This window comes from Myotis myotis, unplaced genomic scaffold (assembly GCF_014108235.1).
Source record: "Myotis myotis isolate mMyoMyo1 unplaced genomic scaffold, mMyoMyo1.p scaffold_m19_p_3, whole genome shotgun sequence".
Lineage (NCBI taxonomy): Eukaryota > Metazoa > Chordata > Mammalia > Chiroptera > Vespertilionidae > Myotis > Myotis myotis.
Genome location: NW_023416335.1, coordinates 7,625,271 through 7,697,359, shown reverse-complemented (window position 1 = coordinate 7,697,359; position 72,089 = coordinate 7,625,271). Strand labels below are relative to the sequence as shown.

At 42.2% G+C, this 72,089-nt stretch overlaps 3 protein-coding genes, 1 long non-coding RNA gene and 1 pseudogene across 5 annotated transcripts in view; 4 read left to right on the top strand and 1 right to left on the bottom strand.

Moving 5' to 3' along the window:
- LOC118650794 (cytochrome P450 4V2-like) overlaps positions 1 to 7,312 on the bottom strand; it is a 29,227-nt gene extending 21,915 nt beyond the window's left edge. The window contains exons 1-3 of the mRNA XM_036299141.1: positions 7,045 to 7,312; positions 1,938 to 2,050; positions 468 to 553 (exon numbers count right to left, since the gene is read on the bottom strand). Coding sequence (XP_036155034.1) covers positions 468 to 553; positions 1,938 to 2,050; positions 7,045 to 7,258 — 413 coding nt within the window. The 5' untranslated portion in view covers positions 7,259 to 7,312. The remainder of the gene's footprint in view (positions 1 to 467; positions 554 to 1,937; positions 2,051 to 7,044) is intronic.
- A 57-nt stretch (positions 7,313 to 7,369) lies between these two features.
- Positions 7,370 to 8,842, top strand: LOC118650795. Its single transcript, XR_004966045.1, has 3 exons — positions 7,370 to 7,785; positions 7,895 to 8,009; positions 8,364 to 8,842. It is a non-coding gene; the product is annotated as an uncharacterized LOC118650795 (long non-coding RNA).
- A 23,494-nt stretch (positions 8,843 to 32,336) lies between these two features.
- On the top strand, positions 32,337 to 58,128 carry FAM149A (family with sequence similarity 149 member A). The gene is given in 14 exon segments (XM_036297768.1): positions 32,337 to 32,750; positions 34,867 to 34,977; positions 35,280 to 35,424; positions 41,513 to 41,666; positions 42,511 to 42,710; positions 43,478 to 43,668; positions 46,182 to 46,336; positions 50,412 to 50,497; positions 51,150 to 51,176; positions 51,730 to 51,939; positions 52,168 to 52,288; positions 53,487 to 53,615; positions 54,544 to 54,622; positions 57,992 to 58,128. Coding segments are annotated over 13 exon segments (1,602 nt in total). The 5' UTR covers positions 32,337 to 32,750; positions 34,867 to 34,946; the 3' UTR covers positions 58,066 to 58,128.
- LOC118652385 lies at positions 57,375 to 57,484 on the top strand (annotated as a pseudogene).
- Positions 58,129 to 67,465: 9,337 nt separating the features above from the next.
- LOC118650029 (cytochrome P450 4V2-like) overlaps positions 67,466 to 72,089 on the top strand; it is a 31,317-nt gene continuing 26,693 nt past the window's right edge. For both annotated transcript variants that reach the window (XM_036297767.1, XM_036297766.1), the window contains exon 1: positions 67,466 to 67,816. In XM_036297767.1, coding sequence (XP_036153660.1) covers positions 67,603 to 67,816 — 214 coding nt within the window. In that variant the 5' untranslated portion in view covers positions 67,466 to 67,602. The remainder of the gene's footprint in view (positions 67,817 to 72,089) is intronic.

Below are 72,089 nucleotides of genomic sequence, written 5' to 3'. Positions count from 1 at the left end.
ACCCTCTGAAGATCAAGGAGCTCCATGAGTCTACTTTGATCTCTTACAACTTCAAAGTCTACAAAGTTCCCACCGAAGTCCTGCTTTCTCTTTCTCAGTTGATGGGGTCCTGTTGCTGGATGGCAGCTCAAGGACTGAGGTTACTGTGCTCCAGTTACTTCTCTGAGGATGACTGCCTGTTTCATTGAATTTTCAAGATTTCCCTGCTCAAAACTCCCCTGTGCCATACTCCATTTCTACATTGGGACTTTCTAACTCTCCTTGGAACACTGGTGATCATCATTATTGAATACCATGGCTGGAGATTACTCTACACCTGGGTTCCTGTCTCTCACAGGCCCATTATCATCCAATCTTTCAGCTTCTCCCTACTACCCGACTGCACATTCTTGCTACAGGAAAACTACCCCGTGTCAATGCCTGACATGTTACACACAAGACAGCTTTATCGATTTACACTGACTTACCTGGTAAGAAGTCCTAGTCCAAGCCATGGTTGTAGGAACCTGTACAGATGAGACTTGTCAATTTGCTTTGAGCTAGTTAAAATTACCTTAGAAAGTGGGAAAAGAAAAATGAGAGATAGAGATATGAACGCAACCTTAATTATAAGAATACTGGGCTAGAATACAATACTTTCTAAAGTGACATTTCATAACAATTACTTCTTTGTGGTTCATTTTCATTGCTATGACTCAAAGAAATTCAAATAGAGTTTGGAGCATACAACTGTCACTCACTCTTAGAGACTAGCTGGAGTTGACTGAAAGGAAAATGTCCAAGATAATTCCTGACTCCTGCCATGAATTAGGAGCCAAGTGGAGTTGTTTATTCTAAGGGTAGGAGTGAGGGAAGAGAAGGTGGGTGAAGCAAAGTATGAGCACATTAAGGGAGATGGAAATCACAAGTTCATTATCAGGTATATTGAATTGGAGGTATTCAAGTTGCCACAGTCTGAAAGCAGGTATGAAGCTCAGGATTGAGGCTTATACTAGGTACTCATTTGAATGTCTCCAGGATATAAGTAGCATTGGGAACTATGGGTATAATTAGGTGCCTGGAGCCAAAGTAAAGCAGAAGGGATGAGCATATGCACAAAATGCCTCTCAGGATCTTGCTGCAGTTCCCTACTTTGGACAGATCTCTATCCATATGTACTAAGCCCACTTACACTAGGCCAGCAATGGCTGACATCCCACATGTGGCCCTCTCGCTCTCTCCTCTGGAACAGTAGATTGGGCAGTGTGGTGCCAGATACACTCTAAGAATTTTACCACAATGAGTAAGAAAGATGTATCCAAGCCCAGCAACCCTAGGAAATTCTGCTGTTGATTTTGAAGGTATTTTTATCTTATCTTTACACCCTAACCCAAAGCCTTTGTCATCAAACCATCAGATAATACCCACAATGTCATGATAGTAAGTAAAAAAAAGATAAATAATTTTTAGGAGTAATTTCAATAGCGTGAATTAACAACATCTTCCCCATCAATATCAGATTAGTGTTCTCTTTTAAAAAATTAACTTGAAATCATAAAAGTATAATGGATACTCTGAGCATCTTAAGGGAAACACTTAAATTTTATTAGTCTTATATTTGTGTAATCTTTAAACAGTGCCTGGTAGATGATATGAGCTCACCATGTAGAATAATCTATTTATGGTTCTGTTCAATTGAAGACTTCCCCCCAAAAAAGGACAAATATATTACTTGATACCAAATGTGTATAGACATGTAGAAGCTGCTACTCTTCCCAGAACTCACACTATATCAGGAAAGCATTTAATGGCATCTTCAAAGCCTTAGATATTTAATGGAATCCTCATTGTATTGAATTTAATTAAATATAAGGACATATATTTGCTGTTTATTCTGATGAGATTCTCACACCATCAAATATACAGTGATACATTGATCATAGTCACTATCAACTCACCTCTATAGTTTCGGCTTTGTACATGAGTATTACTGGTACTGTGCCAAGCCAGAATATTATCATTGGTACATGTCTGTTCTCTTCAGTGTAATTCATCAGCTGCTGGAAAAACTCTTTAAAATATTTAATTTTAAATAAGTTCCTTACTGTGTCTTTTTGGGTTTTTTACTGTTTTTACTTTGGGCTATTCACACAATGTCTCTCATATCTTTCACATCTTGAAGCTAAACCACACAGTTGTCCTTACTAAATTATTAATGAATGAATTATGAGGCTAATTAATTATGAATGATATATATTAACAACCTGGTTAACTGAGAAATGCCAAGCACTGTGGCTGTTTGTGGTGACCTTATGACATGCCTTCCCCAAGAACACTGAGGTTGTTCAGTTTCTCCTGACCTGCACAGGCTACTCTTCTGTAGAAAGGGATGCCTGTCCCAACTCCACAGCCCTGGTAGATAGATACTCCCTTTCACCCTCTCTAAAGCAGTATTGCAGTTCCTCAGCAAATTGAGATTAGAGCTAAGATATGATCCAGCAATTCCTCTTCTGGGTATTTATCTGAAGAACATGAAAACACTAATTCAAAAAGAGGTATGCACCCCAATGATAACTGCAGCATAACTTACAATAGCGAGGATATGGAAGCAACCTTAGGTGTCCATCAGTGGATGAATGGATAAAGAAGATGTGATCATATTGGCCCAGCTGGCATGACTCTGTAGTTGACCATTGACCCAGTCAGGACATATGCCCGCATTGCAGGCTCGACCCCCAGTGTGGGGCATGCAGAAGGCAGCCAATTGACGATTCTCTCTCATCACTGATGTTTCTCTCTCTCTCTCTCTCTCTCTCTCTCTCTCTCTCTCTCTCTCTCTCTCTCTCTCTCCTTCTCCCTTCCTCTCTGAAATCAATAAAGAATATATATTTCTTAAAAGATAAAAATATTGGCATCTGTGATAACATGAATGGACCTTACAGGTATTATGCTAAGTGAAATAAGTCAGACAGACAAGGACAAAAACAGTCTGATTTAACTCATATGCAAAATATAAAAGAAAAAAGTAACAAATTAACACATATAATGAAATAAAAAAAATTCAAGGATACAGAGAACAGAATAGTGGTTACAGAGGAGAAGGAGAAGGGAGAGAGGGCAAAGTAGGTAAATGGGGTTAAACAAATGGTAATAGATGGAAACTAGACTTTTGGTTGTGAGCACCCAAAAGAGTGTATAGACGTCAAATTATACTATTGTACACCTGAAATTTAGATGTTATTAACCAATGTTACCTCAATAAAAAAATTATTTTAAAAAACTCTTCTGTTTTACAAATCCTTCAACTTCTCAAATGACCTTAGGACATGCCTTCCCTAAGAACACTGAGGTTGTTCTCAGGGGCTCCATAGAACCTCTTCTCTTTGTAGGAACCTCTTATTCATAGTGCTTTTTGTCTAATAACACTCACTTATTCTTCAATTGTCATCTTAAATGTGATTTTGCTGCAAAGTCTTCTCTGATATTCTAAACAAGATTTCTGGTAATATAACTTCCCAGGTTGGCTCCCATTCCTAGTACAGGCACCAGATCTCAGGATTTCTAAATACTGTCCTACAATAAAATAAACCAATTCCCCTTGGAGAAGTCATTGATTTTAGGGCCGAGGCAGAGAAAAATACAAGAAGAGTGGAATTTATTATGGTGGCAGAAAATAAGGAAGTGCTCAAAAAATGATGGGCCATGTTGAAACACCAAACAGCCAACCTGAAAAGCTCCTAATGCTCCAAACTGAAACAATTTGTGCAACAGAATAAGTAATGATAGAATTAGTTTGTATCACTTCTCCAGTCACTATCTTATAGGTTTCAGTGTACAGGACTTTCACCTCCGTGGTTAAACTTATTCCTAGGTATATTATTCCTTTTGATTCAATTGTAAATGGGACTGTCTCCTTAATTCCTCTTTCTGGTAGTCCTTTGTTAGCATAAAGAAATGCAAGTGATTTTTGTATATTGATTTTATATCCTGCAACTTTACTAAATTTATTCATTAATTCTAACATTTTTGGGGGTGGAGTATCTAGGGTTTTCTATATGAAAAATCATGTCGTCTGCATTCTTTTTCTTGGCCAAATGTTCTGACTGGGACCTATAATACTATGTTGAATAAAATGGTGAGAGTGAGCATCCTTGTCTTCCTGATTTTAGAGGGAAAGCTTTTAACATCACACATGGTGTTCTTGCCAAAAATTCATAACCTCAATGAAACTCTGAAAAAAACAGCAGGCAAATCCAAACTTAGAGTGATTCTACAAAATACCTGTCTCAGAAAATGTGTCAAGGTCTTGATGTGTGTGGAAAGACTGACAAACGATCACAGATTAGAAAAGATTGATATTGAAGAACATAACACAAGGAAGCACAACTACTATATGCCAGGTGAGATTTGCAATTGAGTCATGGAACAGAAAAAGAACTCTAGGAAGTGTTGTAAAATTCAAATAAGGACTGTAGTATTGTAAAGAACATTGGACAAATAATAATTTTTTAGTTTTGATAATGATACTAATTCTGTGAAATAACATCATCAGAGGAGGCTTGCTGGTATATGGCATATGCGAACTCTATATTATTTTTACAACTTTCCTGTAGTTTTATTATTATTTGAATGAATAAATGTTTATAAAGAAGGGGATTTTTATCATTCTGAAGTGAATAAAAAATAAGCTGGAAGAAAATTTGAAAATATTTTGTTAGTAGAAGAGAAACACATACACACAATATCAATATATATAAATGCCTAATATACCAACTGGAAGTTCCATCGTTTGCTATCACATGTGCTGACCACCAGGGGGTGGTGCAGAATGAAGGAAGGCCCAGGCTGGTGGCCAGCAGCTTCTAGGGACCCTATCCATACACGTATTTTGTCACTGGGCCTCTAGTATATAATTAATAGGCTATGTCTACATTTCCTTCGATATAGGAAAAAAATGGGTTTGAGAATGTGACAAAAATGTGGAAGAAATGTCATAGTGAATATAAGAAAGAATCATTAAGCTAAAAAGAATTACTGAGAAGCACTGAGGAAAATGTAGGGATTACATAGGGAAATTTGGTAATCAATCAAAGCAGCCTCTTGTATAAGACACAAGGGTATTGAGGGTGGGGAATATACCTTTAAATGTTGTGCTATGCCCAGTTTTGCTGAGCTCAATGATGGGCACAAAGGAGGGCCTCAAATAAGTGCATGATTGACAATGAAAAAATGGACTCAAACCAAGTTCTGGACAATGGTCTAGAAAATGTACGCATTAAATTTAATCCTGAAAGTAACTGTAACATAGTGATGTTTACCTGTAAAGGGTAACACACTCTAACTTAGAGAGTTTTAAACAACTTGTCAAAGTCAAGCACTTTGGTTACAAGCAGAAAAGGAGCAAAGGTTGGTCTCATGCCCAGATCCAGTAGTTGTTGATGCATTAAAAAGTCCCCTTGAGAAAGATAATGCGTTACCATGCTCTTCTCTCCAGAAGTAACTATAAGGAGAATTACTTAAAATAATCCAATAACTCACAGTTTGTTTTGAAATGGATCTTATTCACTAGAGATTTCAATTCTTAGAGAAATTCCCCCAAAAGACTATGATGAGATTTCTTAAGTATATGGTTTCCTGTTGAGGAGGAGGGGGTCTATATTTCTTCACAATTATTTTTTAATATTATAAAGCCTTTGGGTAGAAGGGAAGATTAGCTCTGCCTTTAGTGTTTGCCATGGTGATGTTTACAAATGTAGTTTTCACATATCAAAATTTGCTGCATCACTTGCAGCATTAGTCGCATTGATCTCTGGTTGGTTAAAAGTTTACTGGGATTTCTTCTACCAGAAACATTTTCTGTATTTTGGTAACACTCTCCCATGAGGCCTCATGTCTTCCTGTGAAGTTTAAATGACAGCATTATTTTTATTTGGAGAAAGGAAAGTGGAAAAGAAATAATCCTTTAAGCTTTGGAATTGATGTTCAGTCTATAAAACGTCTTCAGTTAAACTGAGGGGTGATTGGATTCTAGTTCTGGGCTCATTTTAAAATATGTCATTTGGGGCAAATCTTTTCAGTTCTGGGCATCTCAACTTATCCAGCCACGAAGATGAAGTGCTAAGATCTAACTCACCCTCCCTCATGGGGCATCCAAACACCAGGGACTTTTAGGAGCTTTCTAACTTAAAGTGACCCCTCTACCCTTATCATAACATAACATAAAGGCTATCAGCTTCAAAAGATGATTTCAATAAAAAACCAATTCACTCCTTAACAAATAAGACTTCTGAAACTTGCTGTATGACTTATGGGGCAGGCCTTGGTGAATAACATCATAATTCATGTTGTTATGCAACCTCCTAAAAGGGCCAAGGAGGAATGAAAGTTGTGGTGAAGTGTTGTGATTTCTGGAGGGAGAGGCTCTGGTATCAAGTGCATTTCTCGTCTCTAATTTTGGAGAGAGAGAGAGAGGGAGAGAGAGAGAGAGAGAGAGAGAGAGAGAGAGTTAGTTATAAGTTGTGTCTACCTTTAGGACTTAAACAGTAAAGACAAAAGAAAAAAGGCAGTGTTTTTTGTTGTTTTTCTTATTAAATATATTTTTATTGATTTCAGAGAGGAAGGGAGAGGGAGAGAGAGAGAGAGAAACATCAATGATGAGAGAGAATCATTGATCAGCTACCTCCTGCATGCCCACCCCCAACCCCACTGGATAGAGCCTGCAACCCAGGCATATGCTCTTGACCTGAATCAAACCTGCGACCCTTCAGTCCACAGGCCAAGCTCTATCCACTGAGACAAGCCGGCTAGGGCTGCAGGTGGTGTTTTCAGATAGCAGCAGCCAGCAGTTGGGAAAATAAGAAGAGAAAAGGCAGAAAGACGGGAGTTTAGAACACTGCACTTATGTGTAATGAAAACTGGAGAGAACTGGGAACCCAATATCCAGGGGGTGATAGAGTCGCCCCTCACCCAGCAGCCTGCAGCTCCAGTCCTGGTGCCCCAGGCCGGTAAGGGGCCCAACAGCCCGTGGCGGGGATGCAGCTGGCCCGGGCGCGCGCAGTCCCTTACCTTTCCCTCCTTGTTTCAGGACCAGGGAGTGTCCCACCAAGGGGTAGGCACCCGAAACGCTGGGGATGCGCCTCATTTGCAGCCACTTATGCGCGTAGCTCGCCATCATCTGCAACAAGCTCAGGATGAGGGTGACGCCCGCCAGGGAGACGGCGCTGAGCGCGCCCCAGAGCAGCAGCTTCTGCCCGACGTGCACCAGCCAGACGGCCACCATCGCGCCAGCGGACGGCTCCGCGCGGGGAGAGAGACCCAGAACTTTGGGGGCGGGAGTTGGGCCCAGGCCCGTACCAGCCCCTGCAGTTCAAGTCAGGGCCCTGGGAGGAGTCCCGACATTCCCGGGGGCGGGCGCAGCGGGCCGGGAGGGCGGGGGAAGAGGTGGCGCCCGGCCCAATCGGCTCTCCCTCCTCCCGCAACCCGTAGGCAGCAGCCCAGGCGCCCAGAAGCGGGGCTTCCCGTGCAGGGACCGCCCTGCCCCCTGGGGACTGGGCTGGAGCCTCCCCCGCTCGGAGGAAAGCACCGCCGGGTTGTTGTGCAGACAGACGCCTAGTAAGGCGCTCGGGCCTCTGTTTGGTTCCAGCAGAAACGAAAGCCCGGAAGGCGGATTCTGAAGGCAGAGAGCGCTGAGAAGACACGGAGGCCCTTGAGTGGCGTGGGGAGGAGAATGGGTGCAATTTAGGGCAACTCAGGATGGAGAGGCGCACTGGGGCTGCGGTGGGCTGACTTCTGTTACGGGAGTGAGCGGTACGTTTTAGAATGGAAATAAAGGGCGCCGGGTTGGAGGTTCGGTTTGGGGTTAGTTTTTCCCTGGCTGGGCGCCTGGCCTCATGATGCTCCCTTGCACAACCTGTAGTGTCCTCTCTCCTGGGACTGGCTGCGCGCGGGAGTTGGGGTGCATCCTGGCTGCTCATCATGGACATTCAGGGCAGCTCCCTACTCTGACCTGGGACTCCAACCTGAGGGAGCAGGTAAAGTTCGTCATCAGGTCACGGGAGAGCTGAATCATGTTCTTGTGATCCCAATGGCTTCCAAATTATCCTCGGGACCAAGAGAACATGGGGGCGGGTGGAGAGGATGAAGGGCAAGGTCTCTGGACGTGGGAGAGATAAGAGGTGCTGGCAGAGCGGGGGTTGGATACAGGAACAGTAATTATGAAGTAACTCTCAAAAGACAAACCACTGAGCCTGTGGAAGAAAGGAAGGGAAAGGGAATGATGGTGAGAAGGATGCCCCAATTCCGCCCATGGCTGTGTTCACTGACTAGGAATTTTCCTTCTTCAGGGAGCGGGACCCCAATCCTGACCCTGGTTCTCTTTTCTACAGGGGATCCTTCCCACAGAGGCGCCGGGCTAGGAGTGTCCCTCTCTAGGAGCAGGTCCATAGTGATCGGGAAGGCGCCAAGGAAGATGACCTACATTGAGAAATGCCCTGGGTCCTACTTTGCTCAATTCCCTCCGTTTTACTGGCAGCTCTGGTACAGGTGGCAGGGCCTCTTCTGGGAGAAACATGCTTAAGGCTTTTCTCCGACTGATTTTTTTAAAAGTCATCCATCTGTCCTGACATGGACAAAGGGTCAGGAAATAGTAAGTGAACGATAAACTTTTAAAGTTGCAGAACAGAGTACATAATGTAACGCCATCTTTGGGGAGAAAAATGGTTTAGTTCTCTGCAGCTGGACTAATGTGTGGGAGGAAAAACACTGGTCAACCTTATGGTATGTCCACAGAGAAGAAGAACTTACATTCTTTATTTTATTCACTTTGATATGATTTCATCTGTTTAACACTTTAAAATATTATTTTCTCTAATATTTTAAGTAGATCTCATCTCTCTAAAAGTCTATCACAGCTATGGAACTATGGGACTTCTCTCTATCTGACTCTGCTCATCTCTGTGGACAAAACAAGGAATATATAGCCACGACCCTCAAGAAGTGGAGAAGGGGGAGGGCAGAGTGCTTCAGGCAGCAGCCAGCATGAGCAGGAAGTGCTCCAAAGCAGAGAAGGGTATGACGGGTTCAAGAAAGTGTGTAGGGGACCCCTGCTTGGAGCACAGGGTGGCTCAGGGTGACCAGGACAAGACAATGTTAATGTTCACAAGGAGCATGGCGCCATCTTGAATGATCTTGACTCCCAGTCTAAGAAATTATATCTTTATTTTGAAGGCAATTCATAGATGACAAAGAGAGCACCAAAGATTTTATGAATCAGGTTAGTGGGGCTCCACCCTGAGAGGCTGGTCAGCTGTAAGAGCCCAGAACCAATCCGATAATTAGCAGTTTAAACGCTGAAAGTGTATATTCTAGAAATGATTCTACTTGCATTGAGAGTAACCTAATGTACTGAGGATTTAACTATTCTATGAATTAAAAGCAAGATCCTTATGAAAGAAACAATCTTTAGGACACAGCTTTGCAATCCTGAATGGTACTCTATGAAAATATTCCAATGTTCTGACCTCATACCCCTCTACGGCTACCTGATTAGCTGCTAAGAAAGAGGAACAATGAAAATATGAGAAACATGGAAGGTTCTGGTGTCCTTGCATCATGACAAAGTTAGACCAGCTTCCCTGCTCTGACCCTGAGACTTCTGCCTCTAGTTTCCCTCACTGCTCTCGATGTTTCCTTCGTTTTGGCTCTTCACTGTGTGCTGGTGTGTTGCACGCCGACAACTGTGTGCTCTTTCCTCTTCCAACATCCAAGGCCCTGGCTAGCCTTATCAGCCTGGCCTCTCATCCCTCTTAAGCACATGAGTGTTCTTTCCCCCAGTTAGTGCTGAGTGGAGTGGCTGCTATCTGCTGTGCTTGTGTCCTGGGGCCCTCACCTGACACCTAGTGTAATAGGAAGCAGATTATTCCTCACTGTGGGAAAAGAACATCCCTTCTCTTCCATCTCAGTGCTTAGATCCTTGAAGTAGAAAAGTGTCCAAGACATGCTTATTTGTGGGGGTTGGACTGAGAAAAGGGATCCTGACAGCATGTAGATATCATAGGTAGAAGATTGGTTAGGTCTCTACAAGGAAATACAAAACCTGGCATTACCAATGGAAATTAACTGTGGCTCAGAATCCTGTTTGGTAACTAGCCACACGACTAAAGTATATACTCATGAATGTCAGTTAATTTATTCATCTCCTTTCCCTGCCCCAAATCAGAAAATGTATCTCCTGAACATTAATGGATAAACCTGTCAATATCTTATTTTGTAATCTCGCTCAGAACTGACCCCACACTTTTGTGGATCATCATACTCACACACTCTATCTTTCACAAAAAAGTCCTCAGATTTAGCAAAACAAAATGTATTCCCCTTAATTAGAAGCTCTTACCTCTCATATCTGCCTTGGGGTTTGTATGGAATAGATCTGATTATAGTTTGGGTTCTGAAACATTGTAGTTGTTAAATCTCTTGGTCCACTTAGATGGGTGTTAGCCACATACACTGTATGTGGATGTTACTAGTTCAGCTGTCAGGGCCCCATCTTATTCACAAGTTCTTGGGTGAGGCACCCGCTGTGTCATTTTTAGTGGCATAGTTTGAACCTGGCCTTGAAGGGGGGTGGGGAGGAGTGGGCACTGCTGTTTCAAGTCCCCTCACTGGAATACAGGTGTTTGGGGTGTGTTTGTTTGTTTATTTGTTTACCAGCCTTCCCTGCTGCCAGAGAGCTGGCCGCCCCCTGCCCTGGCACAGTTGGTTTTGTCAGACTAAAGAAGTTCCAGCTCTTTTGGAAGCAGGGTTATCACCCTCTGTTCAAATTCCTCACCCTCAGCCCAGAGCCTGGCCAGTCAGGTGAAGCTCAAAGGGTGATGGAGAAATTGGTCAGTGTTCCTTTAAGGCAGGTATCCAGGAGGGGAGCCTGGGTACTGCTAGAGGCAAGGACCAAAAAGTGGTTTAGTATGTAGATGTGAGAAGTCCGCCAGAAGGCTGATGGACTCTGATATTGAGCAAAGGCTGAGAATCAGCATATTATTACCTGCTGTTGGCTGAATGGCTGAAGGCAATCCCATAAAGCTAATAATCCTTTCTTGTTTACCAAACCTTACCATTGATGTCTGTTTGCTTTGCTAAAGGGCAAATGTATATTCTAGTAAATAAAAAGCAATGGGTCCAGACATTCAGAGAGCCATTCCCTAGAGAAAGGTCTCCTCCTGGTTCCCATGTCTTCTAAATTTATATTTCTTGCCTAGTGTATCCATTTATGTCGCAGCCCCTTCTCCAGATCCTGAATCCTTGGTTGCAGCAGGTACCTATTGTGGACATAGCCCTCAGCTGTAGGAGCTACAGTCAGGGCTCAATTAGCAGGGAGCCAGGCAGGGTTTTGTTTAGCTTAGCAACCGCCCATACGTCCTGGAGGCCCATGGGGGAAACCCTGGCACCGGCATTGGAGGCCCCATCCGCACCCCCAGCCTGCGGTGGCACTGGCAGCTGTGCACCTGGGCGTTCAGGGTCTCAGGGCACCAGGACAGAGAGGGACAGAGAGGGACAGAGGGCGCCGCTGCCCCTACAGCCTCAGCCCCGGGAGCCGTCCAGGCGTCGGAAAGGTGGTCTCCAGGGCTTTCGGGCTGAGCGCCTGGAGATGGTCCTCTGCGTGGGGAGTATACTAGAGGCCCCCTGGGGGGACCCGGGCAGATGGGAACCCCAGGATTCCTGCCCTGCCCAGGGCCGCCTCCTCTGGATCCTTGCAAGCAGGGGTGGATGGAGGCCGGATGCGTGTGAGTAGCAGCAGGGCCGGCCGTCTCTCCATGAGACCCCTACCCCTGCGTCTGCAGCAGCCACCTTGCTGGGCGTGCTTAGAGCACTGTGCTATTTGCAAGGACTCCCAACAACTCCCCTGGGCAGCCTCCTTGCCCGTTTCCTGGGTCCTAATTGTGTGCCTTTCTGTCCTTTTTAAGGCCCTGAGTCAGGCTTTTGCTCCACTCTCTCCGAGATCACCCACTGCTGTTCACCAGCCTGGCGGGAGTGGCGCTGAAGCGGGGCTTGAAGGGAAAGGGGAGAATTTGGTTCACTTCTGACTCAGCCTTGACGGGTTGTCTGACAGCCTGCTTTTCTCCAGGACTCTGAAGGGAGTTCAGGCACCTGACTGTAATGCAGAATATGGCAGACATGCAGGGCAGCTACAATTTTAAGAAATGCCTCCCTACTTTTCAAGGATCAGCCCCAATTCTTATCCCAAGTGGGAGGGGTTTTCTCAGTGTGACATCCGGTTAATTTACATAAGTATACCATCATCTGACACCCAGGCCACTTGCAATGCCCAGGACACCTCTGATGTCTACCTTAGAGCTCCTGAGGCTTAGCAAAGTACCCTCAGGTTCCCCAGAAATGCTGACAACCGTTTCACTGGGAACTGGAGGACATTTCCCTCAACACACACACACACACACACACACAAACACATACACACAAACACACACATTATTTCATCATGAGCAGTAATGAAAACATTCTTCTTATAAAGTGCATTTTAGAGTTCAGGTGAATTTTATTTTTTAATGAGCAGCTAAGTGGGTGCAAAAATATTCAGTATCTGAATCCTACAAGAGAAGAAATGGTGAAAGGCAGACCACCAGGGCCCATTCCTGAATGGAGATTTCTGCCTTATAATCTGGTGAAGGAAGAAGAGTCAGACCTGCTAGCAAAGAACCCTCCCTCACCCCAACCCCCACCATCCCTGACTCCTCCCACACACATCCACACTAACCTCCACCAAAAATAAATTAACTGGTGAACTTTTGCATTAAGACTGATTCTAACCCATTCACAATTTAAATAATTACATTTTCATAAAACTGCATGACATTCACCTCAGTTCTAAAATAAGCAGTTAAATACATTTTTTCTTTTCATTTAAAACATTGCAGAATGAAATACATGAATCGACTGAATTTTTTTTCTTAAGGAAAATCAATTGCATTTGGATAAGTGGCTAGGATACATATGGGTGAGGAATTAGATTTTTGTTATTGGCTACTGGTCCTTAACATTTATGCAATTAAAGATTTATGAGCAAACAGATCTACTCACTGATCTTGTGCCAGAAGCTAAGACCAACAAGTACCATATGAATGGGATATTCAGCAGGGATGAAAATCAGCATAATATTGCCCTACTGTTGGCCAATTCCCTAACCTGATAATCCTTTTACTGTGTACCAAACTTTACCTTTGATATGCCTGTTTGCATTTCTAAAGGGCAAATGTGTATTCAAGTGAATAAAAGCAATGGCAATCCAGAAGTCAAAGAGCCTCTCCACCAGAGAAAGGTTTCCACCTGGCTCCCCATGCCTTCTAAATTCATATTTCTTCTCTAGTGTATTCATTTGTGTGCAGTCCTTTCTTCAGATCCTGAACCCTCGCCTCAAATGGATGCAGCATTCACAATCTTAAAGTCTAGTCTTAGTGCTTTTTACAAAGAGGTCCTGAAACACATCAGTGTGACCAGTGAGAGAACTGGGGTCAGTGTCAATAGTTGGGCATTTCAATCCCTGTTTGTATTATCTACACACTTTTAATAGATACTTTTAAATACCACTGTATTTGGCATTACGGATAGAAATCACTACTTTGCATTAGTAAATGTATTAATTTTACTAAAAATGCAGACAATGAATGGCAGGTAATTGCTGTGAGAAGTAATATACCCAGATATGTACATTCAAGAATTTTTCTGGTAATGAACTTGTACTCTCTGTAGGACATTAGCCACCCAACTGAATACACCAGGTTGTTGTTTTTTTATTTACATGCACAGATAGCCATATTCCCTTTCTTTTATACCTCATTCCTTTTTTAATTAGAAAGTATACAAACGGGGAATACTTTTGCATCCTGAAGTATATTTTTCCCTCTTGGATTTCTGGGGTGGCTATTTATAACATTGAATAAACAAATATCATTCAACAATGGATTTAAATTATACTACTGACACCTTGACTGCCAGTTTGCAGATAGTTGCAACTAATTATTAGCTTGCTTAATGTTGAAATGGTATATTTAGTTTTCTAAAGCCCAGAGACCTGGAGAGGGGAGGTGGTCAAAGTATAGGTAGGTGCGTGACACCTCCAATTATGTTCTTCTGTCTCAAGATTGCTTTGACTATTGTGGACTTTTTGTAGTTCCACATAAATTGTGGGGTATGGATGAACCTGGAGAGTTTTACGCTAAGTGAAATAAGTCAGATAGACACAGGCAAATACCATATGGTCTTACATATATGTGACATTTAAAAAAAACAAACAACAACAACAATAAAAACCCACAAAAACAGACTCGTAGAAACAGAGAACAAAACAATGGTTACCAGCCCTAACCAGCTTGGCTCAGTGGATAGAGCATCGGCCTGCAGACTGAAGGGTCCCGGGTTCGATTCTGGTCAGGAGCATGTACCTTGGTTGCAGGCACATCTCCACTGCGGGGTGTGCAGGAGGTGGCTGACTGATGTTTCTCTCTTGTTGATGTTTCTAACCTCTATCCCTCTCCCTTCCTCTCTGTAAAACCAAAAACAAAACATGACCCATATATATGCTGTCTACAGGAGACCTACCTCAGAACAAGGGACTCACACAGACTGAAAGTGAAGGGATGGAAAATTATCTATTAGGCAAATGGAAATGAATAAAAAGCTGGGGTAGCCATACTTATATCTGACAAAATAGACCTCAAAGTCAAGACCATAACAAGAGACAAGAAAGGCCACTTCATAATACTAAAGGGAATGATACAAGAAGAAGATATAACTCTGGTCAACATTTATGCACCCAATGCAGGGGCACCCAAATACATAAAAAACTTGTGGAGCATATCAGGGGTGAGATTGTCAGCAACACTATCACAGTTGGAGACTTTAATACCCCATTAACATCACTACATAAATCCTCTAGACAAAAAATTAGCAAAGAAACTTCAATTCTAAATGACTCACTAGATCAAATGGACTTAATTGACATATTTAGAACATTCCACCCCAAAACTACAGAATATATATTCTTCTCAAGCGCACATGGGACATTCTCAAAGATAGACCACATATTGGGACATAGGCAAAGCCTCTCCAAATCAAGAGAACTGAAATCATATAAAGCGTCTTCTCAGATCACAATGGCATAAAATTAAAAATTAACTACAGTAAAAACAATCACAAAAATGTAAACACTTGGAGGCTGAATAGCATACTATTAAACAATGAGTGGGTTACCAAAGAGATCAAAGAAGAAATAAAATACATGCTGGAAACAAACGACAATGAAAACACAACATTCCAAAATCTTTGGGACATAATGAAAGCAGTACTGAGAGGGGAGTTCGTAGCATTAGAGGCCTACCTCAAAATACAAGAAAAACTGATAATAAACCATCTAACTCTGCAACTTGAAGAATTAGAAATAGAGCAACAAGAAAAGTCCAGAGTAAGCAGAAGGAAGGAAATAACAAAGATCAGAGCAGAAATAAATAACATAGAGATAAAAAAAAAAATACAAAAGATCAATGAAATCAAGAGCTGGTTCTTTGAAAGGATAAACAAGATTGATGAACTTCTAGCCAGGTTCACCAAGAAGCAGAGAGAGGACCCAAACAAACAAAATCAGAAATGAAAGAGGTGAAATAACAACAGACCCCACAGAAATACGAAGAATCATTAAAAAAAAAAAAAAAGACTATGAGCAACTCTACCATAACAAACTGGTCAACCTAGAAGAAATGGACATATTCCTAAAAAATATGAGCTTCTAAAATTCAGCCAGGAGGAATCAAAATTTCTGAATAGGCCGATAACTATGGAGGAAATTGAAGCAGTAATCAAAAATCTTCCAACAAACAAAAGCCCTGGACAAGATGGCTTCACAGGGGAGTTTTATAAAACATTCAAAAAAGAAATAAAACATATCTTCCTCAGACTATTCCAAAAAAATTCAAGAGGAAGGAGCACTTCTGAGCCCTTTGTATGAAGCCAGCATTATCCCAAAATCAGATAAAGACAATACAAAGAAAGAGAATGACAGGCCAATACCCCTCATGAACATAGATGCCAAAATCTTCAACAAAATTCTAGCAAATCAAATCCAGCAATACATTAGAAAGATCATACACCATGACCAAGTGGAATTTATTCCGGGGATGCAAGGATGGTATAACATCTGCAAATCAATAAATGTGATACACCATATAAACAAACTGAGAGATAAAAACCATATAATCATATCCATTGATGCAGAAAAAGCATTTGACAAAATCCAACACCCTTTCTTGATAAAAACCCGCAGCAAGGTGGGAATAGAAAGATCATACCTCACATAATAAAAGCCATATATGACAAACTCACAGCCGACATCATACTCAATGGGCAAAAACTAAAACCATTTCCAATAAGAACAGGAACAAGACAGAGATGCCCACTCTCACCACTCCTGTTCAACATAGTACTGAAGTACTAGTCGTTGCGATAGGACAAGAAGAAGATGTAAAAGGCATCCAAATTGGAAAAAAAGAAGTAAAACTGTCCTTATTCACAAATGACATGATATTATACATAAAAAACCCCAAAGACTCCATAAAAAAATCTATACTTAATAAATGAATTCGGCAATGTAGCAGAATACAAAATTAATACCCAGAAGTCTGTGGCTTTTCTATACACCAATAATGAACTCACAGAAAGAGAAATTTAAAAAGCAATCTCATTTATCGTTGCAACAACAAAAAAATAAGTTACCTAGGAATAATATTAACCAAGGATATAAAGGACCTGTACTCAGAAAATTTCAGAATGCTGAAAAAAGAGATAGAGGAAGACACGAACAAATGGAAGAATATACCATGTTCATGGATTGGTAGAATCAACATCAATAACATCATTAAAATGTCCATACTACCCAAAGCAATCTATAAATTCAATGCAATTCCCATTAAAATACCAACAGCAAACTTCAAAGACCTAGAACAAATTCTCCAAAAATTCATCTGGAATAAAAAAAAAAAAAGACCCCAAATAGCTGCAGCAATCTTGAGAAAGAACAATGTTGGATGGATCACAATACCAGATATCAAGCTATACTACAAAGCCACTGTTCTTAAAACTGCTTGGTACTGGCACAAGAACAGACAGATAGACCAGTGGAAGAGAAGAGAGAACCCAGAAATTGACACAAGCCATTATGCACAATTAATATTTGACAAAGGAGGCAAGATCATACAATAGAGTCAAGACAGTTTCTTCAATAAATGGTGCTGGGAAACCTGGACAGATACTTGCAAAAAAATGAAACCAGACCACCAACTTATACCATACACAAAAATAAACTCAAAATGGATAAAAGACTTAAATGTAAGATGGAAAACCATAAGAATCTTAGAAGAAGCCATGGGCAGCAAAGTCGCAGACATTTGTCGTAGCAATATATTTAAGGGTATAGCTTCTAGGGCAATGGAACTCAGGAGAAAAATGAACAAATGTGACTACATCAAAATAAAAAGCTTCTGCACAGCAAAAGAAACCATCAACAAAACAACAAGAAAGCCCACTGCATAGGAGAACATATTTGCCAATGTTATCTCCTATAAGGGTTTAATCTCCAATATTTACAAGGAACTCATACAAGTTAACAAAAGGAAGATAAACAACCCAATCAAAAAATGGGCAAATGACCTAAATAGGCACTTTTCAAAAGAGGACATTCGGAAAGCCAAGAGACCTATGAAAACATGCTCAAAGTCACTACTCATCCGAGAGATGCAAATCAAAACAACAATGAGGTACCATCTCACACCTGTCAGAATGGCTATCATCAACAAAAGACAAGTGCTGGAGAGGATGCGGAGAAAAAGGAACCCTCCTGCATTGCTGGTGGGAATGCAGACTGGTGCAGCCACTGTGGAGAACATTATGGAGTTTCCTCAAAATATTAAAAATGGAACTGCCATTTGACCCAGTGATCCCACTTCTAGGAATATATCCCAAGAAAATAGAAACACCAATCAGAAAGGATATATGCACCCCTATGTTCATAGCAGCACAATTTACAGTAGCTAACATTTGGAAATAGCCTAAATGCCCATCAGCAGATGAGTGGATTAGAAAACTGTGGTATATCTACACAATGGAATATTATGCTGTTATAAAAAAAGAAGGGATTCTTACCATTTGAAACAGCATGGATGGAACTGGAGAGCATTATACTAAGTGAAATAAGCCAGTCAGTGAAAGAAAAATATCACATAATCTCACTCATTTATGGATTATAAAGACCATTATAAACTGATGAACAAAAATAGATATAGAGGCAGAGAAGCATCGGACAGACTGTCAAATGACAGCAGGAAGGGGGGAGGGTTGGGGGGCAGAGGGAGGTAAGAGATCAACCGAAGGACTTGTATGCATGCATATAAGCATAACCAATGGACACAAGACACTGGGAAGGGGGTGAGGGAATGTGCTGGGGGGTAGGGAAGGCTAGGGGAAGGTCAATTGGGGGAAAAAAGAGGAGACATATGTACTACTATTTGTAATACTTTAAACAATAAAAAGAGGAAAAAAATAGTTGGGAAAAAATGCAAAAAAAAAAATCTCTATCGTGGCTGGTGCATAAGCCTAACAATAAATAACAACTGCTATTAGTTATAATTCTCATTATTTAAAATATATTTTTATTTATCACCCACAATCAGCATCCTTTTTACAAAGTATAGTTTATTGCTAGAACCTACAGGAAAGGTAAAATAATTGTTTTCCAAACATTAATTGTCAACCTGTATTTATAAAATATTTATTCCGTCTAAAACCTAGAGGGAGCTGGACTTTTTGAGTAATCTGGAGAAACAGTTGGAAATGAATCTTATCCGCAAACAACAAGGAAAATAAGATGAGTGAACCAGGAGAGCTTCAGACAAATTGCCATGAGCTCCTAGTTCAGAGAGGAGTCCATAGGTTAGGGAAGAAGGGGGGTAAGGATGAGTTGTAAAGAATGTGTCGATGGGGGTAAATAGGTACTTGGGGTTTGGAAGGACATTCTAGGAGACCAAAGCTCTGTGAGCAAATGCATGTAGTTACAATATGATGTGTCATATAAGGAATTCAGTTAGGAGCATAGTGCAGGAAAAGGAAGGAAGAAGAAAACGGGGAAAGCCTGGGGTTCCAGACACTGTTTATCAGTGACAGTAGCTGACCTTGCTCAACATTAAGTTCTATTTTTAGAATTTGTTGTCTGAACTAGCTAGCTAAAATTATAAGACATTTTGAGTTGAGCGTCTTGTGTGTGTGTCTCTACTCCCATTTCAAATACACTCTTAATCCATATACTTGTTCCTGTTGGAAACCTATTTTTGTTTCAGGCTGACCATGAAGCAGGATGCAATCCTATTTTCACCAGAAAGCATTAGTGAATTACTCTTGCATTAAAAGAATTAGAGGGGAAATGTATATTTTATTAAAGATTTTCTTGGGAGATGGATCACAATTTATATCACACAATCTACAATATTTCACTACAAAACTTTCATTAGTTTTATTTTCAGCAATAACAGACTAGATAGTTTGAGACCAACCACCACCTGAGTGCTAACTACAAAAGCTAGACAATGAACAGAACCCCCCTTCCCCACCCACACCCCCCCACACACACACACACAAGAAGTTAGGATGAGGTGGAAAGAGACCAGTCTAAGAGAGACCTAACCCCAGATAGAAATCATCTTAATTTTTTATTGGATTAGGGTGATTTGGATGGCTAGAGCTCCCAATCCAGTCTGCTGTAGAGGCAAATTTAATCTCCTCTGAATGTAAACTGTAAGCAACAAATTTATACTGTTTATCAATGACACAGTTTAAATGTAAGAGTACAGAAAGGTTGAATATAAATGTATGGATGAAGTGCAAATCCTAATGAAAAGGAAGCTAGCGTAGCTTTTATAATATCAGACCTAGCAGACTTTAACCCATAAAATAAAATTGACACATTATACTGATCTATCAGTTATTACAAGGTCTTTGTTTTATGCTCTACTAATTAAAAGAATAAATAAAATCAAATATTGAAAAACATTTTTTGGGGGAAAATTTGACTGTTTTGATATTGCAGTTTGGGAAACTGAACTCTTCAAGAATAGAGGGGCTGTTTTTACTTTGAAAGCCTGATAAATTCTTATAAAAATATTTATAAAATAGTTTTTGGATTGTTTGTGGGCTTTTATTTAATTACTATAGGCCTGGTGCACAGGGTGCAGGGTCCCTCAGCCTGGCCTGCACCCTCTCGCAATCTAGGACCACTGACTCCTAACCGCTCACCTGCTTGCCTGCCTGATCACCCCTAACCATTCGCCTGCCTGCCTGATCGCCCCTAACTGCCTCTGTCTTCCTGATCACCCCTAACCACTTTGTCTGCCTGACTTATTGCCCCTAACTGCCTCTGCCTTGGCCCCCACTGCTGTGGCTTCATCTGAAATGATGTCCGGAATGATGTACAGAAGGTCGTTCATCTGTCTGGTCTAATTAGCATGTTACAGTTTTATTATTATAGACTAGAGGCCTGGTGCATGAAAATTCATGCACTGGAGGGGGGTTCCTCAGCCTGGCTTGCCTCCTCTCAGAGTCCAGGAGGCCTCAGGGATGGGAGGCTACCCAGCAATCAGGAGAAGACGACACCCCATCACACCTCTGCTGCTGCCACTGCCTGCACTACAAGCCTCGCCGACCCTGGTTACCTGAGCCTCGGGCCAGCCCTGGGTGGCTGGGGGCTGAGGGGACTGGAGGAGTCCAGAGACAGGAACAGGGAGTGGCCGGGCCCACCTGAGCTGAGGAAACTTGGTGCCACCATCTTGTGGCTGTGGGTGCCACCATCTTTGAGGACATGGCAGTCAATTAGCATATTCCCTCCTTATTAGCTGTGGGTGCCAGCATATTTGAGGTAGAGGCATTCAATTAGCATATTCCCTTCTTATGGGCTGTGGGAACCACCATCTTTGAGGGCATGGCAGTCAATTAGCATATTCTCTCCTTATTGGCTGTGGGTGCGGCCATCTTTGCGATAGCATGAGGGTCAATTAGCATATTGCCTCTTTGTTAGGTAGGACTAGAGGCCTGGTGCACAAAAATTTGTGCACTCGGGGGGAGGGGGTCCCTTAGCCCGGCCTGTGCCCTCTCGCAGTCTGGGACCCCTCGGGGGATGACCACCTGCTAGCTTAGGCCCTCTCCCTGGGATATTGGGCCTAAGCTGGCAGTCAGACACCCATCTGGCAGCCCAGGAGCCCTAGGGGGATGTCCACTTGCCAGCGGGGAGCAGGCCTAAGCTGCAGTCGGACATCCTTAGTGCTGCTAAGGAGGCAGGATAGGTTCCCACCACCACCGCTGTACTGGCAGCCATCAGCCTGGCTTGTGGCTGAGCAGAGCTCCCCCTATGGGAGCGCACTGACCACCAGGGAGCAGCTCCTGCATTGCGTATCTGCCCCCTGGTGGTCAGTGTGTGTCATAGTGACAAGTCATTCCCAGTCATTCTACTGTTAGGTTCAATTTCCATATTAACCTTTTATTATATAGGAGTGCCTGGCCAGCCTGGGTGAGGGGCTGATGGCTGTTTGCAGTCTGGCCACAGCCCCGTCAGGGTGGGTGTCCCCACTGGGGTGCCTGGACAGCCTGGGTGGGGGGCTGAGGGCCATTTGCAGGCAGGCCACAGTCCCTTCAGGGTAGGGGTTCCCCCTGGGGTGCCTGGACAGCCTGGGTGAGGGGCTGATGGCTGTTTGCAGTCTGGCCACAGCCCCTTCATGGTGGGTGTCCCCACTGGGGTGCCTGGCCAGCCTGGGGGGGGGGGCTGAGGGCCATTTTCAGGTTGGCCACAGATCCTTCAGGGTGTGGGGGTCCTGCTGGGGTCCCTGGCCAGTCTGGGTGAGGAGCTGAGGGCCGTTTTCAGGATGGCTAAGCCCCCCAGCAGGGACCCTCACCCCATGAGGGTGTGGCCAGCTTGGGTGAGGGACTGATTGCTATTTGCATGCTTGGCACAACTTTCAGCCACCCAAGCTCCCAGTGGAGGCTGGCTGGAAGCAAGTATCTGGGATTTATTTGTCTTCTATAATTGAAACTTTGTTGCCATGAGCAGAGGCCACAGCTGGCTCATGGCAGGCAGGATTTTGGCTTCCTCCATCACCTGGGCAACCAAGCCTCCTGCTTGCTCCAGCTCTGTGGCTGCTGGTCGCCATCTTGGTTGGGTTAATTTGCATATAGTCATTCTGATTGGCTGGGGGGCATGGCTTATGGCTTAGCGAAGGTGTGTTCAATTAGCATCTTTGTCTTTTATTAGTGTAGATATATATTCTTTCACTTTCTACTGATAAATGTATCCTAAAGTGCTTCAAAGTGAGGAAAAAATATTGAATGTTAACAAATGTTATTGAACCCATTTATCCAAGGTATAAGATTGTAACATAAAGTTTCTGTTTTTCTGGTTCAAAACAGTATACAGTGGGGCCTTGACTTACGAGTGTCCAGACTAACGAGTTTTTTCGAGATACGAGCAGTCTCTCGGCCAATTTTTTGCTTTGAGTTGCGAGCTAAAATTCGGGTTAAGTACGTGCCAGCTTCAGATACCCCACCGCTAGTTGGCACAGCGAACGTCACAGTGATTTGACATACGAGTAATTTGAGTTACGAGCTCCGTCAGGGAACGAATTAAACTCGTAAGTTAAGGCCCCACTGTACTACTGGCAACTTCCTATGATCTCACCTAATAATTATTGTCTCGGATATATTTCAGCACTCATTTTGAAGTTGTTACATTTCTAAATAATCAATATAGGTGCTTTGTTTTGAAAATTATACTAATTCTTCATCCTTCTACAATTTTATATAAGCTGTAGGCCTCATGGATTACTTAGGACTCTGAGTATTTTACTCTTCACATTAAAAATCTAATAATTTTTCCTCCTGCTGTCTCTTTTTAGCTACAGCATTCCTCTAAATTGTAAAACAATTTTTTATTCTTTGGTAAATATAGTGAGCTTTGGCTTCTTGGTATTTTCGGCAGGGGCTTTGCAGGGGGTGCCCTACATAGAAGTATGGTGTAAGGTCTGTCACCAATGGCCTAAACTAGACTGTGGCTCTGCCAAACCATCAACTTCTCTGTGCCTCAGTTTACAAATCTGCAGAATGGAAATAACAGTCTTTCCCCCTTCAAAGAATTATTGTGAAGCTTAAATGCACTAACAGATATGTCATTGTTTAAAACGGCCTGGGATGTGGCAAATATTAAAGAAATGTTATAGAACATATTTGATAAATCAACTATAGATGGTTATAGAACATCTTATGAAAAAGGACCTTGAGAACAGAAATCTGCAAATAAGATCTGAGATGAATCTTAAAAAGGGTAAGCTTTTGAAGTCAGACTGAACAAATCTGTATAAAAGTGTTTGCCCTTGGTAACTTAATATTGCTCTCCTGGACAAAACTGTAGCCACCTTTCCAGCGGTTGTGAGTTGAGAAGTAAGGTTTGTAGTTCCGGGACCCTGTTTGCCTGCGGGAGTGAGAGCATTCATCCACGGTGCGTGTCAGCATCTGGACGCTTTCTGCTGGCTGTGCATACTCGATACTGCTCGCTGCAAAAGTGATTTCCTATCTAAACAGGATTCTGCATCTGCACTGAAATGAATCTTCACTACATCCTACATTTTGCAAATAGCAACAAAAGCACATTAAAATCCATCTGGCATGGTTTTCAGTGACAAAAGATGGGAAAGATTGACATCTAGTGGCGATCCAGTAGTATCGCACAAAATGTTAATCCAGTCAAATATACTAATATACAGGTTGGCCCCAAAAATGTACACACACTTTAGCAGCTGGTTCTATTACATTTTGAAAATGAAATGTATCTTAACAAACACTGCTTTTATAATTATTCAAAGTGTGTGTGTACATTTTTTGGGGACACCCTCTAGTTCTGTTTTCCTTTACATAGGCTGTCTTCAAAAAAATTCGTATAAAGCAAGTTTATGTTATTATTTATAAGATATATTAGTAACTATTGAAATTTCTTTTTTTATTGCTTAAAGAATTACAAAGGGTATTACATATGTCTCCTTTCTTCCCCCGCCCTTGACAATACCCTGGCCTCCCCTACCCCCCAGTGTCTAATGTCCATTGGTTATGCTTATATACATGCATATAAGTCCTTTGGTTGATCTCTTACCCCCCCTACTGCCCCCCTACCTTCCCTGGCCTTCCCGCTGCAGTTTGACAGTCTGTTTGAGGCAGCTCTGCCTCTGTATCTATTTTTGTTCATAAATTTATAATGGTCTTTATTATCCATGAATGAGTGAGATCATGTGGTATTTTTCCTTCATTGACTGGCTTATTTCACTTAGCATAATGCTCTCCAGTTCCATCCATGCCATTGCAAATGGTAAGAGTTGCTTCTTTTTTACAGCAGCATAGTATTCCATCCTGTAGATGTACCACAGTTTTCTAATCCATTCATCTACTGATGGGCACTTAGGCTGTTTCCAGATCTTAGCTATGGTGAATTGTGCTGCTATGAACATAGGGGTGCATATATCCTTTCTGATTGGTGTTTCTGGTTTCTTGGGATATATTCCTAGAAGTGGGATCACAGGGTCAAATGGGAGTTTCATTTTTAGTTTTTTGAGGAAACTCCATACTGTCTTCCATAGTGGCTGCACCAGTCTGCATTCCCACCAGCAGTGTACGACTGTTCCTTTTTCCCCACATCCTCCCCAGCACTTGTTGTTTGTTGATTTGTTGATGATGGCCATTCTGACAGGTGTGAGATGGTACCTCATGGTTGTTTTGATTTGCATCTCTCAGATGATTAGTGACTTTGAGCATGTTTTCATATGTCTCTTGGCTTTCTGAATGTCCTCTTTTGAAAGGTGTCTATTTAGATCCTTTGCCCATTTTTTGATTGGATTGTTTATCTTCCTTTTGTTAAGTTGTATGAGTTCCCTATGAATTTTGGAGATTAGGCCCTTATCAGATATGACATTGGCAAATATGTTTTCCCACGCAGTGGGCTTTCTTGTTGTTTTGATGATGGTTTCTTTTGCTGTGCAGAAGCTTTTTATTTTGATGTAGTCCCATTTGTTCATTTTCTCTTTAGTTTCAAGTGCCCTAGGAGCTGTATCAGTGAAGAAATTGCTTCGGCATCTGTCTGAGATTTTGTTGCCTTTGGAATCTTCTAGAATTTTTATGGTTTCTTGTCGTACATTTAAGTCCTTTATCCATTTTTAGTTTATTTTTGTGTATGATGTAAGTTGGTGGTCTAGTTTCATTTTCTTGCATGTATCTGTCCAATTTTCCCAACACCATTTCTTGAAGAGACTATCTTGACTCCATTGTGTGTTCTTGCCTCCTTTGTCAAATATTAATTGAACATATAGGTTCGGGCCAATTTCTGGGCTCTCAATTCTATTCCATTGATCTATATGTCTAGTCTTGTGCCAGTACCAGGCAGTTTTGAGAACAGTGGCTTTGTAATACAGCTTGATCTATGGTATTTAGATCCCACCTACTTTGTTCTTTCTCAGGATCGCTGCAGCTATTTGGGGTCTTTTTTTATTCCAGATGAATTTTTGGAGAGTTCATTCTAGATCTGTGAAATATGCTGTTGGTATTTTAATGGGAAGTGCGTTGAATTTATAGATTGCTTTGGGTAGTATGGACATTTTAATGATGTTGATTATACCAATCCAGGAACATGGCATGTTCTTCCATCTGTTTATGTCTTCCTCTATCTATTTTTTCAACATCCTGTAGTTTTCTGATTAGAGGTCTTTTACCTCTTTATTTAAGTTTATTCCTAGATAGCTTAATTTTTTTGGTGCGATGGTAAATGGGATTGATTTTTTAGACTCTCTTTCTGAAAGTTCACTATTGGTGTATAGAAATGCCTTAGATTTCTTGGGGTTAATTTTGTATCCTGCCACATTGCCAAATTCATGTATTAAGTCTAGTAGTTTTAAGATGGCGTCTTTAGGGTTTTGTATGTATAATAGCATGTCGTCTGCAAATAAGGACAGTTTTACTTCCTCTTTTCCAATTTGGATGCCTTTTTCTTCTTCTTCTTGTCTAATTGCAATGGCTGATATTTCCAGTACTATGTTGAACAGAAGTGGTGAGAGTGGGCATCCCTGTCTTATTCCTGTTCTTAGGGGAAATGGTGTTAGTTTTTGTCCATTGAGTATGATGTTGGCTGTGGGCCTGTCATATATGGCTTTTATTATGTTGAGGTATGATCCTTCTATCCCCACCTTGCTGAGAGTTTTTATCAAAAATGGGTGTTGGATTTTGTCAAATGCTTTTTCTGCATCAATTGATATGACCATGTGGTTTTTTTCTTTCAATTTGTTTATGTGATATATCACATTTATTGATTTGCGGATATTGTACCATCCTTGCATTCCTGGGATAAATCCTACTTGGTCATGGTGTATGATCTTTCTGATGTACTGCTGGATCCGATTTGCTAAGATTTTGTTGAGGATTTTGGCATCTATGTTCATGAGGGATATTGGCCTGTAATTCTCTTTCATTGTGTTGTCTTTACCTGGTTTTGGTATTAGGGTGATGCTGGCTTCATAGAATGAGCTTGGAAGTGTTCCTTCCTCTTGGATTTTTTGTAGTAGTCTGAGGAGGATAGGTTTTAAATCTTCCTTGAATGTTTGGTAAAACTCCCCTGTGAAGCCGTCTGGTCCTGGCTTTTGTTTGATGGAAGCTTTTTGATGACTGCTTCAATTTCTTTCATAGTTATTGGCCTATTGAGATTTTTAGATTCTTCTTGATTGAGTTTTGGAATGCTGTACTTTTCTAGGAATTTGTCCATTTCCTCCAGGTTGTCTAGTTTGTTGGAGTAGAGTTGTCCATAGTTTTTTTTAACTATCATTTGTATTTCTGTGGGGTCTGTTGTTATTTCGCCTCTATCGTTTCTGATTTTGTTTATTTGGGTCCTCTCTCTTTGCTTCTTGGTGAGCCTGGCTAGAGGTTCATCAATCTTGTTTATCCTTTGAAAGAGTCAGCTCTTGGTTTCATTGATTTTCTGTATTGTTTTTTTGGTCTCTATGTCATTTATTTCTGCTCTAATCTTTATTATCTCCTTCCTTCTGCTCACTCTGGGCTTTTCTTGTTGCTCTCTTTCCAATTCTTTGAGATGTAGAGTTAGATGATTTACTACCATTTTTTCTTATTTGTTGAGATAGGCCTGTAGAGCTATAAACTTCCCTCTCAGGACTGCTTTCATTGTGTCCCATAGGTTTTGGATTGTTGTATTTTCATTGTCATTAGTTTCCAGAATGTTTTTAATTTCTTCTTTGATCTCATTGGTAACCCAATCAATATTTAATAACATGCTATTCAGCTTCCAAGTGTTTCAGTATTTTGAGTTGTTTTTATTGTAGTTTATATCTAATATTATGCCCTTTTGGTCTGAAAAGATGCTTGGTATGATTTCAATCTTCTTGAATTTGGGGAGACTTTGTTTGTGACCCAATATGTGGTCTATTTTTGAATCTGTCCTATGAGCACTTGAGTAGAATGTATATTCCATGGCTTTGGGGTGAAGTGTTCTGAAGATGTCAATTAAGTCCATCTGATCTAGTGAGTCATTTAGGATTGCTGTTTCTTTGCTGATTGTGTGTCTAGAGGATTTATCCAGTGATATCAGTGGTATATTAAAGTCCCCTACTATGATTGTATTGTTGTCGATCTCTCCTTTGATATCTTCCAGGAGTTTTTTTACGTATTTGGGTGCTCCTGCATTGGGTGCATATATATTTATCAGGGTTATATCTTCTTGTTGTATTGATCCCTTTAGTATTATGAAGTGGCCTCCCTTATCTCTTGTTATGGTCTTCACTTTGAGGTCTATTTTGTCCGATATAAGTATAGCTACCCCAGCTTTCTTTTCATTTCCATATGCCTGAAATATATTTTTCCATCCCTTTACTTTCAGTCTGTGTGAGTCCCTTCTAATGAGGTGGGTCTCTTGTAGACAGCAAATGTATGGGTCATGTTTTTTTATCCATTCAGCCACCCGATGTGTTTTGATTGGAGCATTTATTCCATTTACATTTAAAGTTATTATTGAAAGGTACTTGTTTGCAGCCATTTCTATTTTTGTGTGGCTATTTTCTTTCTAAACTTTTTATTTCTTCTTTTTACACCAGTCCCTTTAGCATTCCTTGCATTGCTGGCTTGGTGGTGATAAACTCCCTTGGCCTTTTTTTGTCTGTGGAGCTTCTTATTTCCCCTTCAATTTTGAATGATAGCCTTGCTGGATAGAGTATTCTTGGATTCAGTCCTTTGCTTTGCATCACTTTGTAAATTTCTGTCCATTCTTTTCTGGCCTGATGTGTTTCTGTTGAGAAATCATTTGACAATCTAATGAGAGATCCCTTGTATGTAACTTTCCATCTCTCTCTTGCAGCCTGTAAGATTCTCTCTTTGTCCTGACCATTTGCCATGGTAATTATGCTGTGTCTTGGTGTGGGTCTTTTCAGGTTCACCTTGTTTGGGGCTCTCTGTGCTTGTCTGACTTTTTTCTTCCCCACTTCCGGGAAGTTTTCTGATATTATTTCTTCAAATAGGTTTTCTAATCCTTGTTCCTCTTTCTGTTGCTCTGGTACCCCTATTATTCGTATATTGTTTTGTTTCATGTTGTCCCAAAGCTCCCTTAGGCTCTCCTCCTGTCTTTTAATTTTTTTCTCCAATTGCAGTTCAGTTTGGGTGTGTTTTGCTTCCTTGTCTTCTAATTCACTAATTTGGTCCTCCGCTTCTCCTAGTCTACTATTGATACTTTCAATGGTGTTTTTTATTGCAGCTACATCACTCTTCATTTCTTCTTGGTTCTTACATAAGTTATTGATTTTTTTCATCTGTTTCTTCTTGCTTCTTGCATAAGTTGTTGATTTTTTCCTCCATCTGGTTTATGCACTCTAGGACCCTTATTCTGAATTCTTTTTATGTCATGGTGCATGCCTCTGTATCACTTAGCTGCTTCTCTGGCCAGTCCTCCTTTTCTTTCCTTTGGGGGGTTTCTTTGTCTACCCATGTTTGATCTCACGGACATATCTAGACATTGAGTCGTTCAGTGGCTGCTCCCTGGGTGGCAGTGGCTCCTCAGGCTGTGCTTGCTCCTCAGGCAGTTGTGGTAGCAGCTGCTCCTCAGTTTGCAGTAGCTCCACTGGTGGGTGCTGTTCACAGCTGTGGTGGCTCTTCTGGCTGGTGGGGGGAGGCTTCACATACAGCTGCTGTTCCTCAGAGAGAGTGTGTGGTGCTCAAGAGGCTGCTGTTGCTTGGATCTGCTGCGTTGATTTAAAGGCACAAAATACAGCACAACAAGACACAACGCACCAGGCACTGAACACAAATGTATTCACAATATTAATAACCCCAAATAAACGTGACCACCCCAGTTAAGAGAATTAGGGGATAAGGAAGAAAGAAGAGAAAAAGATAAAAGAGAAAAAAGAAAAGAAACAAAAGGAGTGCAAAAATGAAATTGGGAAAAAGGAGAGAGAAAAAATAAAACGAAAAGAGAGAATGAAGTAGAAGAGGGGAAGAGACTATTTATATGAGGAGAAAACTCTGATAGAACCACCACTAATCCCAACAAATTCCAGCAACAGATTCCTGGAGATGAATGCAAACTACAAACAACCAATAGTATCAAGTGAGGCAAGGGAAAACAGAAGCACAAGAATAACTAGAGGTGGGCGGGGGAGGGGGAGAAAAAAAAACAGCAGAAAAAGAAAAAGAAAAAGAAAAACAACCTCACAACCAATCCAAAAAAAAAAAAACCAATATACTCAACAATCATGCAAACAGCAACAAAACAATAGAAAGATAAAAGAAAAGAAAAGAAAATTTGGATAGTGAAGAAAGATAAGGGAGAGGTGTATAAGGTTTTAGAGCAGTGGATTGGAAATAGGATATAAAAGTAGGGTGAAATTTTGACTGGTGGTAAAAAGAAGGAATAAGGAAAATCTAAAGCAGGAATAGGGTAAGAGAAACAGTATAACAAAAGGGGAAAGTGAGGAAGAGGGTTTTAGCATAGAGGTAAAATTGAGGTAGATAAAAATGATGCTAAAGAAACGATGAAAATAGAATGTAGAACACTAATCCCAAAATAAAATAAAGAGAAAATAAAATGCCACTTAAAAAATGGTAAAATGGTAGCAGTAGTAATACTGGTTAAAAATAAAAATGTAGTAATTAAAAGGGTAAAATCAGGTGATGTAAAAAGAAAAAAAAATTGGTTTCTTAGTTAAAAGGTGAAAAAAGAATAAAAAAAAAATAAAAATTTGCAGTAGTGAAGGTCCTTCAGTTCCTCTACTCTTCAGTCTGGCTCGCCTTAGTCCTGCCAGGTATTCAGGAGAATGTTGAACTTCCCTGCGATACACTGTTCCTCCGTGTTATAAACCACAGTCCTGATTTTAAAGCAGGCCGTATTTGTGTCCCAGACTGCCTTAATTTGTATTTACCTAAGAGTCAGTTTGTGGTTCAGCCTCTGGGTGGCAGTGTTTCTGGATTGACCTACGAGGCTATACGGCCTCTCTATCCAGTAGCTTGGGTTTATTTTCTCTATTGCACTTAAAACTGGTTGGGGAAGTCCACTGCCCAGAGCTGGTTCTTTAATTGTTACCCTGCTCTGTGTAGTTGCTGGGACTGAAAGTCCCTCTATAGGCCAGACCCTGTTAACTCCCAGGGACTAATCAGATTATTTTAATCCTTCATCTAGTTTAGGGCGGAATCTAGGTGTGGCTGTGCTCCTTGCCTGGGGGCTGGGGGGAGGAATCCTAACCTCCGGAGAAAATGGCTGCCCTAGTCCTGGGCTCAGCGGTGACTCAGCACTCAATTTGCTGCCACCTCTCCTGGCACCCTTCTCTCCTCAGCCTCTCCTCAGATCCACTCGTCTGCACCTTCTCCCTCTCTTCAGCACAGGTGAGTGTCTGTATCCAAAATGTCCTATGAACAGGGTTCAGTGAAAACAAACAAACAAACACCGGCCACGGAAACGGGGAAGGCTGAGTCTCTGTAAGCTCTTCTCTTACCGGCACTACATGGTCTGGTCAGCTCTTCAGGCTGCCCCTTTTAAGCTCAGTCCTCCGTAATTACAGAACCCAGATCTCAAATCCCCCGGCACCAACAGTCCCTCGGCTCTCCTTTCCCCAGTCAGGGGCTGTGCCTGTCCCAAGAGATGCGGCTGTCTGCCACACAGTCTCCTTCTGCCCCTCTGGGCTCAGAGGCCTGGCAAACTTTCCTGCCCAGATCCCTGGTTTTTTACCTTTCCAGGGGAGCTCTGCCTTTCCCGGCTGTAAACTGTCTCACCAGCTGACAGTTTCGCCAATTCGGGGTGGCTGTTATTAGTTTCAGCTGCTTACTCCATTTGCTCCCAGACAAGACCTGGGACGCGTCTGCCTATACTCTGGCCATCTTGAATCTCCTGAAATTTCTTATAATTATTTAAAAATAATGCCCTTATAAATCTTGCCACCTACGTAATATATTTTTCGTTTATTATTTTAAATCATATATTGACTCTATATTTATAATTTCACATAAGCTATGAACTTCATAGTTTACTAGCACTTTCTGAGATTCTTATGTTATTCACATTAAAATAAATAAACATAACATTGTTTTATTGGTCTTCTTGTAAAGTAGTTACTCATAAAATACACTTAAATGTATAGAGGAGTTCGACACATTTTAAAATAGAAGTTTTTAATTTTAGAACAGCTTTAAATGTATAGAAAAGTTGCTTCCTATTATCAACATTTCATATTATTATGGTACATTTGTCACAATTAATGAACCAACAATGATGCATTGTTATTAACTGAACTCTATTTCATTCCAGTTTCACCAAGGTATTAAGGTTCTCCAGAGAACTGGAACCAATAAGATGCATATATCCAGGTCTACAGCACATCTTTATCCTTACTTACAGCTTTACATAGGTATAGAGAGAGAGATAGGTGGCTAGCACTTGTCTGGACAGACCTTCCCACTCAGTCAGCACGGGGAGGGGGAAGGCCAGGCCCTTGCTCCCTGGAGGCCAGGAGAGGCCCCTGGAGCTGGTGCCAAGAGGCTGAGCGACCTTCAGCCAAAGCTCAGGTCACGGGAATGTGAAATCTGGCCTTTGGCGGCCGGAAGGGGAACCGCGTGCTCTCCCGGAGGTCAGAGTCCTGGGAAAGGGGGAGGTGGGGAGGTGGGAAGTGGGGGGGATGGGGGCGGGGAGCCTGCCCAGGTTTGGGAAGAGGGGGCGCTGGGGACCCACAGCCAGGACCAACCCGACCTCCTACACGGCGACCCACCCGGGGAGGAGGAGGCAAAGGCGTGCGGAGGGGACGGAGGTGTCGCCCCGCCGCACAGGAGTCCGGCCCTGGCGGGGCCTCCGGATCTGGCGCGGGGAGCCGTCCTGCGCGCCCGGCGAGCCGCCTCACCCACGGGCCGCGCCGCCCCGGCCGGGAGCGCCCCTGGCCGCGCCGCTGGAGGCTCGCGGTTCCCGGCCGCGGCTCGGCCGCCTGTGCGGGGTTAGCCGGGCGGGGGGCGCGGCGCTGGGCGGGCGGGGAGCCGAGGTCCCGGGGGCGCGGGGAAGCGGGGCCCGCCGCCTGCAGGGGCTCCGCGCGGGGTGTGGGCGCGCCGGGGCGCCCAGGCCTGGAGGCGCGGGCCCGCCCGGGACACGCGAGCGCAGGCCTGGGGCTGATCGTGATTGGGTGAGTCCTGATCTGGGAAGGGAAGTGGCTGAACGCTGGCGTGTGATGTTTGTGCAGTGTGCGTGATTTGTTTTCTGCCTGCAAAGCTGGAATCCATCTCTTCTGTTCCCGCATCCATTCATGACATTCTCGTGCTCACAGCTCGCGGGCCGCCCAGGGGAAGTCGCTCACTGGCTCTCAGAAGCATCCATGACATCTGATTTGACTTCTGCAATCCCCAGCCCAGGTTGCTTCTAGCAGGTCCTGTGTTAAGTCAGGACAGCCTGGGTGTTTTGTAGGGAGGGGCAGGTTGGCGAAGGCCAGTTCATTCCAGAAAGTCACCCTGCATTTCAGCCCATGCAGCATACAGGGCTCATTTCAGACAACCCTTCTTAACAGGAATACACAATTGAAGCTGCCGTGGCTGTTGAAGACTTGAATTTCTACAGGCACTGGTTTGTGGGCGATCAGGAGGCAGCTTTTGCAAAGTAAAAGTAGATGATTCTGTCATTTCCTTGACAACTAGAATGGAGTGACTCATGGAGACTGGGACTCGGCCTTAACTTTGATACATCAACAAATTAATCCGCTGTGGTTCAGTTGTTGCACTTCCGATTACACCAAAAAGTAGGTCCTGTCTGCAAATGAACAGTCCTAAATGTACCCACTGAGCGGAATTTTTTCATCTCTAAATATAAGGAACTACCATAGAACGGTTCTGTGGCGACGTGGTTTGTAATTAAAGCTTAAACTCTCCACCACATCAAGTTTTAAGGTTTGTAGGACGCATCCTGTAAGTTGTGTACATTTTCCTAGACTGTAGGGCTGATGTAGGAGTTGATCATTCACAGGGAATTAAAGATGTTCCGTATATTGCATGAAAGAACAGCACAATAATGCATGCCTGGGAGACAGAGAAACCAACGAGGCAAAACAAGACATAAAAAGAAAAACAGAAAGTAAATGTTACAGATTCTGTTTTTAGTTTACAATGTCAGTAACCTGTGGTTCGTGGAAAGACCAGCTCCATCCCTGTTGTCCTTGTGACCTTGGGCAGTCATTCTCCTGAATTCTGTGGTCAAATGTATAAGCCATTACACTGAACCTGGAAGTCCAAGAAGTTCCACAGACGTCCAGAGACTTTGAAGACAGGGGGAAGAGCAGAGGAGGAAGTTGGAGAAATGGTCTGAAAGTCGTTTCAAGGCGTCCATTTTCTTGTAATCCCCACCCCCACCCCCATACCTGGCCAGCACGCCTGTCTTGGAGATAGATTACTTGGCCATAAAAAAGAGAACTCTTACCATTTACAGATACATGGATGGCCCTAGAGGGTATTATGCTAAGTGAAATAAGTCAGAGAAAAAGACAAATAACATATGATTTCACTTATATCTTTAATCTAAAGAGCAAAGTAAACAAACAAAAGAGAAACAGACTCACAGATGCAGAGAACAAGCTGATGGTTGCCAGATGGGAGGTGGGTTGGAGGGCTGGGTGAGGAAGGTGGAGGGATTAAGAAGTACAAATTCATGGGTGTTAGGTACAGCACAGGGAATATTGTCAGTAATATTGTAATAAGTAGATATGGTGCCAGGTGGGTACTTGAAATGTCAGGGGATCACTTTGTAAGGTACATAAATGTCTAACCACTATGCGTACACCTGAAACTAATATAATACTGACAGTCAATTGTAATTGAAAAATTTAAAAAGTTTAAAGAAATAAAAACAAACAAAAAGAGAGATGCATACTAAGAAATGTTCTGGGAAGTGCAAGTTAACAGGAACTGTTTTCCTAGGGTAGCATTTGCTAATAATAATAGCAGTGAGCAAGGTCAACCTGATCTATCTATAAAGTACAGCAATTTTCAACCTTTTTCATCTGATGGCACATAAACTAATTACTGAAATTCTGCAGCACAACAAAAAATATGTTTTTTGCTGATCTGACAATAAAATAAATATAATGTTGATTCCTTCACATTGGATGGCTATGTAGCATGTGTGTGCACATGTGTGGGTGTAGCGGGACATGGCAGGAAGGAGGGAGCAACGTTATACAAAAGGAAATTCTAAAAGTCTTAATGAATAAAATTATTACATTAGAAATACTTTTAATATTTTGTTTTATTTTTCAGAAGAGGACTGTCAGAAGGATCTAGGAAACACAATTTTTCCCTAAAAAGCAAAGATCCTTTACCTACACATTTTACAAGAAATGTGCAGAAAGCCATTGATAAATATACCTGGTAAGTATTAACCTATGAAACACTTCTGATTGCAAAACCAAAACATGCCCATAATGAATATGGAAAACAAAATTGGAGATTGGCCGTGAATTTCTAAAAGTAAACAAGCAGTTTTATTTTCCGATAAAACTAAAATTAGTGAAATGTTACATTGCATCAGTATTTTAAAATTCTGTGTGCTGTGAACTTGACCAATATATTTAAAGAAAGAAAGAGGAAGTGGCTCAGAGAAGTAAAACCAGTTTCCAGCCCAACCTCTTCCCAGGAAATATTATTTATGTTGCTTCCGTTTGTTCCTGCAGTGAGTCCGTGTCATCGTTTTCATCCAGTGGAAGCCCCACACCCACAGAAGCCCACAGCTCTTGGTCCGGGTCTGGATCGCAGAGTTCGACCTCGACCACGGGTGTATCTACCGAAAGGAGCTCCATTTGCTCATGGAGAGATGAAGTATGTCTCAGAATACTTTGGATAAGTGCATGGTTACAATGTGTGAACAGTGGCTTTCTTATTTTTTAAAATTGTTTTAATTTTTACAATACATTTTTATTGACTTCAGGGAGGAAGGGAGAGGGAGACGAAGATAGAAACATCATTGATGAGAGACAATCATTGATCAGCTGCCACCTGCACACCCCCTAGTGGAGCACAACTCTGGTATGTGCCCTTGACAGGAATCAAACCCAGGACCCTTCAGTCTATAGGCTGATGCTCTATCCACTGAGCAAAACTGTTTAGGGCTCTCTCTCTCTCTCTCTCTCTCTCTCTCTCTCTCTCTCTCTCTCTCTCTCTCTCTCTCTTTCATGTTTTTATTGATTTGAGAGAGAGAGGAAAAGAGAAGGAGAGAGAGAGAAACATCCGTGAGAGAGAATTGATTGTCTACTTCCTGCACCCCCCCTACTGGGGATGGAGCCTGCAACTAGGGCATGTGTCCTGACAGGGAATGAACCAGTGCATAGAATGACACTCAACCAACTGAGCCACACAAGCCAAGGCTGCTTTCTTCTTATTATTTTTAAAAATTATTTATTTATTTATTTATTTATTTAAAAATCTATATTTTTATTGATTTCAGAGAGGAAGGGAGAGGGAAAGAGAGATAGAAACATCAGTGATGATAGAGAATCATTGATTGGCTGCCTCCTGCACATCCCACACTGGGGATCAAGCTCACAACCCGGGCATGTACCCTTGACTACAATCAAACCCAGGAGCCTTTAGTCTGCAGGCCAACGCTCTATCCAGTGAGCCAAACTGGCCAGGGCTGCTTTCTTATTTTTAAAAATATCTTTTTTACCAATTTTGAAAGCATTACCTATAAAACACATGCATAGCCATACATATAAAATCATTTCTATGTCACATGTAAAATCTTAAAAATACAGAACATATAAGGAAAAACAAAAATAACTTATATTTCCATAACTCAAAGTCTCGGCTATTAATAGTTTTGTTTTTTCTACTTCCTTCCCCTCCCTCTCGGTGTGTTACATTTAATTTTTTATATGAGACTAGAGGCCTGGTGCACAAAATTCATGCACAGGAGGGGGTTTCCGCTCAGGCCAGCCTATACCCTCTCCAATCCGGGACCCCTTGGGGGATGTTCGACGGCTGGTTTAGGCCCGATCCCCAGGATCAGCAGTCACACATCCCTCTCACAATCCTGGAGCCCATCCTGGCTCCTAATCCCTCACCTGCCTACCTCCCTGGTCACCCCTAACTGCCCCCCGCTGCCAGCCATGTTGCCGCCAACTGCCCCCTCCCTGCCGGCCTGGTTGCTCCTAACTGACCCCATGCTGGCCTGGTCACCCCTTACTGCCCCCCCCCCCCCCCCGCTGAACTGGTCACCCCCAAATGCACCCCTCCACGAGCCTGGTCGCCCCTAACTGCCTGCCCCTGCTGGCCTGGTTGCCCCACGCAGCCTGCTGTTCAGTTGTTTGGTTGTCCCTCACTGACCTCCCTGCCGGCCTGGTCGCCTCATGCTGCCTGCTTGTTCAGCCATTTGGTTGTTCCTCACTAACGCCCCCCCTGCCCCTTAGCCTGCACCCCACACAACCTGGTGCTCTGTCCTTTGGACGTCTCTCATTAACCCCCCTGCTGACCTGGTCACCCCACAGAAGCTGCTGTTCAGTCACTTGGTTGTCCCTCAGTAACCCCCCTACGGGGCTGGTCATAGGCAGCCATCTTGTGAGGGTGTGAGGGTTAATTTTCATATTACCTCTTTATTATATAGTATCTATGGCTGGAAATTCAGGGCAGATGCTAACAGAAGGAACTCAAGTGGAAAACTTGGGTGAAGTAAAAATTTAAAAAATCGCCCTGGTTAGAGGATTTCTAAGCAGATGTTTTACTTTCACCTTCTAAGTGTTGTGGAAACTGTTAACTTTGACCTTATCTTTGTCATTTTTGGGGGTGGGGTTTGGAGCCAAGCAAGCTTCTAATCTACAGCTCTGTTGGGTGCTCTGCTGATTGCACAGCCCCCTGCCCCTGTAGCCCCTCAAGTGCCCCTGAGCATCCCGGACAAGGCCTTTTGTAAAGCCCTTGTGACTGGGAGCCTCCACTGTAGCCCGTGGGTGTTCTGTCTTCTGCACTTTCTTGTTTTCTGTTTTTCTTTGCTCTCTTTAAAAGCAGTTCTCCACTTGCCCCTCTTCCTCCTACCAACTTACAGCAGCGATTTGCAAAGTGTGGGAGGGGACGCTGGGAGGGAGTCAGCTCTGAGTCACTCAGGACCTCTTCAGAGATGTGCTCTCACTTCTGATAAGCAGCCCCACCTCACGCCCACTCCCTGCCACCCCCACTCGCACTCTGCTCATGAGTGTACAGGTGGGAAGAAGGCTGAGAGTCATGGCTTCACACTGTCCAAACTCTAGATTTTCATGTAATTATCCAGAGAGACCCTTATGGCTTCCATTTATAGAATGCACATTACTCCAGAACCTACAGTTGCTTTTAAACACTTTTATTTATTTACTTTTTGATGGAGAATATTTGCAAAAGCAGCCAAATGCAATCGAGAGAAAATGGAAAGTAAGCCCTCTCCCAGGCTGTACCCAGGCAATTCCCTCCTAAGAGGCATATGTTATTATTGATTTTCTACCTATTTGCATTTTAAAAGAGCATTCAACTCCCTTGCAACCAGGGATTCTAGTTTATTATCAATTGGAGGGAAGAAGTAGCAGAAAATATTGACTAGCATTCTATGAAAATCAGCCTGAGTAAACCATTTGGATCAGGTATGTCGGACTGAATATGCACTTTGTTGCCCTGAGCTGTGGATTAGATTTCAGGTGCACACATCCCTGGAAGAAAAGATAACCAGGCGCTTGCTCTGGAGGCTGCCTGGTCAGTGTTGGTTCTCCTAATTCTGGTAAAGTTCACATTCTCCTCCTTGGACCTGAGGGCTGTAGGACTGTTGCCTCCCAACCGTGGAGAACATGTAGAAAGGCTGAGAGGTTTTCTTATCCACATTTCACTGTAGCCAAGTCCAAGAACCTCTTTAGGTCAGGCAGGAAAAAATAATACTCTGGCCTCACCCTGATAATCCCACCTCAGGATTTTTTTTCATTGATTGAAAGAATGTGAATGGCCCTTTCTATAAGAGCCATTTTCCTTTTCAGTGGTATCATCAGAGAAAGAAATAGTTTGATCTTTGCAGATGTACTTAGATGTGGTCTCACTCCACCATATGAGAGACATATGTCTGCATATTTATTTGTGTGTGTGTGTGTGTGTGTGTGTGTGTGTGTGTGTAAGTGACTGGTTGAACGTTTGACCAGTCGACCATTTAACTGGTTGCTATGACACACACTGACCATCAGAGGGCAGATGCTCAATGAAGGAACTGCCCCCTGCTGGTAAGTGCGCTCCCACAGCAGGAGCGCCGCTCAGCTGATGGGTGACAGATGCCCGGCTCATGGCTGGTGAGTGCAGCTGCAGTGGCTGGAGCCTCTCCTGCCTCTATGGCAGAGCTACCAAGCAGAGACAGCGGCAGATGCAGCGGAGCCAGGGTGAGTGGGAGAGGCACAGAACCCACCCCGGGCTCAGACTCCTCCCTGCCTGCCGCTTCGTGTACTACTGTATCCCTCAGGGGTTCTGTCAGGGCCAGCCTGACAAGTTTGAGCCAGACTAGGCAGGGAGGTGGGAATTGAAAAAAGAAAGAAAGACAAGAAAGCGGGGTCAGGAGGACTCCAGCTCTCGAAGAACTGAAGTAACTTTATTAGCCACACAATCCTATTTATACACAATGCACTGAATAGGAGGTCTGTCAAGAGGAATGTACTCTTTGTTCCTCTTAATCTCTAAGGGAGAGACACAGCAGAAGGACAAGTTCTCAGTACAGCAAATCTCAGTAAATAGTTACAGACTTCTTGGTAAGCTATGAAAGGCTGTTCTCATTCTACAAATGTTGCTCTCATTCTACTGATAATCGCCATCCAAACAAGCCTGGGAAAACTGTGTGGGTAAGGGTCCCAGCCTTGCTAGCACCTACATGTGCAAGGACCTTGCCAGCTTACATCTGGCCCCCAACAGGTTCCTGTGGGGATCATGCTGAAACCGGCAGTCTGATATCCCTTGAGAGGCCCCAGATTGCGAGAGGGCGCAGGCCAGGGTGAGGCACAAATTCGTGCACTGGGCCTCTAGTGTGTGTGTGTGTGTGTGTGTGTGTGTGTGTGTGTGTGTGTGTGTATACATATATATATATATGTATATATATATATATATTAGAGTCATGGCTTCACACTGTCCAAATATATGTGTGTGTGAGTATGTGTGTGTGTGTGTGTGTGTGTGTGTGTGTGTGTGTGTGTGTAAGTATCTATATTAATATCTGTGTCAGTATGTATACCTATTACCTATATCTATCACTATATCTATGTAAAGATCTGAAATATGTCTCATAACTCATGTAGCAGATGATCTCTACTTAATAGTTACAGAAACTGTGGGTCAGAGTGGGATGCAATTTATCAGAAGGGTAAAAATTGCAGCACTGGTGTGTCTGACCACAAAATCCACTTATTTCTACTTTGTCATAATGGGTGCTTTAAATATGTTAGCATCATGGATTACGAAGCTGTTATGTCTACAACTTTTAGTTATGCAACTAAATGTGCATTTCTGTTTTAGGAGTTTGCCAAAATTTCTGAGAAGTGGTTAGCTCATCCTCAGAACAAATGCAAGAATGGCAGATCACCGTTTACCTCTGTGTTCACTAGTATGTGAGCAACACGTGTGTGTTCTCAGTACTGAAAGTAGGGCACAGCTTGGGGGTGGAAGAGGGACAAAGTAATTATTTGCTGAATGACTAGAAAGATGAACCTTACCATTGCGCCAAGATTCCTTATGTAGGAAGGATCACTTGTTGTTTTTATATCAAAGATGGAGACTATAGATTGGATATAAAGGGAATTTTTTCTTCTTTCAACTACTCAGCCAAACTGCTTAGGGGGAAATGCATATAGGTTCTCCGAAGTTCCTCTGTATTGTGCCCGGGGAGGTAAATGAGAATATCCATACAGATATCAGCAGATCTTCTGGTGACATCCACTAGATACCTTTAAAAAATTCTTGACTAGGTGGGTTTTTATCTTTTCTTTTTAGTCCTCTATAAGCCTCCGCCTCAGAGAATGCAATCAAAGGGTAAGGTTTGGTATACAGAATCCATGGTCAGATTGGAGGAACTGCTTTCGGCTGTTCAGGTGTTTGGCCAGTAGGAGGCAATAACATGTAGATTGAAATGCCCTCAGCTGTCTGGCAGCAAGCAATCATTTATGCATCCTTTTCAGGTTTGGGGAAATGCCCTTAGCCATTTCTAACAGGCAATAACACATGTGATTCAGCCCTTGCTGGGTCCCCAAGTTCCATCAACGTTTTGATGAAACTCTTCCATTCATGACATGCTGGAATTAGCCTCCCGCACTTTTCCATCTCATGGCACATGTAAACTAATTACTAAAATTCTGCGGCACACCAAAAATATATTTTTTGCTGATGTGACAATAAAAATAAGTGTAATTTTGAATCATTCACAACCGATAGCTATTGTTGTGCTGGCTATTGTCATTTTTTTATTTGACAATCTAAGGGAAAAGAAGTCAGTGTCCCTGACTAAACAGGCAGGTATGACATGTTTTAAAAATTCATGTGGCAAAAAATATATATACATTTCTTGATGTGCCGCAGAATTTTAGTAATTAGTTTACATGTGCCAGGAGACAAAAACTGTTTAAAACCACTGCCCTAGATGTAAGGATCTGATAGACCTTATCTCCAGATGACTGTTATCATTCTGTCTTGCCTAGACAATCAAACATATTGAGTCAGTGGCTTAGACGCCTGAGAACATGGCCTCAAGTCTGTCAGTGGCAAGAACAGTCTGGCCTCTCCCTGAAAGCCTGTGGTTTTTTGTCATGCCAGGATACTTCCCATGTGTCAGTATGTTCCTTAAAATAGTATTTTACATGACTTTTAATGTTACAAAACATTTTACCTTTTCCAATAAAAATATGAATAGTTTTCTCTTTTTTTAACCTTGCAGAGTATTAGGAAGACAGATCATCCTGCCAACCGGTGAAGGGGTCTGCCACTTCCAGGGCAGCGAGCCTCACTCTGCAGGTCACGAATCCTCCCCAGACGTTCGTGAACACAGCAGCCACATCAGGCAGTATGTTCCTACAAACTGGTTCCAAAAGGTAGTTTTAATGGCATTTTAATTACACTTTTTCATGTCTGTCCCAGCTGTGAGCCTCGGCTCCACCACTTTATATGTTTAAATTTCACTGAAGGGCAGCTACAGAGCATTATTTTTATAAGATGCTTCTGATTCCAGATGATGATGATGATGATATGATGATGATGATGATGATGATGATGATGATTGTGTGTGTTTAATACCGATATCAAGGGAGTTAAAATATATTTTTATTGATTTCAGAGAGGAATGGAGAGGGAGAGAGAGATAGAAACATCTGTGACGAGATAGTCATTGATCAGCTGCTTCCTGCTCAGCCCACATTGGAGACTGAGCCCACAACTTGGACATGTGCCCTGACCGGGAATCGAACTGTGACCTCTTAGTTCATAGGTTAATGCTCAACCACTGAGCCACACTGGCTGGTCAAGGGAGATACCTTTTCAATCTTCGTTTCAAAGAATTTCTGAAAGGTGAGCTAGATACAAAATCAAAACTATTGGATCCTAAGACCCAAGGCAGTAGCAGCAGAAGGACTGAAACTCCAGCCATTTTCTTTTGGTCACTAACAGATTTCAATGAATGCCTCCATACCGTCACATATACTTGGGACGTGCCATGACATCCTTTCATTGTAGCAAAGAGGATGCAAATTCATAGAATAATGTAGGCTTCCAAGAAGCCCTTACAATGTTAGATGATGCCCGTGTGAAAATGTTGCTTCTAAGAATGACTTTTGTTAAATGTAATATTTAGTGACTTTTGCATCTGGGACTCTGTGCTTTCTGGATCATTTAAAGACCTACCATAATCATGCACACATTGTATTCTTGACGCTCTACAAGCTCCCATGGAGAATCTGCTTTCCCTGTAGGCTGTGCATCTCCGGCTCTCAAGTACTCCCAGCAGCACTTGCAGCCCCGGCCCTGACAGATGCTGACTGCACAGAAGTAGCCGACCTAGCAGCATGTTCATCCCTGCAGGAAGAGGTCTATGATGTGGATGGAAAAATCGAAGAATATTTCGCTTTCGACTGAAAAGAAGAGTGAGTAGAATTTTATTTGGCACTGACTTAATGGTTTCATAATATTAATTTATTTGGTATGTAGTTTGATTACATGCTCATTTAGTGTATATTTCACTTTCCAGAAGATTTTCCATTCTTTGGAGAGTATTGTGCTCTCAAAAGCTTTCAGGTTCCTGGCAGGAAATGTCTAGGCTAGAAGACTGCTTCCCTTTCTTGTCTTTTTTAAAATACATTTTTATTGATTTCAGAGAGGAAGGGAAAGGGAGAGAGAGAGAAACAGCAATGACGGGAGAGAATCACTGATTGGCTGCCTTCTGCGTGCCCCATTCTGGGGATCGAGCCTGCAACCCAGGCATGTGCCCTGACGAGGAGTTGAACCGTGACCTCCAGGTTCTCAAGTAGACGCTCAACCACTGAGCCACGCCAGCCAGGCTGTTTTTGACAATATGGTACAGATAGAAAGCAAGAGTTGTGTTTAGCATAATGGTGAACATGCCTTGGTGCCCAAGAGCTCCTGGTATCCTATACCTGGCTGTACAGAGGGCAAAGGTCCAGTTTCAGCACTAAATGCATATTTGGTTCTTAAACAAAAGCCACACATATTATATACTAAAATGTGATGGAAAATTGGTACGTTAAAAAATAATGCACTGTTTTAAAAAAGAGTGTGATGTTTATTTATATGTGTATAATACACATTGATGAATGCGTGTTAAGTAGATAGGTAGCATTATTTACCTTTAATCCTTGATTCTTTTAGTAATTAGGATGGATTTTGTCCTTAGTGACGATGAACACCTTGAACAGAAATCAGCTCACCACTTTGGGATGCGGCACAAGCACGGACTTCCTCCCATTTCCCCTCATGACTGTATCAAAGACGCTGTGGCCGTAGAAATGTTTGATCACATCTGGACAAATGTGGTAGAAATACTGGAAGAGCTGATTAGAAAAAACTGGGAAGTTACACTCACAGGTACTTATTTGGTGAACTTGACCTAATAAAAAGAAAGACAAAGACCCGTGCCCTAGATGGTTTGGCTCAGTGGATAGCATGTCAGCCTGCCGACTGAAGGGTTAATTCTGGTCAAGGGCATATGCCTGGGTTGCAGGCTCGATCCCTAGTAGGGGGCATGCAGGAGGCAGCTGATCAATGATTCTTTTCCATAATTGATTTTTCTATCTCTCTTCCTCTCCCTTCCTCTTTGAAATCAATAAAAATATATTAAAGAAAAAAGAAAGAAAAAGAGGCCTAGTTTGTCAGTGCTGTGCCCCACCCAGCCTGGCCGTACGTAGGGCATGATTGGGGTGAGAGGGACAGGGATTTTCTGCCTTCATTCACAAGTGATCTTTAATCACTTCAAAAAGGACATTATCCTTTTTGAGTCGTAAAAATGATATACTAGTACAGTAGGTCCTCAGGTTATGTTGGAGATCCATTCCTACTGCATGATATAACGCTATTATGTAAGTCAGAACCACCTACATAAGCACCTGCGTCACTCAGATGGAGCACATACACAGCAGTAATGAAGTGAAACAGTAAAAAAAATTTAAAAGAAAGATAACAATTCCTGACCTTTACTTGTGGTAAATAATAAAAAAAAAATTAAAGCACATATGTACATATGTCGAAATGATGGAACTTTTTTTTTAATAAATAAATGAGAGATGGTGACTTATCCACGAAATGATGTACATCGAGTCCGACGTAACATGAGGACTGTCTGTACATATGCTCTAGGGGAAAAAACACACAGAAATATACAAGAAAGAAGCTAGAGGTCATATTTTTAAAAATGTATTATGGAAAAAAAATCAAACAAAAACCTTACCTAACTAATCTCTAATAATGGGATATTAGCTTTTTATTGTTTATGATGTTATTTGTAAAGTAAAATGTAAACATAGATTATTTAATAATCATTTCATTTAACTTTATAAAATGTTTTCTAAATTAGTTGAAACTGAGCAGAAGCAAATCTATAATAATACAAAAGCATAATATATTAATTAGATGTACAGCCAAATGACCTTCCGGACGTCATTCCAGATGTCCTTCTGGACTAAGCTGCGCCAGCAGGGGCTGAGGCAGAGGAGGTTAGGGGCAATCAGGCAGGCAGAACAGTTAGGGGCGATCAGGTGGGCAGGCAGAGTGGCTAGGGTCGATCAGGCAGGCAGGTGAGCAGTTAGAGGCAATCAGGCAGGCAGGCAGGTAAGCGGTTGGGTGCCAGCAATCCTGGATTTTGAGAGAGATGTCTGACTGCCAGTTTAGGCCGGCAGGGATCAGACCTAAACTGGCAGTCAGACATCCCCTGAGGGGTCCTGGATTGCGAGAGGGTGCAGCCCAGCCTGAGGGACCCACCCCCATCCAGTGCACAAATTTCTTGCAACAGGCCTCTAGTCATAGAAATGTTAGTGGTGCATGGTGCTATGTGATCAATTTATATAATCCTATCTAATAAAGAGGGAATATGCTAATTGACCCTCACGCCGTCGCAAAGATAGTGGTGACAACAGCCAATAAGGAGGGAATATGTTAATTGACTGCCACACCCTCAAAGATGGCAGTGCCCATGGGCAATAAGGAGGTAATATGCTAATTAACTACTCTGCCCTCAAAGATGGTGGCACCCACAGGCAATAGGAGAGAATATGCTAATTGACTATCCCACCCTCAAAGATGGTGATGCCCACAGCCATAAGGAGGGAATATGCTAATTGACTGCCACACCCTCAAAGATGGCGGTGCCCACAGCCAATAAGGAGGGAATGTGCTAATTGACTGCCATGCCCTCAAAACTGGTGGCGCCCACAGCCACAAGATGGCAGTGTCCAGTCCCCTCAGCCCCACCGGGGCGCCTGCCTCCAGAGTCCCCCAGTCCCCTCAGCCTCCCAGTCACCAAGGGCAGGCCCGAGGTGCAGGCAAGCCTCAGCTGTTGGCTACCCAGCCACTCAGGGCTGCCTGAGGTTCAGGTAACCAGGGCTGGCCGAGGCTTGCGCTGCCGGCAGTGGCAGCAGCAGAGGTGTGATGGGGGTGTCGCCTTCCCCTGATTGCCAGGTCGCCTCCCGCCCCTGAGGGCTCCCGGACTGTGTGAGGGGGCAGGCTGGGCTGAGGGGGCCCCCCTCCAGTGCATGAATTTTCATGCACCAGGACTCTAGTAGAGTAATAATCATGCTAATTTAAATATTATTATTTTTCTAAACAAAGGGATTAGTTCTGATATTATAAAATTATGAGAATTATTCTTGCTTCAGTATATAATCTCTACTTTTCTGCCTAATACTGAAATGATAGGCATTCATTATGTTTGTGTGGAGAAGTATCATGTCAGCCAATAGCACCATGGGTCTCTGCTCTCTATAGCAAGGTCCAAGGCCATAGCAAACTCATGCTAACTCAAGAACAGATATTTTCTGTAAACAGTGAATTCTAAGTACCTATATTAGATAAAATTATTAATAATATTGTATTTTCTGTTGACACAGGAAGAAGAAAAGAGAAAGAAAAACTGAAAGTCGCTGAAGCTAAATCCCCACAGGGACTCATTTCCCGTATTAACACTGATCTAATGAGTGTTCCCCCATCCAGAAGTTTTGCATCTCAAAGCATCTCCCTGGCTTCTGATCTTAATGCCCCCAGGTAATGCTTTCCCCCTAGTCTCTCTCTTTCCTTCAGTTTTTATACCTTTGGCTTCAGTTTGCCAAGATTACTATTCTAGCCTAACTGGTTTGGCTCAGTGGATAGAGTGTTGACCTGCGGACTGAAAAATCCCAGGTTCAATTCGGTCAAAGGCATGTACCTTGGTGGCGGGCATATCCCCAGTAGGAGGTGTGCAGGAGGCAGCTGATTGATGTTTCTCTCTCATCAATGTTTCTAAATCTATATGACTCTCCCTTCCTCTCTGTAAAAATTCAATAAAACACATTTGTTAAAAAAAGATTAGTATTTTATTAAAGTTTATTATCAAGATATCTGGTCTGTTTGTTAATAAGACTAATTTTTAAAATACTTATTTCATGGAGTTTAATAGAATCACCGTATTCTTTAATAGAGTGGGGACACTCAGATTTGAAACTTTCCATCAGCTTTGAGCTGTAGTACGGTTTCCATATTTTTGAAGAGAAAAAAATGTTTGCCCCAATATTTCTAGCCAATTTGCAGGTTACAAATGTTCTCATCTCCTCTCACCAAAGTGATAAAAGAATCAGTCAGTGAGTATACATTGGGTTAATCCAACATTTATTGAGTTTGTGTAAAGTGAACTATATTAGGTGTTTTGAAGAGATATGTAGATGAAGAAAGCATAGTCCCTGACCTAGTAAAACAAAAAGTATGAAACAAGTCAGATGCAATACATTCGGCGGATTATGTGCAAAAGCAATGTGTTTTATGAGAATAAAGGAGTAGGAAGTCTGCATGGGTCATTTCAGGCCCATCAAAGGCACGGAGGAATGTAAGATGGGGCATGTTTAGGGAACAGTGATTGGACTTCCGGTTAGAGCAGTGGCTCTCAACCTGTTGGTCGCGACCCCTTTGGAGGTTGAACTACCCTTTCACAGGGGTGGCCTAAGACCATCCTGCATATCAGATATTTACAGTATGATTCATAACAGTAGCAACATTACAGTTATGAAGTAGCAATGAAAATAAATTTATGGTTGGGTCACAACATGAGGAACTGTATTTAAAGGGCCAGAAGGTTGAGAACCACTGGGTTAGAGGTTGGGATACTGGGACCTGCAGAGGCATTGTGGCAAGACCAGTGCATTTGGAATCAAGAGACCTATAGGGTGAATTATATTGGATGTGTTGATTGAACTTTTCTAAACTTTAGGTTCCTAATCTATAGAATGAGGATAGTAATATGTTGTCCAAGGGATTGTGTTGAGGGCAATATCGTGTCAATATGACAGTCACTAACACAGAACCTAGCAACTGTCTTAGTAAATTTTTGTTGAATTGCATTCTTACTCAAAGACCTAGTGGAAAGCGAAGCTTATTCATGGGAGACCTTCGGTAGTACTAAGGAGTTGGGATTTTATGTGTCGCACAGCCCATCTTCTGTAGAGGGGAGCAGAGAAAAGGGGTTTGAGAGGGCTCCTGGTCTCAAGCTACATATAATTTATTGGCAGGAGTCCAGCCATGCCACACGCACAGGCACACACACAAGATGAGGCAAACTAGTAGGTAGTAGAGTGACTGAGAGGTTGAGCTTTGGGTATAGACTACAAGTTTGGAGCCTGACATCATGATTTATTAGCTTTGTGATCTTGAATCAGCCCCTTTCCTTCAAAACTGGTTTTGTTATCTATGAGAATTAAAGGAGACAAGTCATTGTGTGGCATAGAGTAGGCACTCAATAAGTGTTAGTTCTATTATTGTAATCAGATGCTAATTATATCATATCATATTATGTTATATTAAATTTCATTGTATTATAATAGTTATATGTCCTTTAGCTCATAAATGATGTAGGGTTCAAAGGAAAAACAGCATACCCCTCACAAAGTAGAGCAAGCATGTCAAACTCGTGGCCCGTGGGCCGCATGCTACCCACAACGAATATTTTTGCAGCCCAGCCAATAAACGGCATCAAAGGAACATTTTAATAAAAATTTCATAACTTAAGTTTTACAATATTCTGTTAAACATAATTATTAATAATGAACTACAGCGTTTGCTAATGACTGATTACTATAATTGTGTTGCATTCATTTCCCTTACGATCCTTATGTGCAAGCACACCATTTCTCTCCACTGATACTAGCAGCGAATATTATAGCAGCCAATTGCCACTTCTTTAGTCTTGTACTGACTTGTTCGGTGTGTGCAACAGGAAATATTTTGCTTTCGGAGAACAAGAAAAATAGGTTTATTTGCGTTACACTTATTAATTTGTGCAGTTATTCAGCGTCTGGTAAGTTAATGTTCAAGAAAAAATATTAACTTTTAATAAATGTTCTATTATTTTATGTTAACGATTACTCATTTATTTCAGCCCTTCGTATTCACCATGTCTTTATCAACATAAGCCTACGTTTCTATAAAAATGGAATCTTTTTTTTTTTTGCAGCCCACATGAACTTAAACCTTGTTTATTTGGCCCGTGTTAGCCTTTGAGTTTGACAGGCTTGAAGTGAGTAAGACCTTAACTGAATCTTAAACAATAGCCAAGATTTGGTAAGCTGAAAAGAAAGGGGAGGGTACTCAAGGCAGAGGCAGAAACATGCCCTAGCCCAGGAGCAAGCCTACGGAATGCCTTTGTGAGACTGAAAGGACCCAGGCCTGAACAGGGCATACAGGTCGGTGAGCACTGGTTTGAAACAGGAATACCTAACAGGATCGCTTTATTCTCCAGTGTGCAGGCTTTACAATACGTCTGATTTGCTTTTGTTGTTGGAGTTGCTATGAGTTTGTTGTAAGTTTTGGTCTCTTGAAACTGCTCTGACAGGTTCAACATCATCTCCCACTTTGCATACTAAAATATGCAGCGTGAATTACATAGAAGCGAACAGTGGATAACAACATAGAACCTTTAAACACCAGGCAGAAGAAATAAACTTGAGAAATAGGAACATTGCGCAAATGTTCCCATTTCTCAAGTTTATTTATTTTACCTGATGATATCTAAGCAGTTATTTACAAATATTTGGTGGTTTTTAATAGTTTTAGGAAATGTTTTCTACATCTATTTTTAGGTTCTTTTTTGGATAAATGCTGAAAGAAAATGCATGGACAACACAGGTAAAAATACAAATAAATACTAATAGAACTTATTTTGAAATAGTCAAAGTATTCTAGTGGTAATTGCAATAGGCCTTCATTTATTCTAACATTTCTTTGTACATTTATCCAACATGAGGGAAATGTGATTGTAGTTGCTAGTTCTATTCTTGACCCAGAATAGAATTCTAGTGTCAGATACCCAGTTTCTCTAGGTCTAAATACTATTTTGAATCTTAGTTGGACATATTAAGGAATTGGAATAAAGAATTGATTATTGAGTCCTTAATTCATGCTTTCACCAATGTTGTCTAATGTCATTCCCATAATAATTCTATGAAGTAAGTGTCATTATTCCCAATTTAGAAATCAGGAAATTAAAACTCCACAGTAATCTTCCCATGATCAACAACCAGGAAGCAGTTAGAACTGGGATTTAAATTTAAGCCTTTGGATCTGGGGCTTGGAGTTTTCCAGGCACCATGCTGCTCCCAGGAAGCAGAGGGGGAAGCTGTGAAGGACAAGGGAGGGGAGGTCCAGAGCAAGCTGACCGGTCAGGAGCTGGGACCCCTTTGCTCTGCTTCTCCTGGTGCTCTCTGCACCTGCCTCCCCCTGGGGTGCCCTGGAGGCTGCGTTCCCTGGCTGTCTTGCCCAGAACCTGTCCGCTGTGGGCGCTCAGAGATTAGAGAACATGAGGTGTGGTGTTGCTTTTCTCCCGGCTGCCAGGTCACAGTGTGTTGGTGGCATTTCTCCAGGCAGCAACCCTTGTCGCTCCAGGCCCAAGTGTGGGCATGTGTCCCCACTGTGATAAGCCTTGGGGAATTAAGCTGTTCCTTGTTAATTTCGCTCCCCACCTCTTTACAAACTCTAGTTTCTTCATGGAATGTTCCTCCCATTAGCCTGTCTGAATGTGCCGTTGCTTCCTGTGGATTCCTAGCAGGCAGTCATGGTGTCAGTGGCTATGGATGCTTTTTAATTTTGATTGTTTTTACTTTCCTCAGATCCATCGCTTCTCCAACAATTTTTATAGTGATTTGAATGGTGTGATGACAATTCAACCAAAAACACTTCAGCAGATGCCGGAAGCCGGTCCATCCTTGCTGCTTGACGCAGTTGCTGCAGGGAAGAAACATCTGCACAGCATATGATTCAAGGGACCTGGTGTATATGGCATACTGTTCTTAATATGTTTGCTCCCCTTCTTGGCGCTAGGTGTTTTAACCAAGGTCACCTCTCCGAGAAAGATTGTTTCCCCAGGTAGGGATTTTTCCCTGAAGTTAGGGAGGGAATAAAACCCCTTAACTAAGTGCCAGGCAGGTAGTTAATCACTTTAACTATCAACAATCACGATTAAGCTACATAATCTTTACTCCCTGGAATGGAGATAAGAAAGGCCCTAACCTTTGGAATAGAAATTGATAGGATTAAAATCAACTGGTATAAATACAGATGTAACAAGACAATAAAAAATAGAACCTGGTTGGAGAACCTAGCAAGAGAATATGGCTAGAGAACCTGGATAGAACCTGGCTGGAGAATCTATTGAGAGAACATGGCTAGAGAACCTGGACAGAACCTGGCTGGAGATCCTGGCCACAGAACCATGCAAGAGAACCCAACTATGCTGATCAACTGAACGCTGCTGCCTCCGTGTCATTCCTTCTTCGCTGACTCCATCCACACCTTGGGGAACCCCTGGACCTGTTGGGGCTGGACCCCAACAAGCAGAGACCGACCCATTTTGCAGACAGAACTCAGTACGTATGAAAAATAACCACCCAGCCTCCTCCCTGTGCTGTGCACACATGAACACCTGGACTGTGGTGGGAGTGAGAGAATGAGAATCACACTCAGGGCAGGTCACAGCCAGTGTGAGGATAGAAACATGCTATTCAAATATCGACCACAGAAGGATTACTGTTAGGTTGGGGCACATAAGAAAAAGGGCCCAGACACCATGATTCTCTCTCATCATTGATGTATCTCTCTCTCTCTCCATCTCTCTTCCTCTCTGAAATCAATAAAAATATATTTTAAGAAAAAGAAAAGGGGAATGTAATAGAAAATTCTTAATCTTATGGGCTATAATGTTTGATCATAAACAATAAGAAACTTCGATCTTTTCTCTCTATTGATGATTCTTCATTGAAATTGAAACTGAACTGGAAATGATAATCTGTTTATCCTTTAAATGGAATGGGTATCGTCTAGGAGCCAGGCACTGTTCTTGTTGGTGTCTGGTCATGGGCAAATGTTCCCTAGTCTCACAGAGCTTGCATCTCAGTAATTAACTTGATTTCCCTTCCCCAGGAATGAACAAGAGGACAAATCACTGAGTGTGGGAGCTAGTGCCCTTTCTGTGGCCCACGACCAGCTGGGATGAATCTCAGGCTCCTGCCGACTACAGACTTCTGCAAAGAAAACACCGGTACACAGGAGGCTGCCTTCTCTCCCTTCAGACTCACAGAGAATGAAAACCCCCAATGTGGACAGTGAGGAGGTGCTTAGGGGAACAAGACTGTACATCCTGCTTCTCTCATGATAAACCAATACAGGCTGACAGCGATTGCTCAGGAGAAGGTGACAGAGCTAGCTGGTGCCAGGCCCCTCCCCACATTTGTCTTCCTGAACTCAGCTCATTTCTCTTGGAAGGCAGACTGTGATGAAGAGCTCACACCAGGAGCTGTGTAAGGTCTGTTCTCTGTCTTGACTCCCGGATGCTCAGTTAGGTGTTGTTGTTGTTCACAGGCAAACTGGCGTGGACCACATGTCCTCCCCACCAGTCCACACCGCACGGAGAAGGTTACCCCCCATAGGCCCCGAGCCTGCTGAGCAGAAGGTGGCAGTTCCTGGATCTCAGCCTGTCTCTGTAAGACACATTCCATTATATTAAAGTGCACCACTCAAACAAACAAACAAACAACATATAATCTTGGTACTTTGCAGTGAAATCATTAACATAAAATGTCTCCATAATCTGCTTCCTGAAAATAAGTGGCCTGTGAGAATTTACAGGGGCTGGTAGGGTTCATTCACTATTTTGTGAAATAAAAACATGGCTTATGCTAAATGAGGGAGTGTATCTGTCTGGGACATACCTGGTGGTCAGGATGGTGTGCAGAAAATAGCATGAAGGTGAGGTCAGGAGACAGGCAGATGTGTGTTGGAATCCTGTCACCCAGTCTCTGTGTGATCTGGTATAAATGAATCTCTCTGAGCCTCAATTTTGTCATCTATCAAAGGGCAATAATAATTGCTACCTCAAAAAATTGTTATAGGGATTCAATGAATGTAAAGATGTTAAATAATGACTGGCATAAATGAGGAGCTCAGTCACATACCCCTGCCATTTTTATCAGCTCTCATTTTCCCGCTAACTTTCCTATGTTTACTGCCATGTAGAAGCAGTCCCTTCTTCAGCCAAGCTCAGCTCAGCCCTGCAATTGGGAAAGGTCTGGGGAAGCTGTGCTGCTGGTAACAGGCACAACCATATTTCATAATGACCACACGCTCTGCTATGACACAAGTAGCATGTGTCTATTTTGTAGAACACAGAAGCACCCAGGTTGTGGCAACATAAAGCTTAGGGAGAGAACAAACGCTGAGGCAATGTTTTCTCTTGCATTCCCTGTGCCTCCCTGGGCATAGCCATGGACCCATTCCCAGGAGGTCAGAGTGGCAAAGCTTTAATATTTAAGCTTAGACTATTGAGGCTGAGCGTGAAATCACAAAAGAAGGCAAATAACACCTTAAAAAGAGTCAGATGCTTCACAACTGCAGAACTACATTTTTATTGTATTTAATACTAAGAATTTGATGTAGTAAAGGGTTTTAACCCATATTTACCAATTAGGACATTGTTATTTTATTAGGTTAAAAAACACAATTCCATAATTAAAATATTTCTATATTTATGCTTCGTAGATCTTATGATTAACAACATATAAATATGTTTTCATATAAGTGAATAAATGAATGACTAAAGGAGTGAAGCATATATAGATTTGTTTTTTGTTTTTTTAAGGTGTGAATTTTATTTAAACAATAACATATTATCTCTCATTTAGTACAGAGGAAGGCATGCACAAAACCATGTTTTAAGTGCAATCCCCAATAGTATAGAACGATCACCTCTTCGACAAAGATCTCTGATTGTGGAACAGTTTTCAAGGCCCAGCACAATCCATTCATTCTGGGTAGGTTATCTGTTAACTGTATTTTGCTTTTATTTTTGTTTTAATTAAAATGTTTGGGTGACATTGGCTAATAGGATCATACAGGTTTCGAGTGTACATTTCCATATGCATGCTCTGTATGCTGCATTGTGTTAACTATACTTTGGTTTTTAAAAATATCCACCCCATGCCCTGGCTGGTGTGGCTCCGTTGATTGAATCTTGTCCCATGTACCAAAAGGTCACTGGTTCAATTCAAGGTCAGGGCACATGCCTGGGCTCAATCCCCAGAAAGGGATGTGCAGGAGGCAGCTGATCAGTGCTTCTCTCCCTCTCCCTTCCTGTCTCTCTAAAAACAATAAAAACATATTTTAAAAAAATCCAAAGCAAGTGCCCACCAATAGACAAGTGGATAAAGAATTTGTGCCACATGCCCATACATACATACAATGGAATATTCGTCATAAAGAAGAATGAAATTTTACCATTTGTCACAGCATGGAAATAAGTCAGTTAGAGATAGACAAATACCATATAATTTCACTTACATGTGGAATCTAAATAACAAAATAAATAAGCAAAATAGAAACAGGCCCATAGGTACAGAGAACAGATTGATGGTTGCTAGAGTGGAGGGGGTATTGAGAAGTACAGATGGTTAGTTACAGAATAGTCATGAGGTTATAAGTACAGCAGAGGGAATCTAGTCAATAATATTGTAACATCTGTTGATGGTGCCAGGAGGGGACTGGAAGTATCAGGGAAACACTCTGTAGAGTATATGATTATCAAACCACTATGCTGTACACCTGAAATCTATACAAAATAATATTGAATGTAAAAAATATATACTACTGTCTAAATGTCAAACAAGGAAAAAAGTATCTGAAACAATAGAACTCATCCTTCTAACTCATCCTAAAACTCATCCTTTATTTTTCTTCTAACAGTCAGACACCCCTCAAAAAGGTTCATTGACTCTGATGGAGTTTGCTGGTCACACCTGGGCAGGTCAAGGTTTGCTGACAGGTCAGTGTTCTCCATGGATAAATAAAATGATGTAATGTGTGACATTGTAAGTTTTGGAAAAGAAGTTGAAGATTTCCCCCTGGATGGGACTGTTGTGGACCCCATCAGAGGAAATACCAAGGGTTTGTGGTCTAAACCAGACCTCAGAAACCTCTATAAAGAGCGAAACTGCTAAGGCAAGCTGTAGTTGTAAAGAGGAAAATGCCCAAATGCTTTTTAATCAACTTAAGATCTCACCCTCAAAAAAAAGGGAAAAGGCTGCCTTCTGAGTCCTAAGGGTAATTAGTGTCTCCTTCAGCTGTGGAGGTTCATGCTTTTCTCCTAAATAAAACCCTAATCTTAGATTCTCTTTGAAGATCTAATGATAACAATGCTTAATAAAATTAATACATACATTCTAATTATTTATGTAGAGTTTTACAGATGAGTGTGCTCTTCGAAGAATAAAGTTTCTCATCAGAATTCAAGGCAATGATGTTTTAATTTTCAAACTATGACCAATATTTTTTTTCAAAGGCAAAAGATTGATCAAAATGAACTTTTATTGTTGCAAAATATTTTTTCATCTCTAACTGCCTGTGATCACAAACACACCATTGCTACTGCTTATATGTATGACAGGATAATATTGAATTTGTGAAATCATTCAAACACAGTCAAGGTTAGAGAAAAATAGAGCACATGGTCAAATCATCATAGGCAAGGTGACATTTGGAAAAGAACGTTATGGGAGTCTAATTATGTGGACACTGGCTCCTAAGGGAACCAAGTAGTGCTTGTCCTGTGTCACACACATGCTTCCGTTATGACCAACATTTTTATTCGGGGAGGCCACATGGCGTTGTCATGAGGTGTGCCACCCTGGAATCAAGGTTTCTTTTTCTTTTTTTAAGACCTTTTTATTGATTTCAGAGAGGAAGGGAGAAGGAGAGAGAGAGAAACATCGATGATGAGAGATTCACTGATCATGCCCCACACTGGGGATTGAGCCCACAACCTGGGAATATGTCCTGACTGGTAATCAAACCATGACTTCCTGGTTCATAGGCCGATGCTCAACCACTGAGCCACGCCGGCTGGGCTCAAATGCTTGGTTTCCATCCTGGCTCTGCCCTCTACCAGCCGAGCAATCTTTGGGTTGTCTCAATCTCTCTCTGGGCCTCAGTTCCTTCTTTTATAACAGGCTGGCTGATAAAATAATTATTGGAAAAATGTATGGAAAGGATCTAGCTAGATGCCGGAAAGACATTGTTTGCTATAAATGTTCATAATATAAATTATGACCATTTGTATTACAGATCATCTAACAAATAAAGGGTAATTGCTATTTTCAGGGAAACACTTCATATATTATAATTTTAAAATAAATTTAGCAAAATTTATGCATTGGAACAACAGAGGTTTGTCAGTGCTTGCCTCACCCTTCTATAGTTCTGTAGCAGAGTCATGTTAAAGATTCTAAAGATTCTTTAGCCCTTTGAGATTTTTCTCCAATGCTAAATAGCTCCAGGCTGCTGTACCTTTCCATTGCTTTTTTTTCTTTTATATTCCCTAGCGCTATTCGCTATCATGGTCAGTGACAATAGTTCTTTCTCTAAGAGACTGCCATGCTACATTATCAAGTATTGCTTTTAACAGAATCATAGATGGTCAAGCAGAATTAGACACCCAAGTTTGTTTATCAATAAATTACAATGTACTAACTGCTCACTCTGTGCCTAGTTCTGCGCTAAAGGCAGAGATTCGAACACCAAGGACATTTTGGTCCGAGCCTGAAGGGACATTCAGGCTAATGGGGAGATGGAAAGGGCTGTGGGAGTGGCGAGCGGGGCCACCTGGCTGGATATGCAGGTGGGGAAAGGGGCAGAGAACCTTCCTGGGGGAGGCATGAGCCACTGAATTGGGAGGAACACCCTGGGGTATGTGAGAGAGAAAGGAGTGAAGGCTGATACCTAGGATTCTGTGGGTGATGCTGAAAGAGGGAACTTGAGGAGTTCTGATGAATTGTTTTGGAGACGTTGACTACAGCATGCTGAGTGGATGTCAGCTAATTTGTTGGGCACACGAGAGTGAGGTTAGGAGATGGAACTGGGCTCTGAATTTGCTGTAACTCCGCACTCTTGATTTTTCACCAAATCTAAGTCAGTTAGGCTCTTCTCAGGAACTTGTGACAACAATTATTACTGACGGTCAGAGTCCCTTTTCATTTCTGTAGAAGGGAATGAGGGTACATCAAGAGAGATGTTTCTCTAATTCTAAGGTTCTATTTCCCTTTTTCTCTGACAATCAAGCATGTGGTCTCTTTCTTACCTTTGCTTCCAAGTCAGAAAGCATCTGGAGCTATTAACTTACCAACATATTGTTTTTGTGGCTTAAAAAAAAGGAGGGGAGGAGCTGATGGTGTCCGCAACAGCGGGAAGCAGGTGACTTTGCTTCTACCCCCATGGGGCTGGCAGACCTCCCTACTCAACTGCCTGGGCCTCGGGACCCGCTGTGGGGAGAAGGTCCCTGCACCCCACCTGCCTGGAAGGACACATGGCCAGCCCCGAGGCTTGGTGGGGACGAACACCTTTCCTTCTTCTCAACCCCAGATGGCAGTTTTTGCACGTGACTGTTTCCTGGTGTGTGTTAAAGTGACATTAAATACCTTTTTTCTTTTCTTTTCTTTTTAATATATTTTTATTGATTTCAGAGAGGAAAGGAGAGGGAGAGAGAGAGATAGAAACATCAATGATGAAAGAGAATCATTGCTTGGGTGTGGAGAGAGCAGAGTGCCTGAAGAATGGCTTCTCTGTGTACAACACATCCAATAGCAACTTGGGCTTACTTCTCATGGGTGGCAGAATACTATGGCCTTCCTGTGACATTACACCAGGGGTGGGCAAACTTTTTGACTGGAGGGCCACAATGGGTTCTTAAACTGGGCCGGAGGGCCGGAACAAAAGCATGGATGGAGTGTTTGTGTGAACTAATATAAATTCAAAGTAAACATCATTACATAAAAGGGTACGGTCTTTTTTTTTTTTTTTTTAGTTTTATTCATTTCAAACGGGCGGATCTGGCCCGAGGGCCGTATTTTGCCCATGGCTGCATTACACCCTATACAAAAAAAAAAAAGAGAGAGAGAGAATCATTGGTTGGCTGCCTCCTGCACACCCCCTCCTGGGATCGAGCCCCCAATCCAGGCATATGCCTGCAAACCAGTGATCCTTCGGTCTGCAGGCCGACGCTCTATCCACTGAGTCACACCAGCTAGGGCACCTTTTTTCTTTTTTAAAAATACAGTCTCCATGGGCTATAAAAAACATCCCTTTTCAGACCTGGATTTTTTAACATTTTAATGAGAATTACTTTTGGTTGGTGTTTCAGGTTCGCAGTATCCACCCAAGTCTTTTCAGAGGACAACTCCGACTTTAAGAAAGAGATTTCAAGTGGCATCTTGATGTTGCTTCCCCAGAATTGCAGCCTTTGCTGGGCCCCCCAGAGCCTCTGCGACCACTTGTCACTTGAAAAACAGAAGAACAAGCATTATAGTATGTGTCTGTTGGCACAGCAGTCTGTGATATTGGACTGTCTGAGAGAAATGCAGACAAATAAACAACTTAATTATGAACACTTTGCATTGTAAACACAATACAAGTCAAGCTTATCAGTCTTTGTCATTGGAAGCATTCCAATATGGATTCTTTAGGCTTTGTTCAGAAGAACGTGTGTTTATAATCCAGCCTTTTATCAACTACACACACACACACACACACACACACACACACACACACACACATAATTAGTGTACGTACTAATACACTACGTAATATAAATAATAATGAACCATATTGTAAATTTGTGTCTTGACATATTTTTTGTGTCTCATTCCATGATTAATTCCATCAAAATCCTAATCACGAATAGATATTATTTCCTTCTTGGGATAATAGCAAACTCATCTTGGGTACCCTGTGCCAGTCGAAGATTGGGGCTGTTCTGGTCAGTGTGCTGACTTTCTCATACCCTTTTAAAAAGTAGTTTAGTCATGAGCCTCTTAGAAGAACGTGAGTGGTGAAGTCTCCCAAGGCCATTTTGCTTTACTAGTTTTCATGTTCAAATTCAGGTGGTCTTTTCAGAAGTATCCCCAGTTTAATGACTTTTTTTAAATGATTGATTTTAATTATGAACATAAACATAATTAAAATATATTGCGTATGGTTTCATCGTTATTGTTCACAACTGAAGTGTTCCTCCATTGGACAGAAGGCTCCACAGCAGCATCTTCCTCTTCCCAGATGTCACCTCGGGGCATGGAGCCTTCCCCATCCCTCTGTCTAAAGCAGCAGCTCCCTCTGCTCTCTGTCCTCTTGCTCTGCTTTATTTTTCCTCTGAGCGTATCCCTATCTGACATTAATATGGAGAGTGGAATAGAGAATGTAAATGAGGCTTAATCAGTTGGAGGCAAGGCTATGTGGTCATTTCTCTTTTCTCTCTGCCCCATTGTTTTCCTTTACCATGATTTAAATTTTTAGACTCGTTTTGATCTTTTCAGATCTCAACTTGTGTAATTCTTCTTTTCTATCAGAGAATTATATTTTAATGATTTAATTTTTATTAATCCAAAATGAAGCTTATATCTATCTATCTATTCCTATAATGTGTAATAGGTTATTTTCAGACATATTTCTGGCTCTAAGAAGAGAGGATCGTTGCCCACTTATAAGCATCTGGAAATTAAGAAGAGTGTTGGCACTTGAATTAGTGTTGTCCAGAGCCTTGCCTCCAATTGGTACGTTCTCCTTTACATTCTCTACTTCAATGTCTATAGTCATGGAACATGTTAGGGAGTTGACATGAGAATGATCACTGTGTCTATGGCTCTTCTGATTGGCCACAGCTCCATAATTCTAGGTCATATTCTCAATGCTTAGTAACCTACACAAAGAATTTTCTAACTATCCCTAAATATTAGCTATAAAAGCTTTCAATATAGAGTATCAGTCCTAATTCTGCTGTTATCAGACGTGAGGAACTTCTAGACATGTAAGTGGTCTGGAGTTAGGTGCTCTTTGGTCCCTAATTACTGCTAACTGTGCCATTCCTATCTACCTTGCGCCTTCAAAACCATTCAGACTATTTTATATCGGTTTCCAAGAACCATCTAAGTCATTCCCTAATCAGCCCAGACTTCTTCAAAAGGATTGATATGCATCCTACACTAACATTAGAGTATAAAAAAGGAATTATCTTTTCATAGAGAACCATTGAAAAGGTTTAATGGTAGCTTTATTTTATTTGGCTTTGGAGTTGTGCAACAATTAAAAAATTCTATTATTTACATATATTGATAAAAGTACTTTAAAATATGGAACCAAGTACAATGATCTTGCTTCATATCTTCTAAATATATTCAATTGGAAGATAAAGTATCATTTTAGATATAACAAAAAGACTTAATTGTGTCCCTGACTTTAAAAAACCTGCTCTCTGCACATGTTTTCACATCTGTATTAAAGATAATGTTTTATTTACAGGTTAATTGAGATTCAGAGGCTAGTAAGTAATCCTTATACCAAGGATGGTGCTTCTTGAACTGGTTAGGTCAAAGTTAGGACAGTGTTTTCATAAAAATCATTGATAAATGAATCATCTTAAAATTTTGATAAAAATTGAAAAAGGCAAACTGAATTATTCCTGAGGTCAATCTATATATATAAAAGCCCAGCAACAGGAACATCGGAATGACCAGAACCTCCAGTTGTAATGATGTACACTGTGGTGGCCAACCGGGCTGATACAGGCCCTGATCAGCTCCCCACAACCTCCCGCAGCCAGCCCCACCCCTGTTTGGCCACCTCACCCCAATCAGGGGAGGGGCCAACTGGCCAACCTCCTACAGCCCCTTGCCCCTGTGGCTGGCCCCCACATAGGACCTGATCCGGGAACTGGCCAGCCAACCTCCTGAGGCTCCTCTCCTCAGCAGCCTCCCCCCCTCATAGGCCTCGATCGCCAGCTAGGCCAAGGGACCCCACCCATGTGCAGATTTGTGCCCCAGGCCTCTAGTTTTTAAATCAAGGTTAGAGACTACATTAATAAAATGTCTGTTAATTTATCCAAAAACCAAGAAGGAATGAATGAATTGAAAAGTAATATAAAAACATGTCAAATACCATAAAAAACTGCTCAATTTTTAAAATATAACATGAGAGGAAATATCCATATGTTATTCTGAACTAGAATGTAATTGCTATACCAATTAAGAGGTACATCTTTAATATCATAAATCATTTGGGTAGGATATTTTTCTTGTCATTGTCTTCTTATGACCACAGATCATTGTCTAGGATTTTTAATTCTTTAACTTTTAATAAAATATAAAGTGTTGAAAGAGTTTTCAGAAATTTATTGCATTCATAAAAGCTTGTTTAGGTTCCCAATTTTTATATAATTTGTGTGAATATCTCTCAATTCTGCATATACATAGGTTATTCACTCATTTATATTTCTAACCAAATAGCAAACATTCGTCAACTCAAAATATATATCCATCTATGTTTTTCAGGGTTTTAGCTCTTTGATAAAAATTCCAATTTAAAATTTGTTTCAGAATATAACATTTGTGTGTGGTCATCAATATGGGTTTATTATTTCATCATCAAATGTTTATCAAGCACCTTCTTTTTATTAAGATTCTGTGCTAAGCATTGGACTGAACAAGATGAAGTCTTTGCCCTAACAGAACTTTGAGTCTAGTGGAGGAGGCAATCAGTTTGTTAATATCATAAATCATTTGGATACTATATTTTTGTTGTAATTGTTTTCAATAACCAAAGCAACAAAAATATAATATAAGGTCAGATAGCAATAAATGCTATAAAGAAACTTAAAATAGGGCTTCAACTTTAGAAAGGGGAGGCTTTATTGTAGAGGTAATATTTGAGCAAAGATGTAATGAAGATGAGATAAGAAGCCATGTAGATATGAAAAAGAGAATTCTAGACATAGTAAAAACACACACTGGCCTAAAAAAGGAGCATACCTAGGGGTTTGAAGAACAGCAAAGAGGCCATTGGGGCATAGAATGGAATTAGCAAGGGGGTGAATAACAGTAGATGATAGGAGAGGAGTGATTAAGATCCTTTTTGACCTTGGAAATGGACAGTTATCTGAAATAGGAGCAACTGGAACGTTTTCAGGACAGAGCAATGCAATCTGACCGAGACAATGTTTCAGTCATATGACAGTGACGTAGCTGCTCAGAGTCAGAGGACTTTGGATGTGTTTTGAAAGTCAAGTCAGCGGGATTTGCTGTGGAATTAGATGTGAAGTGTAACTAAAGAAAGAATCAATATTGACTTCAAGGCTTTGGCTGGGACATGTGATGTTTGAGATGCCTATTGGATGCCTAAGTGGAGATGTTGAGGTATTTGGGTATCTACACCTGGGGTTTAGAGAAAAGGTATAGACTGGAAGTATAATTCAACAGAGAGATGTATTTAGGTACTGACATGGATGAGATAACCAAGAGAGTGAGTACAAAGACGCAGGGAAAGAGTTCCAACTCCTTTTAACATCTAGAGCAGTGGTTCTCAACCTTCCTAATGCCATGATCCTTTAATACAGTTCCTCATGTTGTGGTGACCCCCAATTTCATTGTTACAAATTGAACATAATTAAAGCATAGTGATTAATCACAAAAACAATATGTAATTATATATGTGTTTTCCGATGGTCTTAGGCGACCCCTGTGAAAGGGTCGTTCAACTCCCAAAGGGGTCGCGACCCACGGGTTGAGAATTGCTGATCTAGAGGTATAGGATATGGAAAGAAAGCAGTGAAGCAGACAGAAAAAATACTGGTGAGGGAGAATCACAATCAAGAGAATGTAGAATCCTTGAAGTCAAATAGAGGGAAAAGTTTTTCAAAGAATAAATATGGGAATATCATTACCGAGATTACAGATGTCAAAATTTAACCAGTATACTATGACTAGTTTGGTATGATAATTTAGATGAAATGTTTAAACTCCTTGAAGAATATTACTTATCACCGGACAAAGAAGAAATAAGAAACCTGGAAAAGTTTATATCCATTATAGACTTAAATCTATAATTAAAATCCTTCTCTCAAAGAGAACTCCAAGTCCTGATGACTTCCAGGGTTAATTCTTCCAAATATTTAAGGAAAAAATAGCATCAATAACTCCCATATAAAGTTTTTTCAAGATAATAGGAATTTATTTTATAAGGCTAGCATAACCTTTATACAAAAACTGATAAGGGTATAGAAAACAAAGAGATGAATCTCATCTCTGAACACAGATGATAGACCCCTAAGCAAGATAGTGGCAAATCAAATCAGTCAGGTATGAATGGGTAATAAATGCCATCCAAATTAGATCTATGTAAGGCATTCAAGTTTGGTCTACCATGTGAAAAATAATCAATGAACAAATGATGTCAAAGAAAACAAACATATGATATTTTCAATAAACGGAGACAAAGTCTTTGAAAAAATTCATTCATAATAAAATTTCCTAGTAATCTAGGAATAGAAGGGAACAACTATCATTTGCTTATGGGTATTTAGAGGAAAAAACCCTTCAGCAAACTTCACACTTGGAGGTAAAATATTCAACTATACCCCCTGAGAGCAGAAGCAATGCAAAAAGATTCTGCTAGCCACCAAAGTTATACAGGGTGTCCTAGCCAGCTTGATTGGGCCAGATTAAAATATAGAGGGTCTTAAAAATTGGGGAAAAAGAAAAAAATTCATTCTTCACAAAAACCATCATTGTGTAGGTAGACAATCCAAAATAATCTACAGATAGACTTAAAAATCAATCAGTATGTGATTTTAGCAAGCTCATTGAAAACAAGGTCAACATAAAATGCATTTGCATTTCTACATACTAACAATAATAAGATAATAAAATCTAAAAAATACTACTTATAATAGCCTCAAAAACATCAAATAATAGGAATCTATTTAATGAGATGATTATAGTAGTCAGGATTCTCCATAGAAACAGAATTAATAATATATATACATCTCAAAAAATGTATACACAATAATTTTAATGGCAGAGTTTATTAAAATACATTTCATTTTCAAAATTGAGCTACCAGCTATTAAAGTGTGTATACATTATTTTGAAATTCCCTGTACTTATGACATCTGAAACAACCATCCTAATATATAAAAACCCAGAGTCCATAACGACTGACCAAAGATTCACCTGAACACTGGAAGTCAGTCCTGCAGTCAGTGTTGGGTTGCTGTGGTGACCCAGCACTGACTGACGAAGGGGCTGTGGATGAGGCCCTGAGAGAGAGTCAGGGCCTGATCCGCAGCCTCTGTGGCAGCTGTTAATCAGCCGTTGCCTCACTCTTTCTTTTCTGATGTCCATTTTGTCTTTTAGTTGTATTTTGGGAGTGGTTGTTCAAGACAGCAATTGCAAGTGTTTACCTATGCCTCCTCAGAGATCCAAGTGCCAGTGTACCCAGTGGTCAGAGTGGGACCATCCAGATTACAACCCCTCAGATCCATAAGGGACACACTCATGGGGCAAACTCAGTGAGCACCAAAGCCCCACTGAAGCAAGTCTTGCCCCATAAGGGTGTCTCCAGCACATAAGTTCTCCTACCATAGACACAGCTGATTCTCACAGACAATTGGCCTGGAGGTCAATTCCTCCCAGTGATAGCAACTATAATCAAGGCTTAACTACAACAAGACTGTGCACACAGCCCACAGAGGGGTGCACCAAGAGTGTCCAACTCAGGTAATTGGGGAGGCTGAGCTACTGGGCCCTATAGGACACCTAGCACAGAAAGCCACCCTATCAACACAGGGAAGCAGCCAAAATTCAGAGACAAAGAAACAGGTCACAAGTGACAGAAATGGAGGAAAGCAAACTACTGGATATAGAGTTCAAAACCACAGTTATAAGGTTTTTCAAGAATTTTCTAGAAACCACCGATGAATTTAGTGAGACCCTCAATAAATCTAGGGAGACTCTCAAGGATATGAAAAAGGACCAAATAGAAATTAAGCATACACTGACTGAAATAAGAATATTATACAGAAATCCAACAGTAGACTAGAAGATCGCAAGAATCAAGTCAAATATTTGAAATACAAAAAAGTAAAAAACACTCAACTGGAAAAACAAAAAGAAAAAAAAATCCAAAAATATGAAGAAGGTGTAAGGAGCCTCTGGGACAACTTCAAGTGAACCAACATCCGAATTATAGGGGTGCCAGAAGAAGAGAGAGAGCAAGATATTGAAAACCTATTTGAAGAAGTAATGACAGAAAACTTCCCTTACCTGGTAAAAGAAATAGACTTACAAGTCCAGGAAGCACAGAGAACCCCAAACAAAAGGAATCCAAAGAGGACCACACCAAGACACATCATAATTAAAATGCCAAGAGCAAAAGACAAAGAGAGAATCCTAAAAGCAGCAAGAGAAAAACAGTGAGTTACCTACAAGGGAGTACCCATATGATTGTCAGCTGATTTCTCAACAGAAACTATGCAGGCCAGAAGGGAGTGGCAAGAAATATTCAAAGTGATGAATAGCAAGAACCTACAACCAAGATTACTTTACCCAGCAAGGCTATCATTCAGAATTGAAGGTCAGATAAAGAGCTTTACAGATAAGAAAAAGCTAAAGGAGTTCATCATCACCAAATCAGTATTATATGAAATGCTAAAAGGTATCCTTTAAGAAGAGTAAGAAGAAGAAAAAAGTAAAGATACAAGTTATGAACAACAAATACATATCTATCAACAAGTGAATCTAAAAATCAAGTGAATAAAAAATCTGATGAATAGAATAAACTGGTGAATATAATAGAATCAGGGGCATAGAAAGAGAGTGGACTGATAATTCTTGGGGGGAAAGGGACGTGGGGGTGCAGGAAGAGACTGGGCAAAAATCGTACACCTATGGATGAGGACAATGGCAGGGGGTGGCAGGTGTAAGGGCAGAGGGTGGGGTGGGAACCGGGTGGAGGTAGCTATGGGGGAAAAAAAGAGGAACAACTGTAATAATCTGAAAAATAAAGATTAATTTTTTAAAAATGTTAACATTTACAAAGCTGTGCTGGGGTTTATAACTTATTCTGGCCCATGACTAACTTTCAAAGGCATGTATTTCAAGCAGGGGATAGGAACAAAAATCTTCCAAGTGGTTTGTCCTTTAATATAGAAAGAATCTTCAAGAGACAAAGTTAGGGGACCACTTCCTACTCAGCGGGATGAGTGCCATGAAGCTGACTAAGCAGTGATAAATGTAGGTAGATCGTCTTCACCTTGGCAATGCCATGCTCCCTACACAGAGACTCATTATGTTTCAGGGTGGACATTCGAAGGCGCAACACTGTGAACTTGGTTGCCAGGAGAGAACGGTGTCGCCATGGGTTTCTCTCACGCTTGGCCATCTGACTAGTCTAGTCTGAAATTTCGGGGCACTGGCTCCTATCTGGTAACAAATAGGGTGACAACGATGACACAGGGAACAAAGAGACAAGTCTTTTATATTATTGTCCTTTTTCAAAAAATCCTCAGTGCTCTCTTTCTCACCCACAAATTGCCTTCAAAATAAAGATACAATTTCTAAGCCTGAGAGTCGGGGTCTTTTAAAGCTGGTCCATGCTACCTGTGAACATTGTATTGTCCTGGTCATTCTCAGCCACCCTGTGCTCCAAGCAGGGGTCCCCTGCACACTTTGTTGAACCCATCATACCCTTCTCTGCTCTGGAGCACTTCCTGCTCATGTTGGCTGCTGCCTGAAAGACTCCGCCCTCCCCCTTCTCCACTTCTTAAGGATAGTGGTTATATATTCCTTGTTTTGTCCACAGAGATGAGCAGAGAGTCAGCTATAGACAACTCCCATGGGTTCATAGCTGTGATAGACTTTTAGAGAGATGAGATAGACTTAAAGATATCAGTGAACACAGCCATGGGCAGAATTGGGGCATCCTTCTCACCATCATTCCCGTTCCCTTTCCCTTCCTCCCATAGGCTCAGTGGTTTGTCTTTTGAGAGTTGCTTCATAATTACTGTTCCTTTATCCAACCCCCGCTCTGCCAGCACCTCTTATCTCTCCCACGTCCAGAGACCTTGCCCTTCATCCTCTCCACCCGCCCCCATGTTCTCTTGGTCCCGAGGCTAATTTGGAAACCATTGGGATCACAAGAACGTGATTCAGCTCTCCCGTGACCTGATGACGAATTTTACCTGCTCCCTCAGGTTGGAGTCCCAGGTCAGAGTAGGGAGCTGCCCTGAATGACCCTGATGCTCAGCCAGGATGCACCCACCTCCCACGCGCAGCCAGTCCCAGGAAAGCAGAAGACACTGCTGGTGGCGCAAGGGAGCATCATGAGATCAGGCGCCCAGCCAGGGAAAAACTAATCCCAAATCAGAACTTCCAACCCGGCGCCCTTTATTTCCATTCTAAAACGTACCGCTCACTCCCGAAACAGAAGTCAGGCCACCGCAGCCACAGTGCGCCTCTCCATCCTGAAATTGCCCTAAATTGCACCCCATTCTCCTCCCCACGCCACTCAAGGGCCTCCGTGTCTTCTCAGCGCTCTCTGCCTTCAGACTCGGGCTTCCGGGCTTTCGTTTCTGCTGGAACCAAACAGAGGCCCGTGCGCCTTACTAGGCGTCTGTCTGCACAACAACACGGCGGTGCTTTCCTCCCAGCCGGGGAGGCTCCAGCCCAGTCCCCAGGGGGCAGGGCGGTCCCTGCAGGAGAAGCCCCGCTTCTGGGCGCCTGGGCTGCTGCCTACGGGTTGCGGGAGGAGGGAGAGGCGATTGGGCCGGGCGCCACCTCTTCCCCCGCACGCCTGGCCCGCTGCGCCCGCCCCCAGAGACTCCTCCCAGGGCCCGCACTTGAAAGGCAGGGGCTGCACCCCCTCCCTGGCCCCAAGCACCGGGCACCGAGGTTCAGGGTCTCAGTCCCCGCGGAGCCGACCTCTGGCGCGATGGTGGCCGTCTGGCTGGTGCACGTCGGGCAGAAGCTGCTGCTCTGGGGGGCGCTCAGCGCCGTCTCCCTGGCGGGCGCCAACCTCATCCTGAGCTTCCTGCAGATGATGGCGACCTACGCGCATAACTGGCTGCAAATGAGGCCCATCCCCACTATTCCGGGCGCCTACCCCTTCGTGGGACACGCGCTGATCCTGGAGCGAGGAGGGAAAGGTAAGGGACTGCGCGCCTGGCCACATCCCCGCCACTGGCTGTTGGGCCCCTTGCAGGGAACCGCCCGCTTCCCCACCTGGAGCAGCAGGACTGGAGCTGCAGGCTGCTGGGTGAGAGGCGACTCTATTACCCCCTGGATAATGGGTTCCCAGTTCCCTCGAGTTTTCATTACACATAAGTGCAGTGTTTCTAAACTCCCGTCCGTCTGCCTTTTCTCTTCTCATTTTCCCAACTCCTGGCTGCTGCTATCTGAAAACACCGCCTGTAGCCCTAGCTTCCTTGGCTCAGTGGATAGAGCTTTTGACTCTGGACTGAAGAGTCACTGGTTTGGTTCCCTTCAAGGGCTTATGCCTGGGTTTCAGGCTCCATCCCCAGTGGGGGGTGTGCAGGAGGCAGCTGATTAATGATTCTCTCTCCTCTCTGATGTCTCCATCTTTCCCTCTCCCTTCCTCTCTGAAATCAATAAAAATATATTTAATAAGAAAAACAACAACAACAAAAACACTGCTTGTTTTTCTTCTGTCTTAACTGTTAAAGTCCTAAAGGCAGACACAAATTATAACTTAGTCTCTCTCTCTCTCTCACTCTCTCTCCAAAATAAGGAACAACAAATGCACTTGAGAGTAGAGCTCCCTGCAGAAATCACAAGACTTAACCATAACTTTCATTCCTCCTTGGCCCTTCTAAGGAGGTTACATACCAACATGAATTATGATGTTATTCACCAAGGCCTGCCCCAAAAGTCATACAGCAAGTTTCAGAAATCTTATTTGTTAAGGAGTGAATTGGTTTTTTTATTGAAATCATCTTTTGAAGAGACAGCTTTATGTTATGTTATGATAGGGGTAGAGGGGTCACTTTAAGTTAGAAAGCTCCTAAAACTCCCTGATGTTTGCATCCCCTATGAGGGAGGGTGAGTTAGATCTTAGCACTTCATCTTCGTGGCTGGATAAGTTGAGATACCCAGAACTGGAAAGATTTGCCCCAAATGACATATTTTAAAATGAGCCCAGAACTAGAATCCAATCACCCCTCAGTTTAACTGAAGATGTTTTATAGACTGAACATCAATTCCAAAGCTTAAAGGGTTATTTCTTTTCCACTTTCCTTTCTCCAAATAAAAATAATGCTGTCATTTCAACTTCACAGGAAGACATGAGGCCTCATGGGAGAGTGTTACCAAAATACAGAAAATGTTTCTGGCAGAAGAAATCCCAGTACACTTTTAACCAACCAGAGATCAATGCAACTAATGCTGCAAGTGATGCAGCAAATTTTGATATATGGAAATTACATTTGTAAACATCATCATGGTGAACACTAAAGGCAGAGCTAATCTTCCCTTCTACCCAAAGGCTTTATAATATTAAAAAATAATGGTGTAGAAATATAGACCCCCTTCTCCTCAACAGGAAACCATATACTTAAGAAATCTCATCATAGTCTTTTGGGGGAATTTTCCTAAGAATTGAAATCTCTAGTGAATAAGATCCATTTCCAAACAAACTGTGAGTTATTGGATTATTTTAAGTAATTCTCCTTATAGTTACTTCTGGAGAGGAGAGCATGGTAACACATTATCTTTCTCAAGGGGACTTTTTAATGCATCAACAACTACTGGATCTGGGCATGAGACCAACCTTTGCTCCTTTTCTGCTTGTAACCAAAGTGCTTGACTTTGACAAGTTGTTTAAAACTCTTTAAGTTAGAGTGTGTTACCCTTTACTTGTAAATGTTACTTTGAGGATTACATTTAATGCGTGCATTTTCTGTCTAGGCCGTTGTCCAGAACTTGGTTTGAGTCCATTTTTTCATTGTCAATCATGCACTTATTTGAGGCCCTCCTTTGTGCCCAGCATTGAGCTCAGCAAAATTGGGCATAGCACATTTAAAGGTATATTCCCCATCCTCAATACCCTTGTGTCTTATACAAGAGGCTGTGCCTTTCATTGTGTGGCTACCATCCACATTCTGGCCTCAGAAGTCTCACCTGGAGAATTGCAATGGCCTTCCAACTAGGCTGTTGAACTCTATCTTTTGCTTTTTCAGTCCTTTTGGTCAACACCTGTCTTCCCCAGCTGCTCCCTGCCATTGGGCCCACCTGAGGCCTTCAAGCCACGGGTTTTGATTTCCCTGTCTCCTCTGTCAGACCAACCAAGGCAGTGTTCATGGCCATGCTACATATATTTGACACTGTTGATCTGACCTAGCTCTTTTAACAGCAATTTGGCCAATGGTTTGACTGGAAGGCATTTTGAATGGGCGTGATGTAATGGTGAAGATGGCACATTGTGTGCCTGGGTGCCTCGGGTACTAAGCCAGGCCTATATTTACCAGCGCTGTGATATTGTGCAACTACTTAGCTGTGCACAACTCCCTCAGTCATTCACTCACTTCTGTAATAGTGCTTCTCATCTGACTGTGGTGAGGCATAAAAGACATAAGGCATGGAAACCTTTAGCTCTGGTCTGATGTTTAATTACCTTCTACAGCAAATAAACATGACAGAATGAATGTCAGCCATTTTAGAAGATTCATTATTAGGTTTTGAGGGGCCCAAATGTGCAAACGCTTTAGACAGTTATTACTGTTTATTCAGTGTCACATGCAGTGGACATCCCTGAGCTTTAGCCTCTCTCCCGCTGCCCTTTTAGCAGCTTGCCCTGAAGCCCAGGGGTGGGGGAAGCTGAGGGATGGGAGAAGGAGCAGGGAGAGGTGAGTATGTGAACATTTCTTGGCACGAAAAAGAGCTGCAAAGTTTAATAGTTGTTTTTTTATGCCATGTCAATCTGTCCGTGGGGCCCAAATTCCCATGTTAAACAACCCGTCAAAATCTCAGGTGCCGTTCATATTAGTAGCCTCACAGTGCTGTGGGCATTAGTCCTGATGCTGTCTAGGCATCCCCTTTGCCTAGAGCCGTGGTTGGCAAACTGCGGCTCGAGAGCCACATGTGGCTCTTTGGCCCCTTGAGTGTGGCTCTTCCTAAGCCTTAGGAGTACCCTAATTAAGTTAATAACAATGTACCTACCTATATAGTTTAAGTTTAAAAAATTTGGCTCTCAAAAGAAATTTCAATCGTTGTACTGTTGATATTTGGCTCTGTTGACTAATGAGTTTGCCAACCCCTGGCCTAGGAGAAGCCTGGTACAACATGCCTCCCAGCTAGTCTGCTCTCCTTATCCCTCCCTCCCTGGATTTTGCCAGCAATCTCAGGAGAGTGCCTCATTTCCTAACCTAATTAGAAAGCCAGTCCTCCCGTGACCTCATGTTGTTTGACTTGGGCTCTGTCTAACCATTGCCAGGTCTTTTCTCTGAGGGCTGGACCCTGTACCCCAATCCTTTAGTCACTGTGTTCTCCCACCCCACCCACCCCCCACCTCTGGGTTGCACTTATCAAGTTAGTGTTTGTCAGGGCCATCCTGACAGGGTTGAGCCGGGCTGAGGCAGGGAGGTGGGAATTGAGAAAAGAAAGAAAGACAGGAAAGCGGGGTCGGGAGGACCCCAGTTCTCTCAATGAACTGAAGCGAGTTTATTAGCTATACAATCCTATTTATACACAACACACTGAATCGGAGGTCTGTCAAGAGGAATGTATTCTTTGTTCCTCTTAATCTCTAAGGGAGAGATACAGCAGAAGGACAAGTTCTCAGTACAGCATATCTCAGTAAACAGTCACAGACTTCTTGGCAAGCTATGAAAGGCTGTTCTCATTCTACAAATGTTAACCCCATTCTACTGATAACCGCCATCCAAACAAGTCTGGGAAAACTGTGTGGGTAAGGGTCCCAGCCTTGCTAGCCCCTGCAGGTGCAAGGACCTTGCCAGCTTACATCTGGCCCCCAACAAGTGTTTCCTGACCTGACCCAGATTTTTGTCATGTTTGACCTTTCTGAATGCTGGGCTGCATTCCCCAGATGGGGCCTCAGGGATTTCAATACAGAAAGTGTTAACTCCCAAACTTTCCTCCCTACTTCAATGTTGTTGGGATTACTGGTCACCATTTCCATACACCCACTATAAGGACCAGCCATAAAGCAGGACCAGGGCCCCTAACCTTGGCTGCATCCAATCCCCATCTTTTTCCCACCCCCAGAAGCTTCCTGTGGCCTCGAAATACCAAGTTCTTCACAGATCCCACACACCTCAGTGTTATTGTCCTAAAATATAACTGTGTGGTTCTAGTACTCATCAGGAACTTTCAGATATTGCCTTGAGGCTATATAAGAAAATCTAACTTCTTTAGCCTTCCAACACTCCAAGCTCATGTATCAAT